Raw genomic sequence first — 72,089 nt, 5'->3', positions numbered from 1 at the left:
AAATGCTCACTAAATTGCCGCAAATGATACATGTTTTTACTAGCAATATTATGATATCGTCGCTATTAGCTATTTCCAGTCGGTAATTATGGTTGCAAATAGATCCTAAATCGCCGAAAATATCCCTTACCATTTTCAACAATTTTAGATTTTGTCCCGATTGAATGTATTTCAAACGAAAAGAAATCGCTGCAACTAATATAACGCTGCCATAAAAACTCAATCTCGACGATTTAGTTGGTCATCGTTATAGATATCTGTATGTAGAGAACGCATATTTGCATCAATTAAAATCACCGGAATAGGAATATTTGCATCGATTCTTAACATCGCTGCAAATGCCACTACATTCAAGTGTAAATGTTTTTCGGCGATCACGAATCGCCGCTAATATTGCCACAAAATTAAATTAGTACTCATTTTCAGCGAGTTTGTATTTCGCAACAACCATTTGGTTCTTTTTTTTTTTCCCTCGCCCAGAAACATTGGATGGGCTTCATTTTCACCCTTCATCTAATGGAATAATGTAATAACACATAATTTATCTTATTTTAGGTTAGTCACTAAATATTATTACGAGACGGTAGTAGCAAATTGAAGAAAGGAAACTAAGGGAATTAATTAGCATAATTTGAGGCTTAGAACAGTAAAGGCATGCACGAATCTTTTTAATCCTTCTAATTAGCAATAGATAAACCCTTGACAAAGAAGATTCTCCGAACGGGGGTTAAGTTATATTAATTTTTAACTGTATGTTTATTTTGGATTTTGTAAAAGTTAAATTAATTTTTGTATTTAGGAAATGACTGAAAAAATAAAAAGTTGAGATAGCATGTTTTTTTTATTTTTTATTTTTGAGATTTGAAGATATATTTTAGTTTGCTTGAAAAAACAACTTGGAAATATTTCTCTAATCGAACATGCATGCAGGGCCTAACTTTAATCACGAGAATGTAATATCATAATTAGAAATTGGTGGTATATATTATGATCATTTAATCACAGAACGTAATATCATTAGAAAGGGGTGGTTAATTATATAAACAATTTGAATGATTTATAACTTTTCTCTAAAACTTTAAAACTACATAATAATTAACCATTCCCATGCATGAAACTTTAAAAGGAATGTCTAATTAAGTATTTCATGATCAACTGTATATATCATAAAACAATGTTAGTTCATGATTAGGAAGTTCAGGATATATAGGGCCAAGAGCCTAATGGCCTGACGGTATATAGCCTGGTTTTCTAAATGAAAAACTTAGATTCAAACCCAAAAACAAAATAAAAAGGGAAGTTCACAAAAGATCAAAATCATTACCAACCTTGGAGGTGGCCGCCGGTTAAGGGAAATAAAAGAAAATCTAATTATTCCAATGATCCTTTATCGATCCATGCATCTTGTTTATGGTAATTCATAACGTTATCTCTTCTTTGAGATCATGAGTATTTTTATTTATGGTAATTCATAACGTTATCTATTGGCTTGCATTAACCGATCGGACTTATATAATCGTGCTAGCTGCTAGCTCGGTAGTCATATGTCATAAATATTCATTGACCGAAAAAATGGTCGCTCTATTCAAATATATTGATATGTACATGCACCTTACTTTGACTGATCGAGTTTCTCGGCTCTCTATGCTTAGTTATAATGACTTCAATCAAGACCATTATGAACCACAAATATTGTCTATATCTCTACAGAATTAAACGGAACGAAGACTTCGACAAATTAAAAGTGCAGGAAAAAAAATAACATAAACAAAATGTCTAAACACTACAACAGAATGTGTGTTTTGTGACAGAGAAAACTGTCACAAAAAAATGGCAAACCGTCACTAAACATATTTGGTGACGGTTTGAAACCGTCACCATGACCATCACCTAAAGTGCGTCACAGAAAACATTTGGTGACGGTTTACTGTTCAACCGTCACAAAAAATATTTTTAGTGACGGTTGGAAGTGTTCCGTTCGGTACAACGTTCGAACGTTCCTTTTTTTGTGACGGTTATGAACTGTCACAGAAAATCACGTTCGGACGTAAAATCAAACGTTCGGACGTTATACCCGACCGATTGGCGTTCGAATGAGAGAAGTTGACGTTCGTTGGATATCGTGTTCGAACGTATAAAATTTACGTTCGAATGTTAATGCGTCCGAACGTTAATTACATTAAAGGTTCGAATATTTGTTCGAACGTAAACGTAAATGTTCAAACGTAGCGCGTTTAATGTTCGGACGTTATTTCGAATGTAAACGAAGGAGCGTCCGAATGCAAGTTCTTTGTTCGAACGTTAGTCGCTTTACCGTTCGAATGGTTTGTTCGTTTTAGCTTGAGTACGTTCGAACGTATAGTTTAACGTTCGAACGATTCAATTGTATTTACGTTCGAACGTTTGTTACAGTGTGAACCAACATTCGAACGATTTTTATTTACATTCGAACGTAAAGATCAGAAATATTAATTTCATAAAATTTAAAAACATAATACCAATTGTATCATATTACATACCCAATTAAGAAGTAACAATGTCTTATAAAAGTACAAAATTAGATATTAAAACTAGTCAGAAATATTGATAAAATTTATTTCTTCTTTTTCCCTCGCCCACGGGGATTCTGTTGCAACGACATAACACGTTCCATTTGCACCATCATCTCCCGTTGCACTTTCTCTTGCACTTCATTGCGTATTCTTTCCTCCTGGTCTCTCTGTTGGTCCTGCAAACGCGTCTCTAAATGAGATTGTCGTTCTAAGAGAGACTCTAACTCTTGTTGTCTGGACCTCATATACTCATTCTCACGCCGTGCAGCTTCTAAATCTGCCGTAAGATTATTAATTTGTGAAGCCGATGAGGTTGAGGAGGATGAACATTTATGCTTGATAGATCGTCCCAAACCTCTTGCCACACTAGACTGCGGCCCGAGCACTTGCGTGAATATGTCTATGTCACTAGTTGATGATTCCTCAGAAGCCGACTGCATCTCCAACATTTTGCTCTGCAATTTAAAAGGTAATGATCGTAAATAATTAGTAACGTATTAAAAGAAATAGAAATAAGAAATAAACTATTAAAATATTATATAAATAATTTATTTAACAAAATTAACACTGCTTACATAATTATCTGCAGTGACAGGATCCATCCACTCACTATGCTCATTAGTGTGAGCAGCAGCATAGACATGAATGAGGGAAAAGTTTTCAGGATCATCACGTTTCTAACAAAGCGAGAATATTAGCAATTTTAAAAAGATAATATTAGTACTTATCAGAAATAATATCAGGAAAATAAATGAATTCTATAATTTTTTAATTACCATTTTTTCAGCAAGACGGTGGAATGACCTTGAACCGGCACGATGGTGGACAGTCATAACGGATCTATTCTGTGCATTTGTAGAACTCAAGTGCTACAAAATATATTAAAAATGTTAATTGTAATATGTATACATATAATATATAAAACGAATATGAATGTAAATAATTAAAAGATATAAATGTAAAATACCTGATAATCTGGAGATGCGAAAAGATCACAACACTTTCTCCAATCATCTAACTTCATCTGCTGAAAAGGAGACTGCGCAGCCTCTTCCAACGTCTCAAACTTCTTGAAGTGGTCATGACATCGTCCTTTGTGACGTCGGAATAGTGTAGCCATCAACTCATTCACGGTTCTCAAATCCTCGCTACGGCCAAAGTCGAGGTCGAATTCATCCTAATAAGGGAATCAGGTAAAAAATATAATATATTAATCTAGGTGAAAAAAATGTACTGAAAAGTAAACTCACCAGCACACGACTTCGAATGTGCTCCTTAATCTCATTCGGAACATCTCGCCATGAGCACACATAAAATGGAGCATAAGCTCGAACTACTGTGCCAATATAGGAGGAAAGCGCTGCTGCACTATCATCCACTCTTCCAGTGGAATTATCAGGAATTGTGATCTTCAGTTTACCATGCCTTCTATTTTTTTCAAGAGAGATTCCACGTGTATAGCCACGACCGCGACGTGCAGATGCATCAACTACATGATAATAGATATACTATAATTATAATTATATAGTTATTGAGAAAAAAGTATTAACTATATATATAATTATCAACGACAATATTTCCTTACTGGTAGGTGTCGACTGGCTGTTGTTCTCTTCTGTGTTAGCTTGATCTTCAGGAACGGATTCCTCGAGTGGGAAGTCCTCAATGGGTTCAGGACTTGGACTTGGCGGAGGCACATTTCTTCGTTGTCGTTTTGGCGGCATTCTTGAAAATAATTAATTATATCAAAGAAAATTAATTAGAAGAAATTATGAAAATTCAAGATATTTTATAGTCACCTATATGAATAAAATATTTAGTACTTTTATTCTTCAGATGAATTTTCCATGCTTGTTTCAGAATCTCCATCAATAACATCTTCATCATCATCATGCACCTCTTTTTCATCATCTTTATCCACCTCCTGCCCGGATTCTGATTCGTCTTCATCTTCTGACTCGTCTTCTTCTTCTTCCTCCTCACTGACTTGAATTGAATGATCATTTAATACAGACAGGTCGAGATGTACGGGTGGGACATCATCTCTACACAAGGGGAGCAACTCGAGTGCACCGAGGTCAACAAACAAGTTAATACCCTCTCCATCTTCCTGGTATGCCTCAACAATCAGAGTGTCATCTTCATCTCCACTATTCTTGTAATCTGCACCCGTTCCTACTTCATATATATTTCGAGGAACAAATTTTTGTACGACTCGCCAAGTTATCTCCCCACTATCTTCATCAGCACTTTTCATTGGATCAATCAAGTAATAGACTTGGGTAGCTTGACAAGCCAATACGAATGGATCATCTTCGTACCATTTAGATGCAGTATTGACACTCGTAAAGTGATTATCCCTACGTATCGAAACCCGACCACCGCCTAGATCCCACCAATCACATTTAAAGACATATGTTACAGACCCACCCAGATATTTCAATCCGATAATATCACGTACGACACCATAATAGTCAATATCATCTGTTCCATGACTCCCCTCGACCAACACACCACAATTTTGAGTCTTTCTATTACGTTCACGGTCCAAAGTATGGAATCTATAACCTCGGACCGTGCATGCAGTATATCGAAGTGCTCTATTTGAGGGACCACGGGCCAATGCATACAATTCAGAAGAAATTGATCCGGGATCACGAGCACGTTGTTCCAAAATCTATAAATTGAAATAGTATATATTGATTATTTCATTATCCAGAGTTAAAAATTTCACAATATAACATATATATAATTTTAGTTCATACACGTTCTTCAAACCATCCGGGAAATTCTTCCTCATGTCTTGCCTCTATGTTTTCTACGCCTTCCTTCCTAAGTTTGTCCATGTGGTCACTGTTATAACATGTTGCAAAAGAAGTATATTTTGAGCACAACAATTCTAATTGATTTAAAGAAAACTATAATTATTCAAAGAAATGAAATGACATACCTAAGATAATCATCAATCTCTCGGCAGTTATTTAGCACATACCACCGAACTTTACCCAACTCTCCATCAATTAAATCGTAACCTGTTTGTGCACCCAAGGGTCGTACATTCTGGGAAAACACTGATAGCTCACGAGGAGGCGGAGTAGCAAGATCAGCATTTCGCTCTTGACGATTAAATCGTGTCTCAACACCACGAAGATATAGAGAGCAGAATGTTAACCATTCATCGTGTATATAGGCCTCTGCTATTGAACCCTCAGCTTTGGCTTTATTCCCAACAGTGCGCTTCAATCGACCCAAATATCTTTCAACTGGATACATCCAACGGAACTGCACCGGTCCACCCAGAAGTACCTCTCGCGGTAAATGTATTGCTAAATGGACCATGACATCAAAAAATGATGGTGGAAAGATCTGCTCGAATTTACATAGTATAGTAGCAATGTCTTCTTCCAATTTCGACAACTCATCTCGATTTACTACCCGAGCGCACAAATCCTTGAAAAACATACATAGTTCAGATATGGCCACACGTACATTAGATGTAAGCTTCCCACGAATTCCCACAGGTAATAACTTCTGCAAAAATACGTGACAATCATGACTTTTCAATCCATTGATTTTCCAATCATCAGGACTCACACATCTACCAATATTTGAAGCATAACCATCTGGCAACTTCACACCTTGCAACCATTTGCAGAAATCCATCCTCTCCTCCCTCGTCATCGTAAAACATGCATGCGGCATAACCACCCTGTTGCCTTCCACCCGTAAATGCAGATTATGTTTAATTCTCATTCTCTCAAGATCTTTCCTCGTCTTGATCGTGTCTTTCGTCTTTTTGTTAATACTCATCAATGTACCCAGTATATTATCACAAATATTCTTCTCTATGTGCATTACATCCAAACTATGTCGCAACTTGCATGACGACCAATACGGCAAGTCAAAAAAAATACTACGCTTTGTCCAATTCAATTCTGGTACGGCTCGTTTTCTCTTATTCTTTCCCCGACCTTTGCCAAAATTGTTCGCTCTAACATGTTCCAGTTGTTCCACTATCTCTTCTCCAGATAACTCTTTTGGTGAAATCCTATCCTCTACTCTCCCATCAAACTTGGCACATTCTCTTCTCCATGCATGATTTGCTGGTAAATAACGTCGATGACCCGTGAAACACAACTTCTGAGAAAATTTTAGCCACTCACTAGCAGTTTCTTTATTACACGTCGGACACGCTAACTTCCCTTTCGTACTCCAGCCGGAAAGATTCCCATACGCCGGAAAATCATTTATGGTCCACATTACCGCAGCATGCATCTGAAAAGATGTCGACTTAGATGCATCATAAGTTCTAACCCCTGTTTCCCATAACTCTTTCAGCTCTTCAATCAACGGCTGCATGAATACGTCAATATCATTCCCATGTAATCTAGGGCCAGGGATGAGTAAAGTTAACAAAAAGTTTGGCACCTTCATGCACCTCCATGGTGGAAGATTGTACGGAATCAATACCACGGGCCAAGTACTATAACTTGTACTCATATTCCCAAAAGGGTTGAATCCATCGGTTGTGAGTCCCAGGCGCACGTTTCGAGCTTCTAACCCGAACTCTAGATACTGATTATTGAAAGACTGCCACGCAAGTGAATCATCTGGATGCCTCATATACCCGTCATTCTTAACTCTTTTCTCCTCGTGCGACCTCATATCATGAGTTGTTTTCTTACACATATATAGTCTTTGCAACCTAGGTTTCAAGGAAAAATACCGCAACACCTTAACCGGGACGTTTTTCTTACCTTTCCACCTCGACTCTCCATATACAGGACATGCTTGTTTCTCCTCGTTCTCCTTCCAGAACAATACACAATCATTCTTGCATGCATGTATGGACTTGTACTCAAATCCTAATCCCTTTCTCAACTGCTTCGCTTCATAAAAGTTCTTAGGCAATGCAGACCCTTCAGGAAGCACCTCGTTAAATAAGTCCAATACTATGTTTATTGCTTTCGTCGACATCCCACACAATGATTTAATGTGAAGCAACCGCACAATAAACGACATTTTGGAATGTTTTGTACAACCTGGGTAAAGCTCGCGCTTTGCATCTTCCCACAGTGAAGGGAAATTTTCAAAATCAGTCCCTGATCCACCAGTTGAGGCATTGTCGTTAACCTCATCCATAAACATCCCAGCTCCAATGTCACCCAACATCTCCTCCATCTCATCATGCTCATAATCATCATCTATGTGCCGCAAATAATTGTGATGATTGACCAATACATCTGCTGACCCTTCATACGGCTCACCATGCAGTACCCATCGCGTATACCCCAGATCCATACCGTTCACAAATATATGACGCTCTACTTCATCCAATCCTATCGCACACAAATTTTTACACCCTCGACATGGACACTTAATGTAACCACGACTATCAGCAGAAGCCCGTGCAAAATCAATGAAAGTTCTTACTCCACATGCATAGGGTACGTAATCCTTTCCAAGTCTATCGTCCAGACGCATCCAATTTTTGTCCATTTCTAAAAACATCTATATATTAATAACACGTACATTGAAAATTCACATGCATGTCATGCTCCAAGTCTCATTACTTTGTTGATAAGGTAGTTGGTCCTATCCCATTCGAGATTATATTCTCCATATTGCACAAATCTCGTCACTCTACTAATTTCTACGTTAGTAGAAATTTCGGTAGCACCTCCCCATAATTCTCCAAGTATACATGTTCAAATATCGGGATTGTGACCTTACGAACAGTATACCCGAAGAACAATGAAGAAGACACCGAAACTTCATATTAAACGTGGAAAGTAGCGAGTAACAAAAATGTGCAATACAAATAATATAATCTCAAACTGTCCACACTGGACAATTCAGGAATCAGTGGACACATAAATGTACACTGATTCCCAAACGGGTCTAAGGGTATTTATGCAATGTCACACGCATCTAGCAGTATAATCATACAACAATATCTCCATATTGTTAAACTAAAGAGGGATGGAAGATTATGTGACCCCCTGTTTCGTGTCTTGTACACAACGAGGGAGAATGATCTTGAAGAAATGTTTAAATTTTGGCCTAATTACTTAACCGTCACAAACTGTCCGACCTCGACTCTCCTCTCAAGGCCGAAGAGACTATGACAGTCAAGCAATTAGACCAAAATTTAGAGATTATAATTGTTATATATAATTTTAAATGTTATTATATAATTTTAATTATTATCATTCTACAATTATAATCTTAATTGTTATACTTAATTTAGTGAGTTATTTACTTATATAGACAATAAGTATATAATTTTTATATAAGAATCTATTTGATCCTTATTTCCTTTCTCTTTAGTTTATAATAAATAAGTATATTTACATATTCAAACTCTACTTATTTAGTAGTTTCAAGACTTTTTTATTAAAGAGTATTTTAAAGGTTATATTATAATTTTAATTATTATCATTCTTAAAATATAATTTTAATTGTTATACTTAAATTGTAAAAGAAGTTTAATATAATTTTAAAGATTATAATTCTTAATGAGTTAGTTTTATTTGTTATTACTTAATTTCAAATATTATTATAAATATTTAATTATCATTCTTAAATTTCAATGGTTATACAATAATTTTAATTAAAATAATTCTTAAAGAGTTACTTTTATTTGTTATTACTTAATTTAAAATATTATTATCACAATTTTTCAAATCCATATCACAAAAACACATTGTATAAATATCATAAAATTCAAATAAAGACAAGAAATAAAAATTTTTTCTTACCAAACTCAACTCTCTCTCTCTCTGTGTTGCGTGCACGGGAGAAGAAAAAATGTTCAATGGCGCTCCCGTGCGCGTACTGATTAAGTTCTAAAATTATTAGTTTAAACGTTCGAACGTTTAAGTTGTACGTCCGAACGTTATCTGCTAAAATGATTTGTTTAAACGTTCGAACGTTTAAGTTGTACATCCGAACGTTATATGATAAAATTTCCCCCGCTCATAGCGTTCGGACGTTTACAGTACACGTTCGAACATACCCTTTTTATTTATAACATAAAATCTAGCGGGAAAGTTCCCGCACTTGCCTCATATATGTTCGAATGTATCACAATTTTTCGTTCGAACGTTTGTAAATTTACAGATTAACGTTCGAACATTTAACTTAAACGTCCGAACGTAAATTTCATCAAAGTGTTACCATATTTGAGCGGGAAATTTCCCGCATTAATTTAACTAACGTTCGAACGTTAACATATTTGGTGTTCGGATGTACATAATTTTCTGGTGATTTTAATAAAATAACGTTCGAACGTATAATCTAAACGTCCGAACGTCTGAATAATCACACAGATACCTTAATCGAGCGGGAAATTTCCCGCTCTTATATTAACGTTCGAACGTTAACTTGAAACGTTCGAACGTACGATTCCTACTATACTAACTTATTACTTATTTGTAATAATGTAAATATATTCAAACGTCATTCACAAATAATAATTTAAATATTTAAAGTCCATATCACAACATACTAGGAAAAACTCACAATATATTCACAAAATAACATGCCACATGTATTAACATATTTTTAAAGTTGAGTAAGTAATAAACATGTATTAACAAAGCCTAATGAAAATATATTTCTAATAAGAAACACAATATTTCAAATTCATATCACAACATATTTACAAAAACTTACAAACTATTTACAAACTATACAAATAATAATCACAATATTTCAAGAGTAAATATAAAATCACAACAATATATTGATAAAGTTTAGAAATATACCTAGCACTCACAATATCCTCTTACAAATCAAAATCTTCCAACTTTCCAAAACAAGCAATCCTTCAAAAAAATACAACACTAACTTATTAGAAATATTCTATAACAAAAACATATTCTATAAATATCATAAAATTCAAATAAAGACAAGAAATAAAAATTTTTTCTTACCAAAACTCAACTCTCTCTAACTCTCTAACTCAACTCTCTCCCACACTAACACCCTCTCTCTCTCTCTCTCTCTCTCTCTCTCTCTCTCGCTCTCTCTCTCTCTGTCTGTTGCGCGCACGGGAGAAGAAGAAATGATCCGCTTCCTCCCGTGCGCGTACTGATTAATACCGCAAATTATTAGTTTAAACGTTCGAACGTTTAAGTTGTACGTCCGAACGTTATATGCTAAAATTTCCCCCGCTCATAACATTCGGACGTTTACAGTACACGTTCGAACGTACCATTCTTATTTATATCATAAAATCTAGCGGGAAAGTTCCCGCACTTTCCTCATATATGTTCGAATGTATCACAATTTTTCGTTCGAACGTTCGTAAATTTACAGATAAACGTTCGAACATTTAACTTAAACGTCCGAACGTACATTTCATCAAAGTGTTACCATATTTGAGAGTTAAATTTCCCGCACTAATTTAAGTAACGTTCGAACGTTAACATATTTGGTGTTCGGATGTACAGAATTTTCTGGTGATTTCAATCAAATAACGTTCGAACACATAGTCTAAACGTCTGAACGTCTGAATAATCACACACATACCTTAAACGAGCGGGAAATTTCCCGCTCTTATTTAACGTTCGAACGTTAACTTGAAACGTTTGAACGTAATAGTCCTACTATACTACATTGTATAGTATGATAGCATAATATTTTAAATGAGAACATAAATGTATATAATATATAAATTATACCATATATATAAATGAATAAATTATAATAAATTGTTACTTAATTAAATTCTTTATTATATACTAACTTATACTATAATATGTATACTACATTTTATATATCTATAACTATATACTACATTGTATAGTATGATAGCATAATAATTTAAATGAGAACATAAATGTATATAATATATAAACTATACCATATATATAAATCAATAATATGTATTAAATTGTTACTTATTAAATTCTTTATTATATACTAACTTATACTAAAATATGTATACTACATTTTATATATCTATAACTATATACTACATTGTATAGTATGATAGCATAATACTTTAAATGAGAACATAAATGTATATAATATATAAAGTATACCATATATATAAATCAATAATATATATTAAATTGTTACTTATTAAATTATTTATTATAAACTAACTTATACTATAATATGTATACTACATTTTATATATCTATAACTATATACTACATTGTATAGTATGATAGCATAATACTTTAAATGAGAACATAAATGTATATAATATATAAAGTATACCATATATATAAATCAATAATATATATTAAATTGTTACTTATTAAATTATTTATTATAAACTAACTTATACTATAATATGTATACTACATTTTATATATCTATAACTATATACTACATTGTATAGTATGATAGCATAATACTTTAAATGAGAACATAAATGTATATAATATATAAACTATACCATATATATAAATCAATAATATATATTAAATTGTTACTTATTAAATTCTTTATTATATAATAACTTATACTATAATATGTATACTACATTTTATATATCTATATCTATATACTACATTGTATAGTATGATAGCATAATACTTTAAATGAGAACATAAATGTATATAATATATAAATTATACCATATATATAAATGAATAATATATATTAAATTGTTACTTATTAAATTCTTTATTATATACTAACTTATACTATAATATGTATACTACATTTTATATATCTATAACTATATACTACATTGTATAGTATGATAGCATAATATTTTAAATTAGAACATAAATGTATATAATATATAAATTATACCATATATATAAATGAATAAATTATATTAAATTGTTACTTATTAAATTCTTTATTATATACTAACTTATACTATAATATGTATACTACATTTTATATATCTATAACTATATACTACATTGTATAGTATGATAGCATAATACTTTAAATGAGAACATAAATGTATATAATATATAAACTATACCATATATATAAATCAATAATATGTATTAAATTGTTACTTATTAAATTCTTTATTATATACTAACTTATACTATAATATGTATACTATATTTTATATATCTATAACTATATACTACATTGTATAGTATGATAGCATAATACTTTAAATGAGAACATAAATGTATATAATATATAAAGTATACCATATATATAAATCAATAATATATATTAAATTGTTACTTATTAAATTCTTTATTATATACTAACTTGTACTATAATATGTATACTACATTTTATATATCTATAACTATATACTACATTGTATAGTATGATAGCATAATACTTTAAATGAGAACATAATTGTATATAATATATAAAGTATACCATATATATAAATCAATAATATATATTAAATTGTTACTTGTTAAATTCTTTATTATATACTAACTTATACTATAATATGTATACTACATTTTATATATCTATAACTATATACTACATTGTATAGTATGATAGCATAATACTTTAAATGAGAACATAAATGTATATAATATATAAATTATACCATATATATAAATCAATAATATATATTAAATTGTTACTTATTAAATTCTTTATTATATAGTAACTTATAATATAATATATATACTACATTTTATATATCTATTTATATCTATATACTACTTATTAAATAATCAATAAACACCATAAGCTCATAAACTATTCACAAAATTCACAAACAATAATCACAATTATTTCAAGAGTAAGCATAAAATCACAACAACATGTATAAACATATTGCTAAACTTTAGAAATATAACAAGCACTCGCAAAAAAACCAATAATCTAATTGTCAATAATATTATATAACATCCTAATCTATAACATAAACATTTATAATATAATATTAAATTGAAAAACGTTCGAACGTAATAATAAGTACGTTCGAACGTTCTGTGTATATAAGGCCAAAACCGAACGTCGAAACGACATTTCGTATTTGTTCATCGTCTACTCCGTTGCATGCCACCACGCCTCCTTCACCGCCGCCGTCAACTCCGCCACAACCGTCACTAAAGGTAGGCATTCATCTTTTATTCAAGTAACATGTATTTTATTGAGATTTGGATTGAGTTTTGTTTAAAACCGGATAAGTGGTTGTCGGATTTTCAACTTCATTTTCCGGCCACCACGGCTAGTAATTGGCCGAATAGTCACCGTAGAAATGTTTCTTGAAGTGTATACTTCATTTCCACGGTGACATTTCGGTATTTAGAACCGTGTAGAGAAATTTTTGAGATTTCAATAATGGCTGAGTCGACTCAGCCATTCTGCGTCGAAACGTTCGAACGTTTCACCAAGACGTTCGAACGTACGACGTTTAAATTACACAGCCGTTACGGCTTCCACATTGGAACGTTTGATTATAACATCCGAACGTAATGATTTTCTACATTATTCATGCTTCGACGTTCGAACGTCCATATTTATGTTCACACGTAAAACAAATACGTTCGAACGTATTTGTTTTAACGTCCGAACGTACGTCAGCCAATATTTATTTACTGCTTATGTTCGAACGTACATTGTTACATTCGAACGTATTTATTTTACGTTCGAATGTAAATATATTGACATTATTTTACGTGCGAACGTATAAATAAACATCCGAACGTTTTATCTTTAAAGTTTGAACGTTAAAAATAAAACGTTCGAACGTTACGGCAGAGCATCTTAAAATTAATACAAAAAAATGCATTATTGTAAATAATTTTTTTTTTTCCTTTTCTATTTTCAGGATATGGCTCTTCCACTGCATACTAGGAAACGAGGGAGGGAAAGAGCCACGTTGGACACTGCCCGTAACGGAGCTCGTACTGTTATGGTAGAGTGAGAGGTCTTAATTAATGAGTTCGACGAACTCTGTTGGCAGCAGACGAACCTGAGAGATGTTTTCCTCAGTAGAGGCTGGGGAAATATCTGCACATTGAGGGGAAGGTATACCCCTCAATGGTTCAAGAATTCTATATGGGGATGTGTGACATGCCTCAGGATGCATCCTCTCACACCGTGACTGTACGCGGTGTTTCCATTGAGGTATCAGCAGATGTCATCGGCGAGCACCTTGGGATTCGTCGAGGAGTGGAGACATTTGCACACTCGACACCCCGTGAGGATGTAGGCACTTCTACATCATCTACTGGTCGGGGATGTGAGCCAGCATCAGCCAGAGATGCAGGCCAGTCAGAGGCTGAGGATACTGGCGTCGAGGCTCGGGATGATGACCGAGACGAGGATTTCTACATCCTCACCGGGACGGATCGCATGCAGATCGAGCGGAAGAACGCCTTCAACCAGAACCATCTGCTGCATTTCTTCCGCATGTTGCACCTTATTGTTGCAACAAATGTCGATCCTGTGGCTCATAAAACCACATTTAGTCGGCTTCGGGCACAATTTTTGATACAAGTGGCACGTGGAGATTCTATAGATTTGCCATTGCACATCTTTCAGAGGATCCGTTACGAGGTGAGCATCGTCTCCACGGATAATCTCCCATATGGTGTCCTCATCAGCCGACTATTACTTGCACGGGGAGTGCCGACCCAGCCAGAGGAGCGGGTCAAAGATCAGATGAGCCCCCTCGACATGACCACGCATCGACGTAGCATTGGACAGGCGAGGGGACGTCAGCCACCCCTGTAGAGGATCTAGTTCCTCCGACGCAGCCTGAGCTAGGTCATGTCGGGAGTAGTAGTCAGCATACGCCGAGTACATCTGCAGGAGATGTGCGGCCTGCTTGGGTTGATGCGGTCATCTCATAGCTGACTGCGCATATCGATCATAAGATCGATCGATCGCTCGAGGCTATATCGGCGTCTGTTGCCGAACTCACCCATCGTGTAACTATCCTCAACGACAAGGTTGATACCTTGACTGAGGAGGTACGGAGTTCGACTTTTGCGGATAACGTTATCATCTGACTGTTAATATCAAATTTTGTATTTTATTTTTAATATTTGTAACGAAAAATATTATTGAATATTTCTATCGTTTTTTAATTTCAATTTTTAATCTTCTTTGATGTTATATTTTTCAACTTTAATACTAAATCACTGAATTTCAAATATATATAAATCAATAATATATATTTATATATTACAAAGTGTGTATATATAAATATATACAATTCAATTTTTTAGACTTGTTCACAAATTATGCACAATAAAAACCACATAATTTTTAAATTGAAGTCATTTAATTTAAATTTACAATGAACGTTCGAATGTTATTACTTAACGTTCGAACATTGGTGCAAACATTTTACGTTCGAACGTAAAATTAATAACATTCGAACGGTTGCGCCAAAACATTTTACGTTCAAACGTAAACAGACATAATGTTCGAACGTATATGTAACGTTCGAACGCATATTTCCCATACGTTGGAACGTAAAAAAATCTCATTCTATCTTTAGTGACGGTTTCTAGAAACTGTCACAGAAAATGCCTTTTAGTGACGGTCTAGAGACTGTCACAATTTCCTAACCGTCACTAAAAAGCAATTGTGTTGTAGTGAAAGCTAGGTCACTTCATGGGACGTTGGCGTCGGGCAACGTAGCATTATTTATATATATATATATATATCATATAACCTTGTCTTATATATATATATATATATCTATCTTTGTTTTCGATAGTTTCGTTCCTATTCTTGTCCCCAAATCATAATTGGCATTGACCAATGCTCTTAAATTGCCAGTTTTAAGGGTTGGCTTGCAAATTTTCAAAAAAGTTTTAATAAATCATAGGCCGGTTTTGACATTTTAGAAACTAGTTTAGGACTGGACCAGCTCCACCGGTTCGGGCCGATCCGGTCCGGTTTTCCAATTTTCTTGTTAAAATACAACATTTCGTAATATGGCATAACATATAATAGAAAATATTACATGACATGAAATTGTGTAAACATATAGCATTATGTAATATGACATACTTGTAACATATAGCAATACGTGGCAGAATAAATTATGTAACAGATAAGTATTTCACGACAGAGTATTATGTATAACAGATAAGCATGAAGTGACATGGCATAGTATGACATATACGATAAAATACATATATAAACTGTAGTTCCCTTACCTATCACACATACACAACATTCTAATAGGGGCAAGCACAAGCTCTTTTGTCGAATATCCATTTGAGGTAAATGGGGGCTTAAGTTGAGCTTATCACATAGTTAGATTCAATGGGTTTTATCAGAAGTGATGTTGCTCAAATGAAATTTATTTTATGAATTGAATGGTCACATTCTTCAACAAACAATGAAGAAGTGACTGTTTTCTTGAAGTGTATAATTATATTGGATGCATTTGATTCCACAGTTGAGTATACAAAAGGAGGAAGCAAAGAAGAAGGAAGTCCACATTGAGGAGAATGTCCCAGCGCCATCTCCCCGTTCCAACTGCACGGTAATACCCTTACTTGTAGTCGTCGGCAATTTTATTGAGTGTGCTACTTCTTTTATTTTTTTTTCCTTTTACCGGTATCATTAAAAGATTTCTTTTCTTATCTTACTGACTTACCTTTGTAGCTGAACATTAATCCCTTGAAAGGGACATAATTGATCCTTTACGGGGGTGAATTCTACAATGGCAACAAGGTTAGGTCTAACATTCATCGCTGTAATATTTGCTCTATTTGAAGAAAAGTATGCTTCTGCTTCACTTACGTAGATTCTATGCTAATTTGAATGGTTGCAGACATATGTGTATGGTGACCTTTACAGGTATGATGTGGAAAAGCAGGAATGGAAGTTGGTTTCAAGCCCTAATAGCCCACCTCCTCGTAGTGCTCATCAGGCAGTTGCTTGGAAGAATTACCTCTATATCTTTGGTAAACTGATAACATCTTTGCTTAATGTTACTTAGGCATTTTCTGTGTATGCTTCATGTGCACTTGGGCTATGCCTATTCCTATCAAAAAAGTTTTACTTTTACTTATCAAAAAATAAATAAAAATCTTTGCTTAAGTACATACGTACATACATACATACAGCTGCACACACACACACACACACAAACAGAGAGAGAGAGAGATAAAGACACATTAAATGTCATTTGATACATGTATATAGTCACATTCTTTTGTTGTTAGGTGGTGAGTTTACATCCCCAAATCAAGAGAGGTTCCATCACTACAAGGTGAACCATGTTTTATCTTGCTGCTTTTTGCCTATTTCTTGTTAGGTCTTCCTCTTGTACTTCCTTTGTACTCAGGCTATACCTTTTGATTTTTTTAGTAAAATCTTTGATTCTTACCTAAAAAAAATAATAATATTCTTGCAGCTTTCTTATTCAAGAATGCATGGCTGAGAATAGATATGGTTTTCAACTGTATTACCTACCTCTATATGTATATTTTCATGCTTCATCTGACAATGTCATCCTTTTTCTCACAGGACTTTTGGATGTTGGACCTGAAAACAAACCAATGGAACAACTAAATCTAAAAGGGTGCCCTAGTCCACGCTCGGGTCATCGAATGGTAAGTTCAGGTTATTCTAGATTGATGCCCATGTCAGATAGGATCTTTACTTTATTAGTTTCAATCATGCATGTAAATTATAAGAAAATGTGTTAGCTGAAAATAGAATATATTTTTGAAAAACGGATTCGTACTTTAGTTCATTTATATTATGCTTGGGTGAAGTGGAATTGAGACTTGGTGTAGTCTTAAAGCAACCTAGAAGTAGTCATTGATAATCTCTTGACATTTAAGTTTGTGTTGGATAAATAATAAGACTCCAGTAATCAGTGCAATCTAAGTAAACATAAAGTATACAAGAAATAAGCCTATATTTAAGGAGAAAAAGATACAATCATGAAAATTAAGCCTATTAAAGTCTACAGAAGCTGTTCAAAGGAAGATGGTATCGAAAAAGAAAGTTTTGAGCTCTTTCAGTGTCGTTCATGATCCTCAAAACTTCTACCTTTTCTTTCCTTCCAAATATACCATATGAGATAAGTACGAACCATTTTCCACATCATTGTGATTTGTGAGCTGCCACCTAGCCCTCTCCAATAATTGGGATTGGTCCAATCTTCTTCTGGGCATGACCCAAGCCAAACCAATACGTCTGAAGAAAACAATCCATAGAGCACTCGGAATCTCACAATGGAGTAAAAGATGATCCACGGTCTCCCCACTCCTCTTACACATGTAGCACCAACCAACTAATATGACGTGTCTTTTTCTTATGTTATCAATGGTGAGAATGTAACGCCCCAAACCCAGGTGGCTTGGATAATCACTACCTGTCACTCATAAACATGTCTCCCATCACATCCAAAGGGTAATCTCCAAAAAAACTCATAAATGAAATCAATCTCATATTTTCTCAATAATTTCATTACAAACTCCACACAATCTTTAATGCAATAATAATAAATCAAAGGGGTCCATAACCTCCCGATAGTCATAACAAACCAACTAAAAGTTTTATAAATCTTACTAAACTCAAGACATAAATAAAACTCAAAGACATTAAAACTAAGAACACCAGAAGTCCTCCTTCTACCAACATCTCCTCAGCTTAAACACAAACAACATCCTAATCCAGGTCCTCATTTGGACTCACCACATCGTCTGAAAAATATTATAATGATAGAAGGTGAGTTATCAACAACTCAGTAAGCAGAAATCATATGCTAGCGTGCAAACATGAGCATTTATAAAGTAGAGTATGTAGAATAAAATATTTTTCAAAGTTATCATGCAGAACAGAACATATTTTCAAAATAACAGAGCGATGGTTTTTAAGACAAGTAAAACCCATAGTACTTTGGCATAACATAAACTAAGTATCATCATCAGATCAAAACAGAGCTTCAAACAAAGCAGAGACCATGTTTCACCCCCGTGGTAGGGTTGTGCTAACCCCGGTGGCCAAACCAGGCAGAGACAGAGGTGAAATCTTTCCTTTATTCTTCTCGGAGCCCCGAGTGTGCACACAGGAAAGACCACAATAAAATCACTTTGTTTCCAAAGTGGGTGCACTCAGAGACAGAGAAGTTGGTACCAACCCAAACAGAGCAGAGCAGAGCAGAGCAAAGCAGAGACAGAGTCAGATACGAAAACCAGTACCCCATGCCAAAGGTTTTCAAATGTTATATCAAAATAATACAGAGTACCAAAACAGAATCAGACAGTTTACTCACACTAAACACAAAAGTCAGAACATCTTTCTAAATAAATGCACAACTTTTCATATTGTCAATATCACTCATTTTTCAGATTTTAGAAACCACATGACAGAATTTAGCTCATGTCTATACAATGCATGCCAGAATATATTTTTCCTTTTTCATACAGATTTCATGAGTATGCAGATGAGTGATCGAGGTTGATCTTTATTTTCACAAGTTCCCAACACAACACAAAATATGCAAAGTTTTCAGAAAATCAACCTCAGTCCTATTAACTTGTATAAAACCTAGCATAGGAACCCCACTTACCTGACTCCTGCAGCGTATTTTCTAAGCTTTGAAAAAGACCTCTATCAGTCTCGTCACCTATTCATAAAAAAATCAAAGAAATACGCACAGAGTATTAAACGACAATTGGCATAACTTCATCTAATAATTAAATAAAAACCCACAATTAACTCACTAAGACAACCACTTAAAAAAAACATTGGACAACCCGAAATCCAACTCAAGAATCAAGTACTAGTCTTTGGTATTATCCTAAACATTCCCCAAGATCAACGTCAACCTTATAAATAAAATATTAATCTACTTCAATGGTCAAAAATACCAACCCACCAATATAAAAACAGCACCTACTCAAAAGAGTATCCAAATGCTTTACCATACCTCCAACCCAAATATTTCAAAACTCAGAACAACCAACATAACCCTGAACAAATACAGAACTCATCCTACACCCCACGTCAACCCAACAATATACCACAGCACCTCAACAAAAATTCCGAAATTATACTCCTTCATCAACAACCAAACCATCATATTTACTAAGCCCTCGACTCTGATTATAAACAGAAGAAATCCTTCCCATGCTCAAACAATTAAAAGTCATAAACTACACCATGAAAGAGAGTGGTTCACGGCTTCCTTACCCGTTCAATAGAGTTCAAGCCAAACCACAGCAAAGAGATTAAACACTGAGCGGACAGAAGTGAAACCAACTGGACCGTAAGAGAATGAGTGTCAATAAGGGATTTCGGAGTGGGGAAGAATACAACGGCACCGCCTGGAACAATTTGAAGTCAGAAATGCATAAAACCAGAGAAATAAACTAAGAGGAAGGCGTCAACTTGAGAGCAAAGAGGGAGATTTACCTGAAGATGAAACACTGTGCAAGAGGGACGCGAGAGAGAAACTGTGTGTACTGCTGCAATGGAGAGTCTCAACAGCTGAGAAATGATTTTGAGGAAGAACTGAAAATGATGAGATTAAGGGCAAGAGTTTTCGGCAATAGCAACTGAAATCGACGAGGAGAAAAACTGAAATGAAACAGAAGAGAAAAGAGTAACGTGGGAGAGAGGGATGCGGGAGGAAATGAAACCAAAATGGGACAACTGAAAGTGCGAGAAAGAAGGGAGGAAGAAACTAACTTCCCAAAACGGCGTCGTGCGGAAAGTCTTCAAGATAATGAAATGGCTGAGCCATTTCACGCATGGGTCCGGGCCTCACGTCGCCTGGGTCTTACAGAGAATCTTGCCTACAGAGACTGTCCAAGCAAAGAAAACACAGCCCTTGTGGGAAGTTAGACCTCCAGGTGCTCTTTCAAGAAAAATGATTAAATGATTTGTTATTATGATGAGCATAGGCATTACAAAAACCTAAACAAATTTTGCCAATTGTTGTTTATGATTCTGTCAAATAATACAGTGTCATCAATATATATGATTTCATGTTCCTGACTGAAAAAATATCCTAACAACTCATCTGTCAACCTTGGCCATTTTTTTTTTTTTTTATAAATATATATGGTTTCATGTTGAATATGACATGCTATAAAAGGTTTCCAATTAGTATCGGTTTTGAAACTAATAAAAGGTTCAAATCCCCTTGGGTGCAAACAATCTCTAGGGGCCATCGGACTGGAGGATTTTCTCCTTGAATTATCCGAGGTGCACTTGTGGGAAACTCCTTGCCGAGGGCCTGTGCACCCCCGGGATTAGTCGGGATGTTCTTGGATACTTGGTTCCAATAAAAAAAAAAAAAAATCGCAATAACTCAAGATTACAATTTGCTGGATTGAACAATCCGCACAAGTTACCTTCAAGTTCAATATCTAGTATCTCCTCAGTAACTAAATATTTTCTTTTGTTTGGAGTTTTATTCACGTGTGAAATCTGTGGAGTTTTCCTTATTGATCTTGTTATAGAAATTCCATCTCTTCTTTCTCTAATATGGTCAAATAAATTTGAAACACATATTAATTAGGAAAGTCCTACATGTATTTGGAAGCTGGAAAATTGTATGTCATGCTGTTTGGTCTTTGTCAATGCTAGAGTATTGGTTGCTGTTAAGTCTATGCCTTTAGATGCTCATAGAATATGTAAATTATTATCGGCAGTTCATTATTTGCATTGATATATTTCATGGATGGAATGATTGTCTTTTTTTGTTTTCTCTCCCTACTGTCTAGGCTGTTTCTTTCTAATTTACTTGTTGTATCTCTCAAAGCTTCTCTTTCTTTCTCGCTTTCCACATCACCAACCAGCACACTGAATGCATAAGTATTTTTTTTTTCCTTCTTGTTGAATGACTAAGTTGTAGCTTTTTGGCCTTTTGCCTTTTTTATTTTTTAATGGTATTGTGTTCAGCTTTCTGGCTTGATATTGTCTTCCACTCGGGTTTTGATGTACATAGTATAAATTCATAATTAAGTCTGTCCTCGTCTCATATGGACCTTTGTCTTTTTAATCTTTTACAGGTTTTATACAAGCACAAGATTATTGTATTCGGTGGCTTCTATGACACCCTTAGAGAAGTGAGGTTGTTGATAAGTCTTTCTTTATTGTTAAAGGTTTCGTCATTGTATATTAATGGGTCTGTGTTGATTGTCTGATTGCTTGATGTTGAATGCTTTGACCCAAACAACTTTAGGGCACTAACTGTGAGTTTATTTTGTTGCATCTGTGGCTCTACTGGGAGATGATTCTCTTTAATTGGAAAAGCAGAATATTTTAAATGCTTTAAATTGATTAAAACAATTCATGGTCTCCTTGATGCTACATATTTTTCGACAGGGATATTTATCAAATTTTTTTTTTTTTTTGCCCGGGGGGGGGGGGGGGTTGAACTTTCGGCATCTGTTTAATTCAGTAATTTAAGTATTTGAATGACTGAACCCAGAATCAGAACCTCGCCATGTTGTTTATACTTTTTAGTTGTCATGGCACTGGAGTTTTTAAGTACTTCGACGTGGCGGTTGTTGTTTTTTGCAATACGTGTTTAACATTACAACTCTTTTCTTCTTCCTGATTGGTTTTTTGCGTTCTGTCTGAGAATTGCATGAGTTTCTTTTTACTCACTGCCATATGATAATTAATGCAGTTATTTTACTCCATTTATACAGGTATTATAACGATTTGCATATTTTTGACCTGGATCAGTTCAAGGTGAAATTTTTGGCCCCTTTTGTAGTTGGATAGTATTACCATTATCTATTGTTGTTGTTTTGATAACTGATGCTAATGCAATGCATTGTAGTGGCAAGAAATAAAGTCTAGGCCTGGATCCATGTGGCCAAGTGCCCGCAGTGGCTTTCAGTTTTTTGTTTACCAAGATGAGGTCAGTGATTTAGAAATGCACTTTATTATTGTAATCATGGAAATACTCCCTGCTTTAGTTTTGGATTGTAAATGTTCCATTCTTTGCTCAAGATGTGCTACGAAGTCTGGGGGCATGTAGGTATCAGTCAGAAAGTCAAATTTTGTTGGTCTTGAGGAGGAACTGATCTTAGTAATTTCAGAACTGAAGTCTGAGCTGATCACCTGTAACACCCCGTATTTTTTTTAGTATATTTTTTTTTATTGAAAGATTATTTGTTATTAATTTAAAATTTATTCTCTTGTTTTAAAATTGTTAGATTTTTAGTTGTGTTATTTTTATGATTTTTAATTTACGAAAATTATTTTTGAAGTGCTTTCTCTAAATTAATTATTGTTATGTGTTTAAATTTCTTCTCGAATTAAATTGACTTGTTGTTGGGTTTAATTATTTATTTTTATTTTAATCACTGCGTTTGAATTATTTTATTTCACTTGCTGTTTTAAAATCGTTTCCGTTGAATCTTTTTTTGTGACCCAAGATGTGAGGATTGGACCTCATTTCTTTCCCTACATTTTTTCTCTTTCCTCTTTTTCTTTTCTTCCTTTTTCTTTTTCTTCTTTTCTTTCCTTTCTTTTTTTTTTTTTCTCTCTCCCCTAGGTTCCCTTCCCGCGCAGACGCCTCTCTCTCTCTCTCTCTCTCTCACGCCGTGCAACCGTCCCTCACCCAGCCCGCCGCCGTCGCGCCGCCGTGCGCGACACCGCCCACCCCATCGTGCTCCCCACCGGCCGGCGACCTCACCCCTTCAATTTCAGCCCTCCTCGCGCCGCCATTAGCCCCCACGCACCACACCAAGCCGCGGCACTCCTTGCGCCGCTGCGCCGCCGTCGCGCCACCTCCGGCCACCATCTTCTCACCACATCATCCTCGACCTCTTGCCAACCCATTGGACCCAACCTCACCTCCGATCCGTCACCGGTGAAGCACTTTCATCAACATTTCCGATTTGGGTATTTTGGTCTTCTACCGCCTATTGCGCCGCCACCCACGGCCAACCACCACCACCATTAGCTTCACCGACATCTCTAAGCCCTACCCTATCAATCTCGGGTCTTCGTTTGCACCCGTTCAAAAGTGGGTTTTTGAGACCCACGGCCACAGTGCATTTTGCATTGTTTTGTTGCTGCGTTGCCGCTTCTAGCACCTCCGTGATCTTTCAAAAATTATATTATAGCATTGTAAGTATTTTTTTTCTCGAAGAAGTTTTGAGATTTAAATGTATTTTTGCGCTAACTCATATTTACTGTGAATTGGTTGGTTGTACCGGACTGAGTCCGAAGAGTAAGGGGGTCGGTTGGATTGGATGATGGAGTTGTTTGTGGGATTGGTTTATGTTATGAAATTTGTTGGCTGTTTCGGATTTAAATATTGGTGTTTTGAGCTTGACGTTGGTCATGGTGGATATTGGTGAATTTTTTTAGGAAGTGGTGATATATTTTGGGATTATGAGGGTTTTAAGTTTTGAGAAATTAAGATAGATTATTTTAGAAGCTTAGGCTTAAATATGGAAATTCGTGATTGATTGAAAACTTACAGAAATTGTGTGATTATTTTTATAGGTGACGATTTATAGTCGACTCGACATTTTTGAGGAAAATTCTGAAAAGCTAAGAAGTCCAGGTAAGCGGGGTTCATATACTAGTTTTGCATAAAACAAATAAAATGAGGTTGACTTTGAGAATAAATGTGTTTACTTTTTTGAAAAGAGATGATCTGAAAACAACCTCAGATGTTTATTCTGCATATGCATAAATTCTACATAAGAGAAAGTATTTTCTGTCATGACTGGTGTAGACATGAGCTAGTTTTGTGCACTTTATTTCTGAACTATGTAAAAGAGCGAATAAGGAATTCTAAAAGTTTTGTTATGAACAAATGAGAATGTTTTGTTTATGTTTATCTCGAACATGTGAAATGATCTGAAGCTTTTCAGTGTTTTGTTTTGATGTGATGTGTCATCTGAAAACATTGGCATGAAGTTCTGATTCTGTAATTGATTGTAATCGGATTTTCGATGAGATCCGTTCTGTTTCTGTTAAGGCCCAGCCACGGGTATAATGGTGGTTTATAACCCTACCACGGGGGTGAAACATGGTATACGGCCCAGCCACGGGTATAATGGTGGTTTATAACCCTACCACGGGGGTGAAACATGGAAAATGGCCCAGCCACGGGTATAATGGTGGTTTATAACCCTACCACGGGGTTAAACATGGTATTGTCCCGATGTGATATTAAACGATGATAAGATTATAATGTTTCAGTTTAGAAATGCCAACGGATTCTCTTTTTGGAATAAGTATATTTTTCTGAAAAATTTCGCTCTAATGTTTTTGTACAAGTTTTGTTTCTGCATTCTGAAAGTAAATGTTTTGTTCGGCTTATCAAATGTTATAAATGCTCATGTTTACATGCTAGTATATGCCCTCTGCTTGCTGAGTTGTTGATAACTCACCCCCTTACCTCCATAATATTTCAGATGACGTTGATGGTTCAGCTGAGGATCAGTATTAGAGTTTATGGAGAAGATTAACAGTGAATGGTTGTTGGGTATCTCGTGGTATTAGTGTGGAGGTTGGAAGTTATTTATATTTCTTAAGTTTGCTTCAATGGTTTTAGACGGTTTTTGGAGACTTATGTTAATGTTTCATTACTTCTAGTTTGTTATTTGAGACATGAAGATGAGTTGTTTTTATTTGAGTTGCTGGATTGAAAATTGGATAGATGAGTTTTTATGATTTATTTAATTGAAGTATTTACGTTCGATTTGAGGTTTGTGAAAAATGGATATATTCTTGAATTTGGAAGTACTGTAGCCTTGTTGAGTGGATTATCAGGTTTTATGAGTTAACTCTCCGGACCCTCGGGGTCGGGGCGTTACAGTTGGTATTAGAGACAGGTTTGAATTCTGCATACTATAAACCTTGGAGGTTTAGATTTCTGTGGGATCATAGGGTGTAAAGATTTCAGTGTAGGAACTTGAGGAATTTAAGAATGATCATGTGGATATTTAAGTTCGAGGTTCTAAAAACCTTATGATTGATTTTGATGGGATTTGAAGATTTAGATCTGGTAAGTTTATTCTGTAGGATGTAGGACATGACTTGGAAATAATCTTTATAAGATTTAAGGTTTAGATTTTTGTGGTTTGGATTCTAAAGATGTACTAGAGTTTAGAGCGATGTTGGGTTTACAATATAAGATGATAGGAATGACTATATGTGCTGGTTAAAGATATGGCTAAGAATGGGTAAAACCATGTGTGCAGTACTAGGAAAGTTTAAAGGTTTAATTGTAAATTATCGTTTTTATTTAAATTGAATTTATTAGTTTTGTTTGATTTTATTTTATTCGAATTGGAATTATGTTATTTTTATTTATTAAGTTTATTTTATTTTGTTCGTTTCGTTCGAAGCTGAAAAACGGGTTAAGGATTAAGTTATGGCAGGATGATGGTACGACTGAGAACGCTATTGTTATATTTAGCAGAGTAGGCTTGAACTTTTATCGACTTGGTGTGCTTTTATAATAACAAGGTTTGAAAGGAACGGCATGGTCTGGGTGATCTGTTCGGGGAGTAAGATATTTGAGGTTTTCGATTTTATGGAAGTATGGCACGAGGCTTTAGAATAGAAGATTGTAAGTTCAACAAACTTTAAGGATAGATTTATGGAAATTTCACCAAAAGTTTAAGGTTTTGCAGACTTTAGGAAATGATTTGTTATCATTTAATGTTTTAGATTTTGAAAGCTTCGGGAGTCGATTGTTTTATTGTTGGATATAAGTTCATCGATCTTACAAATTTCGGAGAACGATTCTGGTATAACTTAAGGTTTTAGAATTACAAATTTGAAGGATTGAATTGAAATAAGATTTAAGTTTTTAATTCTGCAGGCTTGGTGTACTAGCTTGATTTATTTTGGAGACTGGTTAGTATGTGACCATTATTATGGGGTTGATTGAAGTTGAGTTATTGATATAGGAAATTTCAAGGGGATTATTTCTTTGAGGATTGAAGGTATTGGTCCAGTTTGGATAATAATTGTTATTAATTCGAGGTTTTAGTGGCAGGTTTTGGGATTATATCCATATCAGATTTAAGGATAATAGTTGGTGTAGATCCAGGAATGAATTCTTGGTGAGTTTGAGGAAAGTGTGTAATAGTTCATGGTTTTGGAGATAAAGAATTTTCTATCAAAATGTGATAGGAGTTTTCTGGTCATTAGGTATGGAGCTACCTTGTACTCGATGGTGTTGTTTTTTTATGAGGACATAAATTTTATGCATGTGGCGAATTATCAGAATGCGCAGCAGAAGCGTGATATTTTAGTTATAATTAGGAGTTCAAATTTTGTGTTGTTTTTGAGAAATTAGTCGTGACTTAAATTTTGAGACGATACTTGTAGTTGGAGACTAATCGCTCAGTTGTACCAATTATGTTATTGATGATTAACTTTGGAAGTGACTATTAGGTTACCAAAGGTAGAATACAATGAAAATTTGGAAGTTATACCGTAGGAGTCAATTGGGGTTAATACAGATTTTCGAATAGAGCTATTAATCTTTGGGATTCATTGGATGTTGTATTAAGGCTCTTGTGGAAAATGAGATTTTGGATATCATAGCCATCCTAGGAATACTGGACGTGTTGTGCCACTGGGGGACTAATACGAGTATGATGGAATTGCCTATGGAAGGTTTAGCGTGTTCTGAATTGTATCTTCTATCTTGCTTTAACGTCATGTTTGACCCTTCAAATTTCGAGGACGAAATTTTTTTAAGGGGGGAGAATGTAACACCCCGTATTTTTTTAGTATATTTTTTTTTTATTGAAAGATTATTTGTTATTAATTTAAAATTTATTCTCTTGTTTTAAAATTGTTAGATTTTTAGTTGTGTTATTTTTATGATTTTTAATTTACGAAAATTATTTTTGAAGTGCTTTCTCTAAATTAATTATTGTTATGTGTTTAAATTTCTTCTCGAATTAAATTGACTTGTTGTTGGGTTTAATTATTTATTTTTATTTTAATCACTGCGTTTGAATTATTTTATTTCACTTGCTGTTTTAAAATCTTTTCCGTTGAATCTTTTTTTGTGACCCAAGATGTGAGGATTGGACCTCATTTCTTTCCCTACATTTTTTCTCTTTCCTCTTTTTCTTTTCTTCCTTTTTCTTTTTCTTCTTTTCTTTCCTTTCTTTTTTTTTTCTCTCTCCCCTAGGTTCCCTTCCAGCGCAGACGCCTCTCTCTCTCTCTCTCTCTCTCTCACGCCGTGCAACCGTCCCTCACCCAGCCCGCCGCCGTCGCGCCGCCGTGCGCGACACCGCCCACCCCATCGTGCTCCCCACCGGCCGGCGACCTCACCCCTTCAATTTCAGCCCTCCTCGCGCCGCCATTAGCCCCCACGCACCACACCAAGCCGCGGCACTCCTTGCGCCGCTGCGCCGCCGTCGCGCCACCTCCGGCCACCATCTTCTCACCACATCATCCTCGACCTCTTGCCAACCCATTGGACCCAACCTCACCTCCGATCCGTCACCGGTGAAGCACTTTCATCAACATTTCCGATTTGGGTATTTTGGTCTTCTACCGCCTATTGCGCCGCCACCCACGGCCAACCACCACCACCATTAGCTTCACCAACATCTCTAAGCCCTACCCTATCAATCTCGGGTCTTCGTTTGCACCCGTTCAAAAGTGGGTTTTTGAGACCCACGGCCACAGTGCATTTTGCATTGTTTTGTTGCTGCGTTGCCGCTTCTAGCACCTTCGTGATCTTTCAAAAATTATATTATAGCATTGTAAGTATTTTTTTTCTCGAAGAACTTTTGAGATTTAAATGTATTTTTGCGCTAACTCATATTTACTGTGAATTGGTTGGTTGTACCAGACTGAGTCCGAAGAGTAAGGGGGTCGGTTGGATTGGATGATGGAGTTGTTTGTGGGATTGGTTTATGTTATGAAATTTGTTGGCTGTTTCGGATTTAAATATTGGTGTTTTGAGCTTGACGTTGGTCATGGTGGATATTGGTGAATTTTTTTAGGAAGTGGTGATATATTTTGGGATTATGAGGGTTTTAAGTTTTGAGAAATTAAGATAGATTATTTTAGAAGCTTAGGCTTAAATATGGAAATTCGTGATTGATTGAAAACTTACAGAAATTGTGTGATTATTTTTATAGGTGACGATTTATAGTCGACTCGACATTTTTGAGGAAAATTCTGAAAAGCTAAGAAGTCCAGGTAAGCGGGGTTCATATACTAGTTTTGCATAAAACAAATAAAATGAGGTTGACTTTGAGAATAAATGTGTTTACTTTTTTGAAAAGAGATGATCTGAAAACAACCTCAGATGTTTATTCTGCATATGCATAAATTCTACATAAGAGAAAGTATTTTCTGTCATGACTGGTGTAGACATGAGCTAATTTTGTGCACTTTATTTCTGAACTATGTAAAAGAGCGAATAAGGAATTCTAAAAGTTTTGTTATGAACAAATGAGAATGTTTTGTTTATGTTTATCTCGAACATGTGAAATGATCTGAAGCTTTTCAGTGTTTTGTTTTGATGTGATGTGTCATCTGAAAACATTGGCATGAAGTTCTGATTCTGTAATTGATTGTAATCGGATTTTCGATGAGATCCGTTCTGTTTCTGTTAAGGCCCAGCCACGGGTATAATGGTGGTTTATAACCCTACCACGGGGTGAAACATGGTATACGGCCCAACCACGGGTATAATGGTGGTTTATAACCCTACCACGGGGGTGAAACATGGAAAATGGCCCAGCCACGGGTATAATGGTGGTTTATAACCCTACCACGGGGTTAAACATGGTATTGTCCCGATGTGATATTAAACGATGATAAGATTATAATGTTTCAGTTTAGAAATGCCAACGGATTCTCTTTTTGGAATAAGTATATTTTTCTGAAAAATTTCGCTCTAATGTTTTTGTACAAGTTTTGTTTCTGCATTCTGAAAGTAAATGTTTTGTTCGGCTTATCAAATGTTATAAATGCTCATGTTTACATGCTAGTATATGCTCTCTGCTTGCTGAGTTGTTGATAACTCACCCCCTTACCTCCATAATATTTCAGATGACGTTGATGGTTCAGCTGAGGATCAGTATTAGAGTTTATGGAGAAGATTAACAGTGAATGGTTGTTGGGTATCTCGTGGTATTAGTGTGGAGGTTGGAAGTTATTTATATTTCTTAAGTTTGCTTCAATGGTTTTAGACGGTTTTTGGAGACTTATGTTAATGTTTCATTACTTCTAGTTTGTTATTTGAGACATGAAGATGAGTTGTTTTTATTTGAGTTGCTGGATTGAAAATTGGATAGATGAGTTTTTATGATTTATTTAATTGAAGTATTTACGTTCGATTTGAGGTTTGTGAAAAATGGATATATTCTTGAATTTGGAAGTACTGTAGCCTTGTTGAGTGGATTATCAGGTTTTATGAGTTAACTCTCCGGACCCTCGGGGTCGGGGCGTTACATCACCTCACTTCGCTAGTTAGAGTTGGTAATTTTTAAAATCTTCCTCTCATCTTGTGATGTCCCCATATTGTTTCGAGTCATGTTTTTGTGATATGACAAATAGTTCTTCCTTTGTATGAGTAATGATCTTTTGGTGGTCTACTTTTTCACAAAACATTTTGAAAAGAAAATTTTAGATTCTGCACTGATTTTATCTAGGTTTTTCCAGTGATTTTATCGACGTATATGGTCATAATTTGATGCATACTGTTAAGATTGGTTCTAAATCTCTGACATAGTTACAAGTCATAGATAGCCTGATAGATGCAAGGTGCTTTTCAATTATATACCATTCCTTTATTGTTGGTTTGTAGATGATTCTTAATGGATCATCTATAATTATCTCATAAAGGCATCTCACATTTATGGTTTCTTTCATCCTTTTCAAAGAAGTTGACATTGTGGTCTTTTTTGCCAGCTCTAAGCCTCTAAATTCAAATATCGACAGGAGAAAAAGAAAATCATATATTTTACAGAGTTGGTTTGACATTGCAGATTTTCTTATATTGTGGCTATTCCAAAGAGGTTTCATCTGATAAGAACAGCTCAGAGAAGGGAATTGTTCATTCAGACTTGTGGTCCCTTGATCCTAGGACTTGGGAATGGAGTAAGGTTCGTGAATTCAGTGCCTTCTTTATTTACCCAGTCCACACTAGATGCGTATTGATAGCTCCCTTTATAAGCATGTTTTTCTGTTCTGTTATCTTTCATGTTAAGATTTGATTGCTTTGCTTTGTTAATTGAATAGAAGTATGATGTGTTCTCTCACTCTGTTCTTATTTACATTTATCCGGGTGCTCCATGTTTGTGAGTTGATTACTGAGTGTTATTTGTATCAACAGTACATAATCTTAGGTGAGTTGGAAGCTGTTGGCTCTTGAAAGTAGACCAATCCTTTCATTGCAACAATCATACTGTGAAATTCAGACTCTTATGTTGTTGTTTTAGCTCTGTTGTAATATTTTATCAGAAGAGTATGGCATGAATCATGAGCAAATGCCTCTCCTATTCACCTTTCATGAAATTTTTTATTTCTCATTTGATCTTGTTGCTATCAAATGTCTTTTATTGCTACTAATGCCATTTCCTTTGTAACAGGTAAAGAAAAGTGGGATGCCTCCTGGGCCTCGTGCTGGGTTTTCCATGTGTGTTCATAAGAAGCGGGCTTTGCTATTTGGGGGTGTGGTGGATATGGAAATAACAGGTTAGTTTTTTCTTGCCTATGTACTACTATGTCAGAATTTTTCACCTTAAGTGTAATCTAAATATTTCTTTTTTCTTATCCTCTAAACCGTTTGCTATATCATACGTGCTCGTGTTGCATCCATCCTCGTGCCATTACCATATGGAACTAACCCCTATCAACTTGAACTGCATATCCTCAACATCTACCTTTCATGTGATCATTTTATAGTTTTGTTTCTCGTTAAGATTGTAAGAAACTATTTTATTTAAATCCTCTTGAATTGTAATTCTAATCTCCTTCACTTTGGAAGCTACCTATATACCATTTGAACCAATTTCTGACAGTAAGATGGGGAAAAGTGAAGTGCATTTTATATTTCCCTGTTGGTCAAGACCAATCAATGTATAAGTGAGAAGTGAGATGGTGTGTTTCAAGGTACTAATCATGACACAGAGAAGAAAAAGAGCTAAGCTAGTCAGTAAAACTTATTTGTCTTGTGTTTTAATGGATAATTATGCTCGGCAGAAGAATAACTGTGAAATGTAAGTGTTTGTCACTGACCCAGTATGGTTAGGTTAGTGCTTTTTGTTATTACTGTTCTTGGGGGGTGGGTGCTTATTGTTATTATTGTTCAAATATGCAGGTGATGTGATAATGAGCTTGTTCCTGAATGAACTTTATGGCTTCCAGCTAGACAGCCGTCGCTGCTAAGTTTGAACAGAGATTACTTCCGTGAATGGATGAGTTTATTTAAATTATTGTCAGTGCTACTTAGCAGACATACCCTATAACTTACATTTGGTACGTTGAGTCAGTTCGGTTATTAAATCTTGGTTCTCTGTAAATTCAATCTGTAAGCTTATTATGTTTTCATAAACTAAGTTGTATGTTTCTAATGTCAATGCATAGCAATGTCACTGTATTTTCTTGCTTGGTTAATATATATCTGGTTCTCTTTCTCTAATTACTTTTTTGGTGTCGAACAACTTATGTTTTTTTTTTTTTTGTATAGCCAATGAATATTTTTACTGTGAATTTGATGTTGTAGTCCGTGCCACTTACTGGCAAGTATATATCTTCTGTATATAGTTACCCATTGGAGCTACGGAAGGAGAAGTCAACAAACAATAAGGTACAGTCTCTGTTTTGAAGGAAAAAAAGAATCGGTAGAGTCTGAACGAAATATTTAATATGGATATCTACCCCATACGTCCCTAATCTTTTTTTCTCACAAATCTTTCACATTCTATGGGTATATATAGTGGAAGTCATTCCTTGAAGATTGATTCTGTTTTAATAGTGGCTACCTTTTGCCTCGGTGTTTTCCAGTTAAAGAAGAGTTCTGGGCAGAAAGATACTGATGCCAATCTTGATGGTAAGGAAAATCCGATTGAGCAATGAGTGAAGATGATAATTTAGAGTACCATGAAGAAGCAGGTGACATAGAAAGCAACATTGATGAGATATCTCACCATGTGTCAACAACCATGAATGTTGGTAATGGAGGGCTGGCTTCCAAATCTGGAAAGCCTCTTGAATCTAGTGCCAAATTGGATATGCAAAATTCAGCATTGCCAGAGGTTTGCCACGCTATTGATTTTTATTTTCACTGGCATTTAGATTTTTCCTACTATTAGATTATTAATCTAGTGCTAAATTCTAGATAGTGAAACCCTGTGGGCGCATTAACTCCTGCACGGTCGTTGGAAGAGATACATTGTACGTATATGGGGGCATGATGGAGGTCAAAGATCAAGAAATTACACTTGATGACTTGTATTCCCTTAATCTTAGCAAACTCGATGAGTGGAAGTGCATCATACCGGTTTGTTACATTACCTTCTCTACCTATAAATTCTTATTGCTTTTTTATTTTATTTTATTTATATATATATATATCAGTAAATAAGAATTTTATTAAAAAAGGTGAAACCAAGTACACGGGACATATACAAGGGCAACACCTATGCATGAGTGTCTAAAGATACAAGGAATTCATGTGCGTTCATGCCATTAAAGTCTATTGCAATCAACCAATGCTTATTGCTATCCTTTTACTGGTGACTTTATAGATGGCATAGAAGTAATGTAACGCCCCAAACCCGGGTGGCTTGGAGAATTACTACCTGCCACTCATAAACATGTCTCCCAACACATCCAAAGGATAATCTCCAACAACTTCATAAATGAAAATCAATCTCAAATCTTCTCAATAATCTCATTATAAACTCCACACAATCTTTAATGCAATATTAATAAATCAAAGGGGTCCATAACTTCCCGATAGTCATAACAAACCAACTAAATATTTCATAAATCTTACTAAACTCAAGACATAAATAAAACCCAAAGATATTAAAACTAAGAACACCAGAAGTCCTTCTTCTACCAACATCTCCTCAGCTTTAGACACAAAGAGCATTCTAATCCAGGTCCTCATTTGGACTCACCACATCATCTGAAAAATATTATAATGATAGGGGGTGAGTCATCAACAACTCAGTAAGCAGAAATCATATTCTAGCGTGCAAACATGAGCATTTATCAAGGAGAGTATGCAGAACAAAATATTTTTCCAGAGTTATCATGCAGAACAGAACATATTTTCAAAATAACAGAGCGATGGTTTTAAAAACAAGTAAAACCCATGGTACTTTGGCATAACATAAACTGAGTATCATCATCAAATCAAAACAGAGCATCAAACAGAGCAGAGACCATGTTTCACCCCCGTGGTAGGGTTGTGCTAACCCCGGTGGCCAAACCAGGCAGAGACAGAGGTGAAATCTTTCCTTTATTCTTCTCGGAGCCCCGAGTGTGCACACAGGAAAGACCACAATAAAGCCACTTTGTTTCCAAAGTGGGTGCACTCAGAGACAGAGAAGTTGGTACCAACCCAAACAGAGCAGAGCATAACAGAGCAGAGCAGAGCAGAGCAAAGCAGAGACAGAGTCAGATACAAAAACCAGTACACCATGCCAAAGGTTTTCAAATGTTATATCAAAATAATACAGAGTACCGAAACAGAATCAGACAGTTTACCGACACTGAACACAAAAGTCAGAACATCTTTCTAAATAAATGTACAACTTTTCATATTCTCAATATCGCTCATTTTTCAGATTTCAGAAACCACATGACAGAATTTAGCTCATGTCTACACAATGCATGCCAGAACATATTTTTCCCTTTTTCGTACAGATTTCATGAGTATGCAGATGAGTGACCGAGGTTGATCTTTATTTTCACAAGTTCCCAACACAACACAAAATATGCAAAGTTTTCAGAAAATCAACCTCAGTCTTATTAACTTGTATAAAACCTAGCATAGGAACCCCGCTTACCTGACTCCTGCAGTGTATTATCTATGACTTGGATACGGTCTCTATCCGTCTCGCCACCTATTCATAAGATAATATAAACTAAATATTAAAATCCAACAATACACAATTGGTCTTAAACAACTCAAGAACTCAAACTCTAGACCATAATTCAACGAGTTTAATCAAACTTAACTAGCCAAATAACAATCCGGACAGCCCAAACTTCGACCCAAAATATTCTATACTAAACTCAATACGTTGGCTTTAAGTGGAGACTGATTCGGAACTGAAAAAGTGTTTGCTGAAAGTTGGCTTGACAGTTGGCTCGAGCCAAGTTCGCTCGACAGTCCGCTCGAGCGAAGGCAAGTCAGAGAGGTTCGCTCGAGTCTCGCTCGACACTCCGCTCGAGCTAAAGCAAGACAGAGAGGTTCGCTCGAGTCTCGCTCGACACTCCGCTCGAGCTAATGCAAGTCAGAGAGGTTCGCTCGAGTCTCGCTCGACACTCCGCTCAAGCCAATGCTCATTTGGCTGCTCGCTCGAATCGCGCTCGACAGTCTGCTCGAGCGAAGTACGCAGATTTTGCCAACAAAACCAGTTTACACTACACAACTTTCCATTCCCAACTCCATAACATAAAGTATAAACTAACACTTCCAAATATTTTCTCCACCACCATTCCAACAATTCCACTACAATGAAACTTCAAATAATCCAAACCTAGGACAAAACACCAACCCGAAATACTCACCACGCAACAACCAGAAAAACTCACAAAAACTACTCAAACTCACAGCCAAAACAGATATTGCATCAAAAAGAAGATAAACCAAACCCAAAACTAAGAAGCAGAAATCGCACGGTTACAGAAGGAGAAACCGATACTTGGATGAGAAAGAAACCCTTACCAATCGAAAATGGAGGGGATGCGAATTGATGCCCGTGAGTTGCAGATGGAAACCAAAATGCAGAAATGGAGGAAAAACAGAGTATAGCAGACGGCAACACTCGGGAAACCAGAAGCAACGCAGCAACAGAAATCCACGTGAGGAGGTCTAGGGCATGGGATTCGGAAACTCAAACTAATGCCAACAACAGGAAATAAAGATGAAACCGAAAAGAAAAGAGAGACGTGCGCGAGAGAGATGCGGGAGAAACTGAAACTGAAAACAGAGAAATGCGGAAAGAAACGGAAGTTGAAGGAGAAAACACTCACCTCAAAAACGACGTCGTTCAGGATTCTCACTAAACATGAAAATGGCTGGGCCATTTTCACGCACTGATCCGGGCCACTTTGATGAAGAGGCAGGGCCTTACATTCTCCTCCCCTTACAAGAATTCCGTCCTCGGAATTCGTTACAAGCTATAATAATTTATTTCGAACAAGTGAGGATACTTTACTCGCATCTCTTCCTCGAATTCCCAAGATGCTTCATTGATCGCATGATTATTCCACAATACTTTAACCAAAGAAATAGTTCGATTCCGCAACACTTGCTCTTTCCTGTCCAGAATCCGCAATGGTTCCTCGGTGTAGGTCATGTCCTCTTGAATCTGCAAGGGTTCATGATCTATGATGTGAGTGGGGTCATGGATATACTTTCTCAACATGGACACATGGAACACATTATGCACTCCCGAGAACGCCGGTGGTAGAGCCACCCTGTACGCCACCGGTCCAAACCGATCAAGAATCTCAAACGGCCCAATGTATCTAGGACTCAACTTACCTTTCTTTCCGAATCTCATAACTCCTTTCATTGGTGAAATTCTCAAGAAAACCTTATCTCCCATCGCAAATTCTAACTGACGGCGGCGTTTATCTGCATAGCTCTTCTGTCGACTTTGAGCTGCTTTCATTCTAGCCCGAATGATATCTATCTTTTCGGTGGTCTGCTGAATAATCTCTGGCCCTAGAAGTTTCCTTTCACCTACTTCATCCCAATACAATGGAGACCTACATCTCCTGCCATACAAAACCTCGTAAGGTGCCATCCCAATGCTAGCCTGGAAGCTATTATTATATGCAAACTCAACCAATGGTAAATGTTGCATCCAAGATCCCTTGAAATCCATCAAGCATGCCCTCAACATGTCTTCTAAAATCTGAATAGTTCTTTCTGACTGTCCATCTGTCTGAGGATGAAAAGCAGTACTGAAACTTAGCTGAGTACCCATTGCCTCCTGTAAGCTTTGCCAGAACTTCGAGGTAAAGCGAGGATCTCTATCCGACACAATGGATACCGGTACTCCATGCAACCTCACTATCTCCCGCACATACAGTTCAACTAGTTTCTCTAGTTTATAAGAAACCTTAATGGGCACAAAACGGGCGGTCTTCGATAAGCGATCCACGATCACCCATATAGCATCTTGCCCGCTTACGGTCCTTGGTAGACCTGTCACAAAATCCATGGAGATATGTTCCCATTTCCACTCTGGAATCTGAAGTGGCTGTAATAATCCTGCAGGTCTCTGATGTTCCGCCTTCACTTGTTGGCAGGTCAGGCATTGTTCTACGAATTTAGCAATTTCCCTTTTCATGCCATTCCACCAAAAGGACTCTCTCAAATCCCGATACATCTTGGTACTCCCTGGGTGAACAGTATACAAAGAACGGTGTGCCTCTTCAAGAATCAACCTTTTTAGTTCATCATCAGCAGGTATGCATACTCTACTTCTAAACCTCAAAACTCCATCCTTGGAAATACAAAAATCAGGTTTTTCCCCGTTTCCGATCTCTTCCCTTAGCTTCACCAACTCTGAGTCCACTTTCTGAGCATCTTTGATTCTATCTATCAAAGCAGGTTGAACCACTAAACTGGCCATGACAGCACTTGTATCACTAGAAAAGACTTCGATACCGGCTCTTTCTAAATCCATCAACAACCTATGCTGAGTGGTAATAGCTGCAATTGTCGGTCCCACTGACTTCCTACTTAGAGCGTCGGCTACAACATTAGCTTTGCCTGGGTGATAATTAATGGTGCAATCATAATCCTTGATCAACTCAAGCCACCTCCTTTGTCTCATGTTTAATTCTTTTTGGGTAAAGAAATACTTCAAACTCTTGTGATCCGTATAAATTTCGCACTTTTCTCCATACAAGTAATGTCTCCAAAGCTTAAGTGCAAAAATGACTGCCGCGAGTTCCAGATCATGAGTGGGATAATTCTGTTCATACACTTTCAGTTGGCGTGAGGCATAAGCTATAACCTTCCCATGTTGCATCAATACACACCCCAAACCAAGCCTAGAAGCATCGCTATAGACAACAAATCCGCCTCTAGCTGTGGGAACTGTTAACACTGGGGCTGACACTAATCTCTGTTTCAACTCTTGGAAGCTTTCTTCACACTTTGCTGTCCATTCAAACCTATTATTTTTCCTGGTGAGTGTAGTGAGAGGAACTGCTATCTTGGAAAACCCATCAATGAATCGACGGTAATACCCCGCCAATCCCAAAAAACTTCTAACCTCATGAACATTCCTCGGTGCCGACCAATTAACCACGGTTTCCACTTTTCCTGGGTCCACTGAAATACCATCCTTCGAAACTATATGCCCCAGAAACGTGATTGAATCAAGCCAAAATTCACACTTCTTCAACTTAGCAAACAACTGCTTGTCTCTGAGTGTCCCAAGTACCAACTTCAAATGTTCTTCATGCTCGGTCTCGCTTTTGGAGTATATCAGTATATCATCAATAAAGACAACCACAAACTTATCCAAAAACTCATGGAACACCCTGTTCATCAAGTCCATAAATACGGCTGGGGCGTTAGTCAGGCCAAAAGGCATGACCAAAAACTCATAATGGCCATAACGGGTTCTGAACGCCGTCTTAGCCACGTCTTCAGCTCTGATCTTCAACTGGTGGTAACCTGATCGAAGATCAATCTTCGAAAATACTTGAGCACCTTGAAGCTGATCAAACAAATCTTCTATACGGGGTAGCGGGTACTTATTCTTTATGGTCACCCGATTAAGTTCCCTATAATCGATACACATTCTCATCGATCCATCCTTCTTCTTTACAAAAAGAATTGGAGCTCCCCAAGGTGAAACACTGGGCCTGATGAAACCCTTATCTAACAAATCTTGCAACTGCTCTTTGAGTTCCGCTAATTCAGATGGCGCCATGCGATAAGGTGCTTTCGAAAGGGGTGCCGTGCCTGGAACTAACTCAATAGCAAACTCTACCTCCCGCTCGGGTGGAAGTCCCGATAAATCTTCAGGGAAGACCTCTGGATAATCTCTCACAACAGGTATCTGTTCCAACATCACTTCCCCCTTTGGTGCTTCTACCACACAGGCTAGGAATCCCTGACAACCATCATGCAACAGTTTTCCAACCTGAATGGCAGAAATGATGGGTGGAGTCAACCTCACTTTTGACCCTGTGAACCGAAATTCACCTTCATTTGCGGGTCTGAAAACCACTTCCTTTTTAGCACAATCAATACTGGCGTGATAGGAAGCCAGCCAATCCATACCCAAAATTACATCAAACCCAACCATGTGGAAAACTATTAAATCTGCTGGCATCAGTCTTCCCTCTATAGAAAGAGGGCATCCAGGTAAAATCTCACTACAGACTACAGAATTTCCTGTTGGGGTCGCAACCACTAACTTATTCCTTAACCTTTCAGTATCTAAAGTGCAAAATCTAGAGTACGCCGTGGAAACAAAAGAATGTGTCGCTCCCGAGTCAAATAACACAAAAGCATCATTAGAAAACAGAGAAAGAGTACCTGTGATCACATTCAAACTCATCCATGAACCAAGAATATTCAAAGTCTTAACCAGAATCAATCAAAGAAAAGAAAATAGTAGAAACTATAAATCCTTGAAGTAAAACCAAAGAGTCATACCGGTGATCACGTCATTCCTACCCTCAACTTCTCCAGGTGTTAGTGCAAAGACTCGAGCAGGCGCAGTAGGACGTTGATTGCTGCCCCGAGCCAATACTTCATTCCTCTGAGGTGGCGGTATGAATGTCTGGTTGTTCCTATTTTGCATTGGGCAATCCCTGATGTAGTGACCTGTTTTGCCACAACGAAAACACAATCCCGCCCCTTTTCTGCACTCTCCGGAGTGCACTTGATTGCATGTCCTACACTGGTAGGGTTGTTGATTACTCTGAACCAGCCTTTTTCCCGAACTACTACCTTCATTCCTCTTTTTCCATGGTCCCTGATCCATGCCAGACTGGTACCCAGTGGGAGTAGTCCTTTTCCTCTGTTCATGCATTGCAGCGCTTCTTTGAAGGGTTCTTTCAAAAACTGTTGCTTTATCCACCAATTCTGAGAAGTTCCGAATCTGGAAGCCCACCACACGCACATACAGTTTCTCATTCAGTCCTTGCTCAAATTTGCGTGCCTTCTTTTCCTCATCGGGAATCAAATAAGTAGCAAAACGGGATAACTCAGTAAACCTAGCAGCATACTGATGTACCGTCATGGTTCCCTGAACCAAGGTGGCAAATTCCATAGCCTTGTCCTCACGGAAAGAGCTAGGGAAGAAGCGCTCAAGAAAGATCTGCTTGAAGTGCAGCCAACTGACTATCTCTGTCCCCTCAGCTTCCCTGATAGATCTTTCAGAGATCCACCACCTCTTCGCTTCCCCAGTAAGCTTGAATGTGGCGTACGCCACTTTTTGCTCCTCAGTACAAGTTAGGACTCGCAAAATCTCCTCAATGTCCTGAACCCAATCCTCCGCCAAAGTTGGATCGCCTCTCCCATCAAATAAAGGAGGGTGCATACGATTGAATTGCTCAACAGTACAACCCTCTTCATTGAAATTACGCTGGCGACCCGTGGGATTTTGCACAAGGTCATCAATTAACTGATGTGCAGCTGCTCGTAACACGTCGGAAGCAGTCGGGTTTGCTTCCCTTTCGTTCTCGATCGCATTCAGATCCGACATGCTTCGTTCTCTACGACGAGGTGGCATCCTGACAAAATAACTAGAATTTTTAAAAAAAATCGCTTCGAAAATAGAATTTATAAGAACATAGAAAATTAGTGGTATTTGTAAAAACAAAACGTATATATATATTAGAATTCAAAAATATAAGAATATCTATAACAGAGACAAAAGAGGAACGCACAACGGTAGTAATAGTCAATCTCTCCAAAATTTAACATCTTACTCCATCTGAGTATTTAAGAAGGCTCCGCCACTAAACTAAACCTTAATCAACATGAATTTAGTTCATAGACCTATGAAATACCACACTTCATAGTTATTCGCAAAGCCTGCGAATTCTAAGACTTCCCACTTCAACAATATTCAATCCTATGCACCCACAGAAATCTAAACCTCCTAGGTTTATAGTATGCAGAATTCTAAACCTGGCTCTGATACCAAATGTAACGCCCCAAACCCGGGTGGCTTGGAGAATTACTACCTGCCACTCATAAACATGTCTCCCAACACATCCAAAGGATAATCTCCAACAACTTCATAAATGAAAATCAATCTCAAATCTTCTCAATAATCTCATTATAAACTCCACACAATCTTTAATGCAATATTAATAAATCAAAGGGGTCCATAACTTCCCGATAGTCATAACAAACCAACTAAATATTTCATAAATCTTACTAAACTCAAGACATAAATAAAACCCAAAGATATTAAAACTAAGAACACCAGAAGTCCTTCTTCTACCAACATCTCCTCAGCTTTAGACACAAAGAGCATTCTAATCCAGGTCCTCATTTGGACTCACCACATCATCTGAAAAATATTATAATGATAGGGGGTGAGTCATCAACAACTCAGTAAGCAGAAATCATATTCTAGCGTGCAAACATGAGCATTTATCAAGGAGAGTATGCAGAACAAAATATTTTTCCAGAGTTATCATGCAGAACAGAACATATTTTCAAAATAACAGAGCGATGGTTTTAAAAACAAGTAAAACCCATGGTACTTTGGCATAACATAAACTGAGTATCATCATCAAATCAAAACAGAGCATCAAACAGAGCAGAGACCATGTTTCACCCCCGTGGTAGGGTTGTGCTAACCCCGGTGGCCAAACCAGGCAGAGACAGAGGTGAAATCTTTCCTTTATTCTTCTCGGAGCCCCGAGTGTGCACACAGGAAAGACCACAATAAAGCCACTTTGTTTCCAAAGTGGGTGCACTCAGAGACAGAGAAGTTGGTACCAACCCAAACAGAGCAGAGCATAACAGAGCAGAGCAGAGCAAAGCAGAGACAGAGTCAGATACAAAAACCAGTACACCATGCCAAAGGTTTTCAAATGTTATATCAAAATAATACAGAGTACCGAAACAGAATCAGACAGTTTACCGACACTGAACACAAAAGTCAGAACATCTTTCTAAATAAATGTACAACTTTTCATATTCTCAATATCGCTCATTTTTCAGATTTCAGAAACCACATGACAGAATTTAGCTCATGTCTACACAATGCATGCCAGAACATATTTTTCCCTTTTTCGTACAGATTTCATGAGTATGCAGATGAGTGACCGAGGTTGATCTTTATTTTCACAAGTTCCCAACACAACACAAAATATGCAAAGTTTTCAGAAAATCAACCTCAGTCTTATTAACTTGTATAAAACCTAGCATAGGAACCCCGCTTACCTGACTCCTGCAGTGTATTATCTATGACTTGGATACGGTCTCTATCCGTCTCGCCACCTATTCATAAGATAATATAAACTAAATATTAAAATCCAACAATACACAATTGGTCTTAAACAACTCAAGAACTCAAACTCTAGACCATAATTCAACGAGTTTAATCAAACTTAACTAGCCAAATAACAATCCGGACAGCCCAAACTTCGACCCAAAATATTCTATACTAAACTCAATACGTTGGCTTTAAGTGGAGACTGATTCGGAACTGAAAAAGTGTTTGCTGAAAGTTGGCTTGACAGTTGGCTCGAGCCAAGTTCGCTCGACAGTCCGCTCGAGCGAAGGCAAGTCAGAGAGGTTCGCTCGAGTCTCGCTCGACACTCCGCTCGAGCTAAAGCAAGACAGAGAGGTTCGCTCGAGTCTCGCTCGACACTCCGCTCGAGCTAATGCAAGTCAGAGAGGTTCGCTCGAGTCTCGCTCGACACTCCGCTCAAGCCAATGCTCATTTGGCTGCTCGCTCGAATCGCGCTCGACAGTCTGCTCGAGCGAAGTACGCAGATTTTGCCAACAAAACCAGTTTACACTACACAACTTTCCATTCCCAACTCCATAACATAAAGTATAAACTAACACTTCCAAATATTTTCTCCACCACCATTCCAACAATTCCACTACAATGAAACTTCAAATAATCCAAACCTAGGACAAAACACCAACCCGAAATACTCACCACGCAACAACCAGAAAAACTCACAAAAACTACTCAAACTCACAGCCAAAACAGATATTGCATCAAAAAGAAGATAAACCAAACCCAAAACTAAGAAGCAGAAATCGCACGGTTACAGAAGGAGAAACCGATACTTGGATGAGAAAGAAACCCTTACCAATCGAAAATGGAGGGGATGCGAATTGATGCCCGTGAGTTGCAGATGGAAACCAAAATGCAGAAATGGAGGAAAAACAGAGTATAGCAGACGGCAACACTCGGGAAACCAGAAGCAACGCAGCAACAGAAATCCACGTGAGGAGGTCTAGGGCATGGGATTCGGAAACTCAAACTAATGCCAACAACAGGAAATAAAGATGAAACCGAAAAGAAAAGAGAGACGTGCGCGAGAGAGATGCGGGAGAAACTGAAACTGAAAACAGAGAAATGCGGAAAGAAACGGAAGTTGAAGGAGAAAACACTCACCTCAAAAACGACGTCGTTCAGGATTCTCACTAAACATGAAAATGGCTGGGCCATTTTCACGCACTGATCCGGGCCACTTTGATGAAGAGGCAGGGCCTTACAAGTAAGGCGATAGTTTCTTGTCTTAAATGTGGACCATTTAATAGTCTTTGAAGTTCCAAGTTGAAACTTCTAATGGGTTGAAATTACACCATTAAAAATGGGCTTCTACAATGTTGACATTACTAATATTATATATTTGCATCAATACCCATAAAAAAATTATATAATTCCATATCAAGTTTGTTTGGATCTGAGAAAAGTTGCAAAAAGAATCCTATTGGTTGTCCTAGCTTTATTCAATTTTGTCTGCTTAGCCTGATTATGCTTTATTTTATTGGCAAAGGCATCAGAATCTGAGTGGGTGGAAGCGTCGGAGGATGAAGATGAGGATGATGATGATGATGAAGATGATAGTGATGATGAATGCAATAGCAACAGCGATGAGACTAGTGATGGTGATGATGATGATGTGGAGGTGCATCTTCTTACTTGTTCAGCAAAAGATGCTTGTGTTATTTTTTAGTAGTTAGCTGCCCGCCCTCCTCTTACCAAGTCATGCTCGGTGTTTTTAAATTTGAACCTTGTAAAAAAAAGTTGAACCTTACTTTGCCCTCATGTTTTGGGCATGTAAGTGAGTGAGAGAGAGCTGGTGATACTCTGCAGAACGTAGATGTAGGGGCTTCTACTTTATATTTAAAAAATTGAGGAAGGTGTGCCGGTTTGTTTGAATTATGCTTCACTCTTCTGTGCACGTAGGCTGCAGGTGATGGGTCCCTTCAAATGGGAGATGCTGTTGCTTTGATCAAAGGCAAGGGGAAGACTCTAAGAAGAAAGGAAAAGCGGGCCAGAATAGAACAGATCAGAGCCAGTCTAGGCCTTTCAGATTCACAAAGAACCCCAATGGTACATTACATGCAGGCGCACACACATATATATGTACACATGTATAATTTTTTTTTTTTTTTTTCCAGATATACCAATACTAACATAGTATCACGACTATCACTAAGTCACCACCACCGCCACTATCATTATCATTGTAACTACTAGTCTGATGGATGAGCTTTAAACCTTCTTCAATACTTCGTTTCTCTAGGCGTCTGTTTTAGATTTTGATTGGCTGAGTTAGTAAAAGGACTAACTAAAACAATGACATCACTATTGTCGTGTGTTAACTGACTTGTGTGATCGAATTAGTTTGGTAGTCATATTATAATTCATTGTGAAAATCATTTTTCGTTAATTGACTTTTCCAAGCACATCCAAAAATCAAATAGAAGCGATATAGCCACAAAGAGATATTACAAAAATAAACTTTCAAATTGATATAGTTTCATATGATACGTTAGATTTACTTTACAATAAAAGTAATTTTACAACCAAACGTACCATATCAAAATACGTAATTTTTTGAGTTTTTTTTCATAGAATTTCTTTGTGGGTAAAGCATTTCTCAATACCAAAACATCATGAAAGTAATTTACAGATTAATTGTGATACAACGAAACAAACAGAGCCGCCTAAATCTCATTAATTTTAGTTATTTGGTCGTCCCTCTTGACTGCGGAAACTTCCTCGATCTCATCTTTTTGTTCGAACCTAAATGAGATCCTATCATTTGTGATTCTAGTGGGTAAACGTATGAACATAATAAAAGGATGAACATATGAACTTTGCCGTGGTGGAATCTCTCAAGCCCTCTGCTTAAATATAGTGACTTATGTATCAAGACCATTGTGAACCACAAATGTCTATACATCTCTATCGAAAAAGGAACCAAGACTTTGACAGATTAAACGATAGGAAGAAGACTAATCCTTCAACGTAACATGATGACCCCCAATGCACAAGATAAAGTATAGTTCGACCAAAGTTCGTAAAAGCAATAAGTCAACATTTTGATTTTCCCAACCATTGATGTGACTCGAATGTTGAATGTCCTGTGGAATCTAGTCTCCGATTCCAACCTTGAATTAATGATCAGAAATGTCGCAAGAAAGTATAATTTACTCGGAAGGATGGAATCAATGTACCTAGCCCTAAAATTATTTTCTAAACTTTATCAATACCTAAAATAGGAGAAAGATCAATATATTAAATGAGTCATAATACAATGCTAATTACCGTTTAGACTTTGTTTGGATGTTGAGTTGAGTTGAATATAAGTTGAGTTATTTATCAATACTAGTGAGTTGAAATGATGGAGTGAGTGTTGTGGGGTCCACCTAAGATGAGTTTAGATGTGCTTGGATGTTAAGATCATGAATTTAGATGCATTTATGAAAAGTTGAAAAAGGTTGTGGGTCTGGCGGGTAAAGATGTGTTGAGTTGAAAAGGTTGTACGTGGATCTCACATGTAAAGATGTTTAGAGTTGAGATGCATTTAGTAATTTGAAAGTTTGGTATTTAGATGTTAGACTCAGCTTACAATTAGACTGAACTGAGTTAATCTAAGTTAAGTCTATGTTCCAAATGGGACCTTAAACTTTTTGAATACCAAAATTCTCAATAAATATTGTACAATTCACTCCACGTGTTTATATTACTTTTAAATTGATGAGTGGTAGGCCTCGTACAAGATTGCTTATAAATAAAGCCCTTAACTATTATACGCTCTACGAGTAAAAACAATGGGAGCATTAGCCATTAAGAAAGTATTTTCCCTTCTCATCAACTTTGTCCTATTTGCTCAGTTGGTTTCATCACTGGACGCGCCTGCCTTTTCTTCTAATTCTTCCAAAGAAGCTATTGCTCTTCTGACATGGAAAAATAGCCTTCAAACGAATCTCAATCCCACTTATCTTCATGGATTCCAGTTTCTTCTTCCAATCTAAAACCTAAGTAGGAATCCATGCAATTGGCTTGGTATTTCATGCAACCTTGCTGGAAGCGTCGTCAAAATAAACCTTACCGAATCTAGCTTACAAGGTACGCTTCACGGATTTTCTTTTTTATCATTTCCAAATCTTGCGTCCATTGATCTTTATGTGAACACTCTTTATGGGACAATTCCACCTCAAATTAGCTCCCTGTCAAAACTCAAATATCTCGATTTGTCCTTTAATCAGTTTTCAGGCAAAATCCCACCAGAAATTGGCAAGCTAGCTACTCTCAAGGCCCTCCACCTTGGACGTAATAACTTAAACGACTCCATTCCTGAAGAAATAGGGCGCCTAAACCTTCTAACTGAATTTTATCTTTACAAAAACCATATAGACGGTTACATCCCTTCTTCTTTAGGCAATTTGAGCAACTTGGTTATTTTGCTTCTTTATGGCAATGAACTTTCTGGTTTCGTTCCTCCAGAAATGGGAAACCTCTCCAATTTGGATCAACTTGAGATTAGTCAAAACCACCTGACAGGTCCAATCCCTTCCATTTTCGGGAACTTGAAAAGCTAACCATCTTGCACATGTTTGATAATTCACTTTCCGGTCCCAACCCTTCGGAGCTTGGAAATTTGAAATCCCTAAAGAGTGTAAGTCTTCAACACAATAATCTTTCGGGTTCAATTCCAGCATCATTATTAGGTGATTTGGTAAATCTTACCCTACTTCACCTGGATAATAATAGCCTTTCTGGATCCATTCCTACAGAAATAGGAAACTTGACTTCTCTCAAAGATCTACAGTTGGATCATAGCTAGCTACGTGGTTCTCTTCCAACTTCTTTTGCTAACATGAGCAATTTGATATCTTTAGTACTTCGTGAAAACCAACTTACCGGTCCAATTCCTCAAGGAATTGGAGATCTCATCAACTTGGAAACTCTACAACTAGATACAAACCAATTTATTGGTAATTTGCCTCAAAACATTTGCCATGGTGGATCACTTCGGTACTTTGCTGCAAGCAACAACCATTTGGATGGCCAAATTCCCAAAAGTTTCAAAAATTGCACAAGCATAGTCAGAGTCCAATTAAGAGGTAACCAACTCATTGGAGATATATCTAAGGACTTCGGTGTCTATCCAAACTTGGAGTTCATAGATCTAAGGCATAATCGATTTTATGGAAGGATCTCAAGTAATTGGGGCCAGTGTCAACAACTACAAACCCTACTTCTGGGTAAAAACAATATTACTGGTAGCATACCAAAAGAGATTGGGAACTGTACTACTCAGCTAGGTGAACTTGATCTTTCTTCAAATCATATAGTTGGGACGATTCCAAAAGAATTCGGAAGCCTAATTTCTCTAATGAAATTGTGGATGAATGGCAATCAAGTCTCTGGCGCTATACCTTTTGAATTTGGGTTCTTGACAAATCTTGAATATCTTGACCTGTCCTCAAACAAGCTGAGTAAGTCAATTCCAAGTAATTTCGGGGACTTCGTGAAATTGATAGAATTGAATTTAAGCCACAACGATTTTAGCGAAAGGATTCCAACACACCTCATGCACTTATCTCATATCTCCAAATTAGATATAAGTTATAACTCTTTAAACGGAGAGATACCAATGGAAATTTACAAATTGGAGAGCATAGTGATCTTAAATCTCTCCCATAATCATCTTTCTGGTTTCATTCCGAAAGCATTCGAACAAATGCATTGGTTGTTGTATGCCGACATATCCTACAATGAGTTGCAGGGTCCGATTCCGGATAGCAACGCATTTATAAATGCTTCTGTAGAAGCATTACAAGGGAACAAGGGATTGTGCGGTAATGTTCTAGGACTACAGCCTTGCAATGTTTCCATGATATACAAACATAGCTCAAAAAGGGGACACAAAGTCGTGTTTCTTCTCGTTTTCCCACTTTTAGGAGTAGTTACTGTTCTACTTTCTATCTTTGGGTTTTTTCTCTTTATGCAAAGAAGAAAGACGGATCTAGAATCCAAACAAAGCAAGACCGAGGGCCAAGTACTGTCTCTTTCAATATTACATTTCAATGGAAGAACATTGTATGATGAAATCATAAAAGTGACCAATGGTTTTGATGCTCTATACTGAATTGGGAAAGGAGGACATGGAACTGTCTATAAAGCAGAGCTAACTTCAGGTGATATCTTAGCCGTGAAGAAATTCAATCGACCACTGCATGATGCTAGTGAGAACAGATTTCAAAAGGAGTTCTTGAATGAGATAAGGGCATTGATAGACATACGCCATCGAAACATTGTTAAACTTTATGGTTTTTGTTCTCATGTGCAACATTCCTTTTTGGTTTGTCAATATCTAGAAAGGGGTAGCTTGTCCCTAATATTGGGCAACGAAGATGCTGCTAAAGTATTGGGTTGGAGTAAGAGATTGAATATTGTTAAAGGTGTGGCAAATGCCTTGTCTTACATGCACAATGATTGCTCCCCTCCGATTATTCATCGTGACATGTCAAGCAGCAACATCTTGCTGGATTCTCAATTTGAGGCTCATGTTTCAGACTTTGGGACTGCTAGGCTTTTGGAGGTAGACTCATCCAATTGGACTTCCCCTGCAGGCACTTATGGATATATTGCACCAGGTTATAAATTATTTCATTGTCCTTTCAAAGAAAAGCATGCATATGTATTGATTTTGTCCATCTTTCCTTTATTTCTTTTCTTTGCAGAGCTTGCTTATACAATGAAGGTAATTGAAAAATCTGATGTGTATAGCTTTGGGGTATTGGCAATCGAAGTCATTAGAGGAAAGCATCCAGGTGATTTCATCTCCTCACTATCATCGCCGTTAGCTATGGAGAACATACAAGTGAAAGATGTGTTGGACCAACGCCTTCCATTTCCAACAGTTCAAGTTGAGAATGAACTAATAATAGTTGTACAGCTTGCCATGAAATGCTTAAATGTCTATCCACAATCAAGGCCGACAATGCACATGATTTCTAAAGTGTTATCGACCAATATTAATGCACATTCCTAGAGCCATCCAGACATGCATTGCCAACTTGAAAGTCGAGAGTTGAAGATTATAGACTATCTAGATAATAATTAATGAAAATAAGTGCTAAAATCATGTGTTAGTCAAGATACTTAATTATTAGAGCATTTTCTTTCCATCCCAAGTATTTATGTGTAACTTTAGTTTTTAGTTGTATGAGTGTTAAGGTATCTTTTTTTTATCATCTCATGTCCTTCAATTTAATTCCAACTATATCAATCAACAAAAGTGTCTTTTGGGAGTATATGTGGCATGTTTTTGGAACTCTTAAGGTTTGTTTGTTCTCAATAAATCCTTTAATAGATATCCATGAGATTTGAAACTTTTGAAGTTGAATACCTTAATTTAAAAAAGTGGAAGCTTGAGACATCAATTTTTAATTTTTTTATTTATTTTAGAAGTAGTCTTATATAGAATTTTTTTTAGGGGCGCATGATATTTGTTGTCATGAAGTGATAGAATGAGAGTACCACGTCATCTATATTCTTTGAGTACTTAATAATTTTTCCTTAGTTGAATTGCAAATTTGTTGGGAAACTTCAGGTTCAAGATGAAAGAATTAAAATTATATCAAATTCACTCACAAGATTTTTGAAAGATAGTCGCTAGTCCTTCATGAGATAGACATGAATCTAGCCAAAACCCCACCAATTTTTCTAGATGTTAGGTGAATTAAGGCACTCGCATCAAGAAGGCAATCCATGCATCTTACAATTAACTTTTGAGAACATCCAAGTAGATTTTTTTTCTAAAGTTTAAGGGGAATAGTTGTAATGCCTCGGTCCCGGATGGAGTCAGAGAGTTACTACTTGTCGCCTAAATCATTTTTTACAATACAAATAAATATTCCAAAGACTCAATAAACATATTCTCATCCATTTTCAAAAACTCCATAACCATAAATACGACTATTCAAGGCTTAATATAATTGTCAACATCCCAATAAATCTAGTCAATACAATCAATCAATCTACAGAATAATAACCTTTCAATAATCTCAGTACCTATTCCCTACACTTAGCAATCTTGTACCCGTTTTCTATTCTCGATCCTTAATCTAAGCATTCACTTTATCTGAAAAATATTGTGGAGATAAAAATTGAGTTATCAACAACTCAGTAAACATGGAACATATACTAGTATGTAAACATGAACATTTTCACAGAGTTCAGAATGCAGAAACAAAACATTTTAGTTTCAATACGCAAATATCAAAAATACATATTATCAGAAAATCAGAGCGACACTTCAAACTGTTCATATTCAAGAACCAACTTTTCATATTCGAAGACCCCCTTGGCACAACATACCGAACATCTCCATCTTATCATATCATATCAATGCATCATATCATAACAGAGACCATGTTTAAACCCTGTGGTAAGGTTGTGCAATCTGTGAAAAGCCAAGCAAAACATAAATTACCATGCTATCAAAGTAATTGCACTTAGAACAGATACCACTATTATATCCCGTGGTAGGGCCAGAGGTAACTATTATATCCAATGACAGGGCTAGAGGTCACTATTGTATCCCATGACAGGGCCAAAGGCCACTATTATATCCCGTGACAGGCCAGATGCCACAATTGTATCCCGTGACAGGGCCAAAGGTCACTATTATATCTCGTGACAATGCCAAAAGTCACAATTATATCCCGTGACACTGTCAGATATCAAAGCAAAACATAATTAGAATCACCATATCAGAACCAAAATCAGAGTCAGAACAGAATCATAAAGTCATGCCAAAGATTTTTCAGATGCCACATCATATCAAAATAGAGTACTGAAATTCAAATCATTTCTCATTTTCCAAAACAGATTCAGAACATCTTCACATCACATGCAAAAATCATCAAATTTTCATATTCACTCATTTTTCTCAGTTCAATAACAGAATGCCAAAAATAAGCTCATGTCCAAATCAGTCATGCAGAAAATACTTTATTCATATATAGAATTTCATGAGTAATGCAGAACAAATAACTGAGGTCGTTTCAAATTTCTTTTCATAACAAAACATGCATATTTTCCAAAAATCAACCTCAACCCATTTTATTTTTATGCAAAGTCTAGCATTGGAATCCTGCTTACCTAGACTTTTTAGCTTTCAGAATTTTTCCCACAACAATGTCGAACGAATATTAATTATCACCTATAAGATTTTCACGTAACTTCTATAAATTTCAATGAACACGTATTTCGATACTTAAACCTGAAATACTCAAATAACCTATTTTTCCCAAATGTCTACAATTCTCTTAATCCTAAAATATCAATACTTCCCAAATTTTTATCATCCTAAAATATCAATACTTCCTAAATTTTTATCAATATCGTTTCACTCTACTGACTAATACATTAATATTAAAAATATTTCTATAAAATAAGATTTTTGGTACTAGTATAAAGTGGTATTAGACCCACTTAGAAAATATTATACTAGTTCTTGTAAACACACCCATGGTTACAAAATAACATAAAAGTACATGTTGTAATTCAAGGGACAAAATTGCAATAACAACTAATCTTTCTAGAGCTTTAAGTAAAAACCCATACGCCATGTTTTTCTTTGTTTGCAGGGAAGTATACCTAGACCCAAGTCGTGCGATGGAGCCTCACTGTGAGAGGAGATGTCGCGGCGGGGCTGGAGTGGCAAGCGGCTAACTCAACGGTGGAGCACTGAGAGAGAGAGAGAGAGAGATGAGAGAGAGTAAACACGGAGAGAGAAAGAGAGTAAGTCGTGAGAGGGAGAGGGAGAGAGACCGCACGGGATACTCACCAAAAGGGCAGCAATGCGGCTGCGACAAGGTGGTTGGGCAGCGGCAGATCGTGGAGTGGTTAGGGCGTCGGTGTTGCTGGGCTTTCCTTGCCATGGCTGGTGGCATCGAACGAGATGAAGTGCTATGTTTTGAGATGCAAAAACTAAGGTCCTTCGTTGAGGTTGAGGGTAGTGTTTTTCGACATGGGTTCACTGTTGGCTATGGCGGTGAGGTCTGGGCAGATGTTTACGTGGGGTGGACGAACTAGGCGATAGTGGTGGAGTCTTGCACTGTAGTATCTGGCTTTCCCATGGTTGCTATGATGGTCTGCATGGTTAGAGTCCTGCATTGCAGCGGCTAACACATTAGTTAAGCAGGGGTACTATGGTGGTGTAAGGCAGAGGCACTGGCCTGAGTTTGGACGAACACTGGTTGGGCAGGCCTTCTTGTAGGGACGATGGCCGTGAAGGGTGGGACAGTGGTTATCACATGGCGATTTCAAGGCTGACTACGGTGGCTGAGCAGCTTATGTCTGTCCTGGGTTGGTTGTGGTTGGACTGGGTGCAACGGGGCCTTGCTGCTTGAAACGTGCAGATTTGTCTCTTGTGTGGTAAGCAAAGGGATGTGGTTTCGGTGGTGTTAACCGTGGTGGGTTCACGGTGGTGGAGGTTGGCTTTGAATGAGGAGAGGCTGGGTGATTCTTGTGGCTGGTTGCAGCTATAAGGACAACTACAAATCATGCACAAAATCTGCATTAGAAATGTTTATACTCATTTAATTCTTTTTTATTTGCTTGATTTGTACAACACATAGTTTGCTATACATTAGCTTAAGTTTAGGAATAGTTTTTGGTTTCAAAATTCTATATATATTTGTCTTCATCATCTAATGAAAGTGTGTGAATCATTTTTCCAAACTCTGTATAATTCTCTACATGGTATCAATTTAAAAGCCCCAAACACTCTAACAAGTATCTTCCTAGTTTTGTTTTTCCTGCTATTGCCAAGGCTAACTCCTCCTTTGAAATTGTTCCCATAGCTATCAATGCGACTCAGCAAATCACTGCTTGACTCACACCAACAAACTTTCCTTCATGGCATGCTCAATTTGAGTCCCTTCTTCTCGATTATAACCTCTTTGGTTATGTCGATGGAACTCATATTTGGCCACTTCAACCGACGTCAAATGATGCAGCTACTACTGCAGCTTATCAAATTTGGTTCCGTCAAGATAAACTTATTCTAAGTACAATCTTGACTTTTGTTTCTCCAGCTGTGATATCAGTCATAGCTACCTCAAAGACGTCTCATCAAGCCTGGACCAAACTTACCAAACTGTATGCCAGTCGATCCAGGACTCGAGTAATGCAGCTCAAAGAGGATCTCACCCTCATGCAGCGTGGCACTCGTACTATAACAGAGTATCTTCACTCTGTTAAAAGTATTGCTGATGAGCTTGCTCTCAGTGATGCACCTTTATCTCAAGATGACATCACATTATATGTTCTATAGGGGTTAGGCTCTGAATATCGTGATATTGTTGCCCCTATTTGAACCAGAGAATCCTCCCTCTTCTTTGAAGAGTTACATGATCTGTTACTTGGTCATGAGGACTATCTCAAAAGAATTGAGTCAACTACACAATCATTGGTACTCACTGCCAACAATACTCAACGTCGAGACTCCTGTCCTTTAAAGCCTCAATACTCAGCAAACCAGCAATCATCAAAGGCTGACTCTCAATCCAAACCTCGACAACTCAAACACTACAAATACTCACCAAAGTGCCAGTATTGTGATCAACAAGGTAATATTGCAAAGTATTGCCCAAAACTAAAGTCATCTGAAGCAACTGCGAATTGCACACTACTGCTCCTAGTCCAAATAAACGTCGGCTCCTTGATTCAGCAGCTTTTCACAATATCACATCTCAGGTTTCAAATCTACAATTCCATTTTGAATATGATGGTGCTGATGAGGTTATTATTGGAGATGGATCAGGTTTGCCCATCACTCACTCTGGCTCTCTCACTCTCTCACTCTTTCCTTTCCAAAGCAAAACAATGTTTTATTAAAATTTCACCCAAATTATTTTCTTGTGAAGGATCGGAGAATAGGGCAGACAATTCTTTGAGGCCCGTGTGAGATTGGAGTTTTATCCTCTTTCTTCATCACCTGTTGCTACACCAATTGCTCTTATTCATGAAAGAACATCAACAGCTGGTCGGCAATAAAGCCTTGGCCATCCATCTTCAAAAGTTGTAAACCGCATAATTAGTTCTTTTCCTCTTCCAATAAGTTCTTGTGATTCTAGTTCTACTCACTGTCACTCGTGTGTCATCAATAAAGCTCATCAGTTGCCTTTTCATCAGTTGATTTAATTTATATGGATGTATGGGGACCTTCCTCCACAACCAGTCTCAATGGCCATCGCTTTTATGTTATCTTTGTTGATCATTTTACAAAATATCTCTGGTTCTTTCCCTTGCATCAAAAATCAGATGTCAAACTCGTATTTCCTCATTTTTATAAAATAATTGAAACACAGTTTGACACAAAAATTAAAGGGATATACTCTGATAATGGAGGGGAATTTATTGTCCTTCAACCATTCTTTATTCAGCATGGTATTAGCCATTACACGACTGCTCCACATACACCCTACAAAATGGAGTTTCGAGCGTCATCATAGACACATTGTGGAGACAGGACAAACTCTTCTTAGTCATGCTTCCCTTCCATCAGAATATTGGGCATATGCATTTGCAACAACCACATATTTGATAAATAGACTTCCTTCACCTGTTCTCCAACATAAATCACCATTTGAAGTTTTATTCAATCAAAAGTCTCGGTATGAGGAACTTAGATCATTGGGATGCCTATATTTTCCTTGGATGAAGCCTTATAACACCAACAAGATAATTACAACATAAATCTGTACCGTGTCTTTTTGTTGGTTACTCAACTAGTCAAAGTGCTTATATGTGTCTTCATCTCCCCACTCAGCGTCTCTATACTTCTAGGCATGCCATTTTTTATGAGTCTGTTTATCCTTTCAAACAAGAGCCACCAACTCAACTCTTGACTCATCAACCTCAGAAAATACCTTCCTTTTAGGACCAATTTTGTAGATTGCCTCACATGACACTCCACAAGTGTCACGGCCTCAAGAAGTTCTCTCGCCTAGTTCTTCGACTTCAACTAAGTTACAATGACACAAGTGCCAGTTTCAGATCAGGTAACTCATGCAAACTTAGCTCCTCTTCATGTCCTAGACATTTAAGTTACTCCATCTCCGCCATAACCCACACGCACAATCATCACAAGATCCATGAATAATATTTTTGGGCCGAAGCAACTTCATAACACTTCAAAGCACCCAATACCTGAACCACCCAAGCCTACATGTGTTAGTCAAGCTCTCAAAGATCCAAACTGGCGTCAAAGCCATGTCAGATGAAGTCACAGCCTTCTTCATCATGGGACATGGGAGTTGGTTCACCCTGCTCTAGATCAAAACTTTGTTGGGTGCAAATTTGTGTTTCGAAAGAAAAGAAATCCTGATGGCACAATAAGTTGGTATAAAGCTCGACTCATCGTCAAAGGTTTTCATCAATGGCCAGGCGTTGACTACTCTCAAACATTCAACCCAGTGGTGAAACCAGCAACAATTGGGCTCATTCTAAACATTGTTGTCATGCATGGGTGGTTGCTATGTCAGTTGGATATTAATAATGCATTCCTGCATGGTACCCTTGAAGAAACAATTTTTATGCATCAACCCCCAGCGTTTGAAGATTCATCTAAACCCAAACATGTCTGAAGCAAGCACCACGATAGTGGTACAAAGCTCATAGGGATGCACTACTCAGCTTCGGTTTCATACTCTCGGCAACTGACAATTCTTTGTTCATCTATAAGACTAATGACATCCTGTGTTATTACCTTGTTTATGTTAATGACATAACTGTAACAGGCAACAACAAGAAGTTTGCAAATACTATCATAGAAAAGCTTGGCACTGCCTTTTTAGTCAAAGACATGGGTCTCTTGCATTTTTTCTTAGGAATAGAGGTCATTCCCACACCAAAATGGTTGTTTCTGTCTCAACACAAGTACATTCAGGAAGTTTTATCAAGAACCTCCATGGACAGTGCTAAAGAAGTACTAACTCCAATGTCAACTACAACTAAGCTCACAACTCCAAGTGATTCCGAGAATGCTGATGGGGTTGAGTATAGAAAACAATTGGTGCACGTCAATATCTGGGACTCATACGTACAAACATTGCCTTTGCTGTTAATCGACGAGCTCAGTTCATGCAAAATCCAAAAGCACACCATTGGGCTGCAGCAAAGAGGCTTCTCAGGTATCTCAAGCAGACAATGTTTCATGGTCTTCTCTTACAAAAAAAATGGTCAATTCGAACTGAAGACATATAATGATGCGGACTGGGCATCAAACACAAAAACTTGAGTTTCAACGAATGCTTTCATAACATTTATTGGTTCAAATCCAAATTTCATGGTCAGTAAGAAAACAAAAGGCAGTCTCGAGATCATCAATAGAAGCTAAGTTTCGAGCACTTACAACTGCTACCTGCAAAATAGTGTGGGTTAAATCACTCATTCAAGAACTTGGTCTTAAACTTCTACAAGTACCACATTTGTTTTGTGACAATATTGGAGACATTCATTTCAATCTGAATCCAATTCAACATACACGAATGAAACACATTTAAATCGATCTTCTCTTTGTTCGAGATCTCATCAAAAAAGGAACAATCCGTGTACATCACATTCATACTATGGATCAACAAGCTGACCTCCTCACAAAATCACTACCCCGTCAACGGTTTCAAACCTTAAGATCTAAGATTGGTGTTGCAGACGGCACCTCCATCTTGAGGGGGCATAAAAGGACAGCTACAAATCATGCACAAATTCTGCATTAGAAATTGTAATTGATTATACACATTTAATTATTTTTTATTTGCTTGATTTGTATAGCACATAGTTTGCTATACATTAGCTTAAGTTTACGAACATTTTTTGGTTTAAAAAATCTTTATATATATGTCTTCATCATCTAATGAAAGTGTGTGAATCATTTTCTCCAAACTCTATATAATTCTCTACAATAGCGACAATACTTAGACAGTTTCCAAAGGCACGAGATATATGTGTATTTATATGGGTGATATGAAAACCCTAGAGAATGAAAAGGGATAGACGTGCATGGGAAGTGTCGTGCGTGGTGGGGTGCAGTTTGCACCAAGCTGGGCAGGGTTTGGCATTGGGCCATTGTGTTACAATAGTTCATTATTAGATATTAGAGTACGTATGAGATGGTATATTGTACTTCCACGTTATCACATTATATTATATCATTAAAATTGTTTATATAACTACCAGTCTCTAATGATTTCACATTCTGTGATAGAGTGAGAGTTACACGATGTGTCCATATAGACTATATTTATTTACTCTCTTTTAAGCACCATTCCTGATTGTAGCAGCATGAACTTCTTCTAACTTCAAATTTAGGTTGGGATAGAAAAATTGGGAAAGAAAATTAAAGAATAAGGACAAGAATGAATACTTTGACTGACTTTGTCTTGATGGATCTCTCAAGCTCTGCTTAATTATGGTGAAATATTATATCAAGATCACCATTGTAAACCATAAATGTCTATATCTCTACCAAAGAAAGCAACAAAGACTTTGACAAATTAAAAGTGTAGAAAAAATGCACTACTCCTCGGAGAGAACATATATTTCTGGCCCGGTTATAAATGAGTAAAATGATTGGGATGAAGACTGCCTCCTTCAACACATGAACCCAAGCAGTCTCTTTATACATGTTAAAAGAATAGTTCAACGAAAGTTCGTAAAAGCAATCTAATCTTCCCAGGGTATGTATACATTTTCATTTTCCCATAGATGTGACTTGAAATTAATGAAGCGATAGAGAATCTAGTAGTCGAGAACTTTCAACAATGAATTGCTGAGAACTTTAGAAAGTTGAATGTCTAACTATCAATATCGCTAGCCTTATTTTATCTTTCATTTCTCAAAATCTAATAAAATATTTTAACTCAAATAATTTTATTGCTATTTACAAACATTTGACAACTATTAACAGAACTCTTATTTCATCTCATTACCCAAACATGTCATCCACTTTTACTCAAATAATTCACTTAATGTGTTTATAACTTTAAATTAAAACTTTCAAGTTGGAACAAGGAACTTGTGGGATATTTTTCGATTCATGAATGGTAGGCTCGTACAATAATGCATCATCCCATGACTGTCCATACCACTTTGTCTTGACTTGCAACTTGCACTTAGAGGCGACTTCATTTCGTGGCGTACAAGAATGAGAGTCTTCTTCAGTGTGTGCTTTTTTTCTATATTGATTTGGTCTCGTTTGGTTAGACAGTTCAGATGATATGAAATGAGGTGAGATATTTTGAATAGTAACGAAATATTTTGAGTTAAGATGAGATGAGATAATTTGTAAAAAAATATATGTTTGGATAGTAAGATGAGATGCAATAGTTGTCTTTTTGAGATTTGATAAAGTGATGGGTTTCATCAATGATTGATATGATTTAATAATTATTGAATTATAATAATAATGACTATATTAATAAAAAAAATAATATAATAAAAAAAAAAAAAAAAAAAAAAAAAAAAAAAAAAAAGTAATATTGATGAGTAATATTAAAATAATGTATAAAAATTCTAGTTTGTTTCCCAGGTTGGACGAAATTATTGTATAATCTCAAAAAAAAAAAAAAAAAGAAAAAAAGAATATGTTGGAACTATATTAGTTTAATTATGAGAGAAATAAGGGAAATGAATGGAATTCAAATGAGTTCCGCTACAGTTATCGAAAAAGTGGCCCGAAGAAGCTGTGTCTCGATTAATGTATTTTATTTTTTTCATGTATTTTTTTAATCATCATAAATAACTTAAAAAAAATAAAAAATTCACAATATCATTAAAATATATTATTTTAATAACTAAGTAAAAAAAAAAAGTAAAAAAAAAAAAAAATTAAAGTAAAAAGTCATTCGGGACACAAAGTGGGTATACAATGCATTTCTCAATTCAAATTGAAGGTGATGGATGGGTCACGGGTACACTGCTTCATTGTTGAGATGTCAGAACTCAATTTAATGATGCTGAAAAGTAAAGCGTGTTGAAAACCCTTGAGATGAGATAGAAAACGTCTGAATCGTGTAACCAAATCGGAATTAACTTTAGGATTTTCTGCTCTAGCGCTATTTCTATTAATTTGCTATCTTCGACAACTCCCAAAAAGACTTGAAATTAACTAAAGTGATTTCCTTGAGTTCTTCGCAAAACCATTGATAGGGATTACCTCCCAACAAGAATATGCAGATTCAGTTATGATTGCAAATGAACAAGACTATGTGGCAAGCCGCTGGAGATCAGCTCGATTAAACTCAAGTTCACTGAATTCATTTGTTAAATAAGTGGTGCGTGAACATACAATTATAATAGGTTATTAAATAAAATAACTCGTATAAAACTCAAAATGAATCCCAATCGCACTTATCTTCATGGACTTCAGTTTCTTCTTCCAATCTAAACCTAAGTTCCTTCCATGCAATTGGCTTGGTATTTCATGCAACCTTGCAGGAAGCGTCATCAAAATAAACCTTACCGAATCTAGCTTACAAGGTATGCTTCACGGATCTTCGTTTTTGTCATATCCAAATCTTGCGGATTGATCTTTATATGGACACTCTTTTTGGGACAATTCCACCTCAAATTAGCTCCCTGTCAAAACTCAAATATCTCGATTTGTCCTTTAAGGACCACCTTGTAGATAATAACTAAAACGGCTCCATTCCTGAAGACACTCACTACAACAAATTTGATTTTTAGAGAGAAATTTTTGAGACAATTTTTTTCGTCTCTAAAAATCACTTTTAAGGACGAAATCCAAATTTCGTCCCAAAAAAGTCCCACTATTCGAACAATAATTTATTGTTCGAACAATAACATTTAGAGACGAAAGTAGTTATCCCAAAAAATGATGTACGTTCGAACAATTTGTTATTCCGTTCGAACGGTGTGTAGTCCGTTCGAACGGTTTGTTATATTAGTTTCAACGGTGTAAATCTCGTTCGAATAGTAAAACTATGTTCGAACAATTACAACCACGTTCGAACTATCTCATTCTACTGCGCCAAATATTGCCCGGGAAGTGGAACGCGCCATAGCAAATATTGTTCGGGAAGTACAATGCGCCATTTTTTTAAATTCATAAACTTCGTTCGAACAAAGATAGTTTCAATTCGAACCATTAAATTTTTTAATTGTTTATCGCAAATTAATATTTGCGACGAATATTTATATCATTTGCAGCACTTTATAATCGCCGCAAATAGTTTTTCACAGAATTCAAAAAGAATAAAATTTCTCTTGCACGCGGAGACCCCAAACCCTAAAATAAAAGTTTTCCTTATCTCCTCTAGCCCCAGCCGCCCCCTGTATTTTTCCTTCTCTCTGTAAATAGACCAGCAACCCCCATCTTTCAGCTCGTCCCGTCGCCGACCCACCACGCCGTTCCTCTCCTTCAGGCGCTACTAGTAGTATGTCCCCTTCTCTCGCTTCTCTTTGTATTTCTTTGTCTCTATCTCAACTCCCATCTATTTCTCACTCTCTCTCGGGTTCTCTTTCATATGGTCTCACTCTCTCTTATTCAGGCTAGCCATCGGGATTGTGAAACGACATGCCACAACCCGTGGAGCTGGATTCATCGGCTCTCACTTGGTCGATTTGTGCTCATATATCGGTTTATGCTAAGTTTTTGTCTTTATTCATGATTTAAAGATTTGATGTAGAAGTCATTGGTGCTCTTTGAATTAGGACCCTAGATTTGATTTTTTTTTTTTTAATTCCAATTTGTTTTGGGATTACACTATTGTTGTGGCTTAATGTTTAGGTTAATGTGGCAGAGTTTGTGCTTGTTTATTTCCTCCACTCATTTGTTTCATTGGTTTGATTTGCAGGCCTGTGGTTAGCCTTGTTTATCCTTTGTAAGTGGGATTCTTCTTTTCATTTTTATTTCATTAGGGCAATTGAAACTAAACCCCTTGTTGAGATTATAATGTTTATTGTAGTGATTTTAGTATTTGTTCATTATACAATGCTAATGCTCTGAGTGTGTATTAATTTACTAGAAAATATAAATGATTTTCATTATCTTGGATGGGTTTGAACTTTGTTGGAGGCTATAGTAGCTGGAAGTTCATTTGGAATCTGATTCGTAGGTAGTGACTTCTTATGCTAGGCATGGTAATTGGCATTATGTGATCTGGTTTGATATCCAAATTATATTGATTTTTTGTTTCTAATACATCATTTCTCAACTTTTGTGGAGTTTGGTTGACTTTTTATTGGCAACTATTTGATAGTCTGAATATTTTGCATGTTCATGATATATGATAAGGCTTCATTGCAATTGTAAGATGTAGGGCATCTATTTTTAATTTTGTAGAGGCTGCATATGAAGTAATTTAGCACTCATGCTAATCAGTTGTAATGTCAAAAAAGTTGTGGCCAGCAAGTTTTGTTTCTCTGTACTTATTAAATCCCCTTCTGGGCTAGCTTTTCAACTCCATAGATGTTGTATGGGTTAGGTAGCATCTTCGTCTTACATTGTATATGGTTTCTGAGTTGTGGAATTTATTTATGCTAACCAGTCAAAAATTAGATTAAGTTATATGTGGTTGTTTTATCGATGAGTCTAGATATCATTTTTGTGAATTTCATGAAAATGATTTAGTTAGTGACTTGTGCTCTAAATATTTTTTCCAGTATGACCAACAAGGCCTCCTTTCAACGATTGTGCTAAAGTAAATATTGAAGTGTACAATATCGTCCACAACATTTGCTGCACCAACAAGCATTTGGTATTAGATTGATGCTGAAACATTTGTTGTTATGGCTGCATGCTACATTAATTGTACTAATGATTTGTGTAATTTGTTAGGAACATATGTTGTTGGTTTGTGAGCGTATACCAATTGCTGGCTTGGTTTGTTATGGTTTCATGCTACATTTAAACTAAACTTGGTTGTTTCTATTTATCTCAGATTGTAGTGGTTGGATTGTAGTGCTAAGAGTAAAGAGATAAACATACAAGGCAAGCGACTTTAATTGTTGAATTTTTAAAAATCTCTACAGGGACTTGGCCTTACATTGACGGGGAATAGAGCAAAGTTAAAGGAGATTAAGCTAGTGAAAGACGAGATAAACTTCAAGCAACAAGATTGGTAGTCATACTATCAACTCGGTGGATTTGGATCTCTCAGGTTAACTACCAGAAGTTGTATGACCATTAGAACAACAAGATTGTCATACAATTTAATATGATTTATTATAATCTCAGATTGGATGTCTCTAATTGACTACCATAAGAGATTTTATATCTTTGGTTTTATTTATCATACGATTTTATAGATTTTTTATTGTCAGTGATGGAATGAAAGAAATTACATTTAAACTTAAAAATTAAGTCATGTCAATATTGTCTAAAGGAATCATTCTAACAAAAAACATTTAATCAAATGATATTGTTCAAATGTGAATTAGGGACGAAAAAAATTTGTCCCAAAAAATCCGTTCAAACGGACTTATTGGCGTTCGAACAACTATTAGGGACGAAAAAAATTTTGTCCCTTAAAAATCCATTCGAATGGACCTATTGACGTTCGAATGATCATTAGGGACGAAAAAAATTTCGTCTAAAAAAAAATCCATTCAACGCTTTCGAATGATTCTATCTAATTTCGTCTCTAAAAGTAATTTTTTGAGACGAAAATCAATTTTTGTCCCCAAAGACCTTTTGAGATGGGCTTTCTGAGACGAAATAGAGACAAAATTTTTTTGTCTCCAGAAATTTTTTGGGACGAAATTTTGGTTTTTTGAGACAAAATGATTTGTCTCAAAAAACCCAATCTCTTGTAGTGACTACAATGAAATTGAATTTTACCACCATAGTAAAGTCGCCGCAACAACATATATAACGTTGCAAATACCTTCAACTGACGATTTTTCCCTCGCTACACGATGGTTGCCTAAAATTGGATGCAACAAAATATTACCATCGACTGTACATTTTCGACGCAAAAAATAGTATTAGCAGCTCTACAAATTAAGTCACAAAAAACCAATAAAGCATCGTAAATAATGCTTCCCCTTGATGGTCTATGGTGCTGCAAATGCTTATTACCAAGGATTTTGTATCGCTGCAAATATGTATATCGCCGGTAATATTGATGAATTTATTTGGCGAAGACAATAACCAACAAAATAGATGAGTAATACTGTCATATAAGTTCGCCGTAAAAGCTTTTGGAATTGCTGGAAAAGCTTTTTATTTTCTAGCGATATAGGATTTCGCTGGTAAATGTTTCTCCAAAATCCAAATGTGTCGATTCCCTTGGATTTTTCCTGACGATTTCTAAGTAAACACTGCTGCAAATATGTTTGATTATTTCCAGCATTCTCGAGATGCTACTGGAAAAAATGTATATTGCTGATGATTTTGTTCATTGTCAAGATACGTAGCAGTTGGCGTCTAATTGTAGACTACACATGGATCTTTTGCAGCGAAATTTATATAAATTGTTGCAAACAAAAGATTTCATGTACTGTGTAAATTACATGCTATGGCTTGATTAATATGGGCGGCCATCCTATTATGATCCTTCCTAACACTACAACAACTTAGCCTTTTTCCCATGGCTGAATTTGTCCCAATTAGTCCATATTTTTGTCCAAAATAACTTTTTCCGCCATTTCAAGTCGTAGTTGACTCCTAAAAAGGGCAACTTAAAGTACTTAAAGTTACGAGTGAAATATATGTCAGAAATACTCTTTTTTCGGCGATTCTTTTCCTCTCAAAAACTGTAAATTTTCGTCGCAAAAAGTATGCCAACCATGGTTAAATGGGGTTGGGAATACTTATCTGCCGCGGTGGAAATTGTGGGAAAAATGCATTTACGACCAAAAAAATATTTCCGGCGATTTATAATTACTAGAAATAGTCTTTTATGAAATAAAAAAAAAATACTAGTAAAACATTATCATAGGCTCACAACCTTATACCTAAAATACATAAAAGAATGTGAACAATATTTACAAAAAAGAAAATATTAGAATACAAATAACTTGAACAATGGACATGAAAAATGAAAACTTGAACAAAGGGAAAGAAACTTACAGTAAAGTTACATTACATTACAAAATATAAAATTACAAGATATGAGTTACATATCAATAACATAGTCTTCGGTGTGATTTAATCACACCAAATAAAACTTCATAGATATTTCGATGTAGCCACCCAAATTGAAGACAACCGTTACATTGAATTCCTAGTATATTCTTAGCACCACCCAAACTGAAGAGTACGAATGTATTTCAACAGAGAAAAGCACATACCATGGAAAGGAACACCAAATTCTCCATGAGTGCTCATGCAGGATTTACTGCACCAACCCAGCACCCATGGTTTCTTAAATGGATGCAAAACTAAATATATATAATTAAAGTACCCTACCAGCCAAAGAACACGTACGGATGGGTGTGGTGCATATTGATTTGGAATTAGATTCCAGTTTGGTGGTCAGATGGTTGAATGCATCAATATGTGCAGTATGGTATTTAGAAGATTATTGAGATGAAATAATAGGTATAAGGTTGTGAGCCTATGATATTTACAAACCAACACAACCACATACTTCAGAATCTCTATGCTTCACTTACAACTCCATTTCAATCCACACTTAGCAACCATTTACAACACTCCACTTCACACTCACCTAAATTATAAAACCTACTAATCATGTATACTGCCCATGTACATCATTCCATCACCAAATAACCAAATAAATCTATAGCCCATAAAAGGGAGAGAAAGAGAGAGAGCTATACAAATCTGTGGCTACCAAAAGAAAAAAGGAAACAATACAAAGCTCATGACTGAAATTCTCACCGCCAAACGAATTTCAGGTGAAGCAGTTGTTGCATAGAAGTTGTTTGTTTCAAGGCTCCATTCTTCAATGCTGCTTCTTTTTTTGCCTGCTCTTTACAAGAACACAGCTAAAGAAATAAAACAACCTTGTAAGAATCACGTGTAAACAGAAAATAGCCACTTCAGATAGTAAAATATATATGCATAAAAGTTGGGCAAGGGTAAATTACGCAAAACTATAATATTATTCCAAAATTAGGGAATGAAATTAAAGACTAGAAAAGAGAAAGGAAACAAGAAAAATAATATAAAAGAGAAATGTTTGTGAAAACAAAAGAGGCTAAACTAGTGAAGGGATCAAACTCACCGACTTCAAGTTTATTAAAAACTTTGTGCGGGAAAAACACCATTGAGCTCACAACAAAATCAATTAAAATCCTAAAGGAGCATTACTAGCAACTACTACAAACACAATTAACATGCAGTTGCAATTTCCTGGACAAGACTACAATCTAACCAAACCTATATAATGATTTACAAATTCATGACACAAAAAGCAAGTGGTTCCATCAAGATTTGTCCTGCAAAGTACAATATATAGCAGGTGCCCAGCCATTATAGCAAACATGGAAGAAATATTGCTATCTATAGGCTGCTCCCACCCACTAACTAGTATTAAACAAGCAAAAGGCATTTCTTCAAACACCTGCCTTACATTCATTTTATTTACGTCTTCATAGATAGATAAATAAGCAATCCACTGTGCAAGAGGAAAAAATTGAATTTTCTTGAAAAACATATGCTAAAGAATCTAAATTAGCCGAGGAAGAGTAACATACATAACGAAAGGTATGAATTAGGAAGCCAAACTCTTCAATTTTTAGGATAAGAGACAACAATCGACATATTATTCAAACATGGCATAAACATACTCGATGATCTGGTGTCCACGCACAAAGCACCAACAGAGTTACTTCCAGATTTTACCATCACTTTAGGCAAGGGTTCCTCATAATTTAGTAACAAAAACCACATGAAAACGCACGCCCACATTCCAGCCACAAATTGTATATACCTTCAACAGAATTGGCAATCGAAGGAAAAGACCAAAGAACATTACCCACTTTGAGAAAAAGCCGTCTCAGTCATGCCACAAATAAAATCATTTGCCTCCGTTGGAGTCAAGAAACCTTCCACAGCACCATTTTCCAGCTCACCTGTAATGCAAAAGACATTCAATAAGTGCTAGTTCTGTAATGAAAAACAACCGTCAAGGAAAAAATGATGAAGAAACCACCAAATTATCATACCAAATTCAGAGAAAACAGGTCTAACGATCACAGACTTTTAATAAAATGCAAAAGGAAATCAAGGGAGAGGAAATCCCAAAAACTGAAAACAAAAAACCATAGATGAAATGTCCGAAGAGAGAGAGGTGAGGTCGTGGTGGGGCAGAGGCTCGCAGTTGGTGGGAAGGAGAGAGAACAGGCAGAGAGAAAAATGGGTATCTGGCGCAGCGGCGGGGGGGGGGGGGGGAGAGAAAATGAAGAAGAAGGGGGAGATTTAAATTTTTACCTTTTGCGATGAAAATTTATACTTTTTCGGCGACTATAATCGCCATAACTGCTAGCGGCGACTACTGGTTCCTTCAAGCGGCTGCATAATGTCACTATAAAAGAGATTTTACGGCGACTATGGTTATGTTTTTTGCGGCAGCTTGTAACCCGTGAGAAAAATGGGTATCTGGCGCAGCCGGGGGGGGGGGGGGGAGAGAAAATGAAGAAGAAGGGGGAGATTTAAATTTTTACCTTTTGCGATGAAAATTTATACTTTTTCGGCGACTATAATCGCCATAACTGCTAGCGGCGACTACTGGTTCCTTCAAGCGGCTGCATAATGTCACTATAAAAGAGATTTTGCGGCGACTATGGTTATGTTTTTTGCGGTAGCTTGTAACCCGTGACAAATATAATAGCCAAATGCAAATATTTCAGGCCAACTTTTTTTTTGACGATGTGAATTTGGTGACAAAAAATACTTATTTGCCACCAAATAAAACTCGTTGGAAAAAATTGTCCCAAAAATCATTATTGTTGGCGAAACTATTTGCTACCAAATAATTTTCACCCAAAAAAGTAAGAATTAGCGGCACTTTCTTATTAGTCAAAAATAAATCATAAAAATTGACTTTTTGAGACAAAATTTCTTTTGCTGCAAAAAAATCATCGCAAAAGGTCACTATTTGCTACCAAATAAAACTTGTAGGAGAAAATTTCATCCAAAAAAAAAAATATTATCTACAAACTTTTTCTAATGAGCATAATTTTGTGGGAAAAGTAAAAAAAATATAATGTGCAAACTTTTTCTGATGATCTTAATTGTTGGAAAAAAACCTTTAATTTTCACAGATTGTAACTCATGACAAATAGAAAATGGTCTAATATAATTATTTCCGGTGAGATTTTTCTGACAACGTGTATTTGGTGGCAAATTGTAATTATTTGCAGCCAAATTGTATTCGCTGGAATTGTAAATTTTTTGTCACCAACTAATTCCGTTACTAATAAATGCATATGTCGCCGTAAAAATATATTATCTACCAACTTTTTCTAATGAACTTAATTTTGTTGGAAAAAGTCTTTAATTTTCACAGATTGTAAATCGTGACAAATAAAATGGTCCAATATAGTTATTTGAGGCAAGAATTTTCCGACGAAGTGATTTGGTGGCAAAATGTAATTATTTGCTACGAAATAGTATTTGCAGGAAAAATTTCTATCCCAAAAGCCACTATTTGTTGTAGTGATTATCCTCGATTTGGCAACCATCCTGTTACCTTACTGCTCAAAGTGGACCTTGAGCCTAACTAACACAAAAAGCTCCCACTACAGTAGCATAACTCCATTTATACCCAACACCATTTTTAATAATTACTACTATATATCTTTGATATAAACATTCCAATATGAGGAAATCTACTCAATTAATTGGATCCACAATAAAAATAATGTAAGTAAACCAAACATTAATTCAACAAATGTTAAAAATCCTTGATCAGTTTTGTCTAGCATAATCTGATCAAGGGTTTTTAGTAAGGAATTCTGAATTTAAAATATACAAACTTAAGCCATCTATACTAGCAAATTCCACACAAAATACATGATTAAGTATTACAATCTTATAAGTTTCCGTACTGCTAAAAGCAGATCTGTATTAACTCATTAGGCAGCAAAAAGGCATCTTGTGCTTGAATGTAATCCAAACAAAAAAACTGCTGCATATAACAGAGCCATCTCTAACAACCACGTTGGATAACTCTGGTCCCATAACTTATCGTAAATTAGCTCCAGCCAGGAACCAATGTAGCATGCAATATAGGCAGACCTATATGGGAAAACCCTCTAGTACGTATGCAAGGTGAGTTAGTGTAATAAATTAGATCATAGCTTTTAATTCCCAATCTACTACTATAAACATTCAACTATATATATACCCTTTCTGTATGGATGAAACACACTGCCATACATTTTGACTCTTCAACAGAAAGAGGTTATACTCTTTCAAATAACACATCAGCAACCATCACAAACACAAGCTCTTCAAGCCATACTAACCACAAAAAACCAAGTATGAAACCACATAATATTTTTCATCAACAACTCAACCTACACAAACTATAAGATGACCTAATACGCTGCCATTTTTTTAGACTCTATGCCCATTCCATCATATGTTATAGTATTAATTCCCACGCATCTGATAGAAGAATGTTTTAAGTAGTTGCAGAAATTTTACAATACAACAGTAGTTACAAATTAAAGAGTGGTAATGTAATACCCGGGTCCAGCAACAAGCCTTTTTCTAAAATTTTTGTTTTTGGATTTATACGTATGAAGTGCCCAATTAATTTTTCAGTATTATTTTTTTTACATACTGATTGGGGATCCGAATTGTATTATGGAAGATATCGAAAATTTTTTAAATAGGCTTGCTATTTTAATAATTTCCTTAACTATTTCTAGGTCGGATAGAAAATCTTTTTATGGGCCGAAATAAATAGAACTCTATCTAATAAAATTTTTCTAAGCGTTAAAGATATTGTTAGACGAGAGATTTATTTTGGACACGAGGATTATGGCCCAATTTATTTATTGAGTTCAAGCCCATGGACATAAATCACGCCACACCTTCTACGTAAATTTCTGTCAAGCAAACTTGCCACCGCTTGTATTTTTTTTTTCTGTGAAAACAAACCGCCAGGCCACTGCCTCAAAGCCCACGTTCAGTAGTATCTCCACACCTTCCACGTCCAACACCCAGCATGCATGTCCCCACGTGTATAGGAACAGCATGATGCTGCCCAGCTCCATGTGAAGCAGAAACCTTGGCCCCTTCCATAACCGTAGCCAGCCATGAGAACCATCCACTGCTCAGCCACCACAACAACAAAGTCACGAACGAGCCCTCCACGTAAAACCCACACTGACACCTCTGCAGTGCACCAACCATGTGAAACCGTAGCTTCTCATTGCTCAACCACTGCGCAGCTCCACGAAGAACCACCACAGTTAAGTCATGCACAATAGTCTCCCTCTTGGTGCGGAAACCATCATCACAGCCATGCACCACTGTGGAACAACCACAACAATAATTGTTGCCATTGGGAAACATCATTCTAGCGTGAAGCCCAGTAACGCAGCAACCCCAGCTCGGCCATGGGCAACCCAGTCACTGCGGTGCACCCCTCTCTTCAGCCACGGAGCACGTGCCAGAGCATACAGTTTTGGTGAGATTTCTTCTATATTATCACCACATTTCGATACAACCTACAACAATAAATATTATTCTAGTTATATCAATGTTAGATAGCAAAACATCCATTTTAGTGGTATGAAGTTTGTAGATAATAAGATATTTTTTAGTAATACAGTATGTTCAAACCACGAGGTGAATTCCTCTTTGTGCTTCTTTTCTACGTCAATTACACCATCCAGGCAAAGTAGTTGTATATGTTTACTGTGCATGTTCAAGTTAACAATTAATTTGTATCAAGTTATATTATATTCCATGAATTTTAATTTATATTGATACGCAGATTCATCACTAACCTCAAGTAGTTGTCAATCTTTGCACAGTTATTCAAGACATACTATCGAGCTCTATCAAACTCTCATCCAGATAGGTCATAGCCCCTTATGCGCCTATGAGATGTACGCTTTGAGAAAATATAGAAAATTATTATGAGACTCTCATTTTTCCACCTTCGTAATTTCGGTCCGGTCTCATAAATCTGGTATCAACCCCACGGAAATACATTGAATAAAATGTATGCCATTCATTATCAATGTATGACTCTGCAATCGAACCTTCTGCACGAGCCTTATTCCCCGCAAATCACTTAAGTTTTTCTAAAAATTATTCAATAGGATACATCCATCTATACTGAACCGGGCTAGCGACTAAAGTCTCACGACTTAGATGCACAGCCAAATGAACCATTACATCAAAGAATGAAGGTGGGTACAAACTCTCCAATTTGCACAATATCACTGTGATGTAAGCTTCCATTTTTACTAATGCTTAAACTTTCAACGTTCTAATGCAAATGTCTGTGAAAAATCCCCCTAACTCTGTCAGAGTTGTACGAACATCTCGAGTAAACCTTCCACGCACACAAACTGGCAACAAACACTATAGAAATACATGACAGTCGTGACTTTTAAGACTAGTTATCTTCCAATCATGTGTTCGTACACATCTTGACATGTTTGAAGCATAGCCATCGGGTGTCATGAACCAGTCACATAATTTCTTTCTCTCATCATTTGAAAGTTTATACCATCCAAAGGGGCATATAAGTTGATGACCCATTATCTTGCAAATGCAACTCCGGTTTTATCCCCTACTCCTTTAAATCTTTACGAGAGTTAGCTGTATCTTTTGTCTTCCTTTCTATTGACATTAGAGTGCCCAATATATTCTCGTATATATTTTTTTCAATGTGCGTAACATCTAGATTGTGGCGCAGTGTCAAGGTATACTAGTATGGCAACTCAAAAAAAATATTTTTTTTTGTCCAATTCAACTCCACTGCTTGTCGTTTCCTTTTTCGAGCTCTTGCATCCTTCCAAAATCTGTTTTCTGATACATCCCCAT

General features: G+C 36.5%; 2 protein-coding genes and 1 pseudogene across 2 annotated transcripts; all 3 read left to right on the top strand.

Annotated features, from left to right (window-relative positions):
• The first annotated feature begins 16,878 nt into the window (after window positions 1-16,878).
• Window positions 16,879-47,667, top strand: LOC121235341 (annotated as a pseudogene).
• A 278-nt stretch (window positions 47,668-47,945) lies between these two features.
• LOC121235340 (MDIS1-interacting receptor like kinase 2-like) lies at window positions 47,946-49,220 on the top strand. The gene has a single exon (XM_041131690.1). It carries the CDS (start codon window positions 47,946-47,948, stop codon window positions 49,218-49,220), a length of 1,275 nt encoding a protein of 424 aa, XP_040987624.1.
• Window positions 48,919-50,388, top strand: LOC121234989 (MDIS1-interacting receptor like kinase 2-like). The gene is made up of 2 exons (XM_041131163.1): window positions 48,919-49,728; window positions 49,816-50,388. The coding sequence occupies exons 1-2, from the start codon at window positions 49,557-49,559 to the stop codon at window positions 50,124-50,126; spliced, it is 483 nt and encodes a 160-aa protein (XP_040987097.1). The 5' UTR covers window positions 48,919-49,556; the 3' UTR covers window positions 50,127-50,388.
• The last annotated feature ends 21,701 nt before the right edge of the window (window positions 50,389-72,089 follow it).

The sequence above is a fragment of the Juglans microcarpa x Juglans regia genome, chromosome 6D (assembly GCF_004785595.1).
Source record: "Juglans microcarpa x Juglans regia isolate MS1-56 chromosome 6D, Jm3101_v1.0, whole genome shotgun sequence".
Lineage (NCBI taxonomy): Eukaryota > Viridiplantae > Streptophyta > Magnoliopsida > Fagales > Juglandaceae > Juglans > Juglans microcarpa x Juglans regia.
The sequence above is the reverse complement of the archived record's forward strand: the minus strand, read 5'-3'. Positions and strand labels throughout refer to the sequence as shown.

What these genes read in the sequence shown, in the direction of transcription:
- LOC121234989 (XM_041131163.1), top strand. Translation starts at nt 49,557, where the DNA reads ATGCACAATGATTGCTCCCCTCCGATTATTCATCGTGACATGTCAAGC. An exon ending in TTATGGATATATTGCACCAG is followed by an intron (nt 49,729 to 49,815) that starts GTTATAAATTAT and finishes TTTTCTTTGCAG; the next exon opens with AGCTTGCTTATACAATGAAG.
- LOC121235340 (XM_041131690.1), top strand. Translation starts at nt 47,946, where the DNA reads ATGAGCAATTTGATATCTTTAGTACTTCGTGAAAACCAACTTACCGGT.